Below are 71,818 nucleotides of genomic sequence, written 5' to 3'. Positions count from 1 at the left end.
TTTTCTTAAAGCCTCACTTCTGTGGTGGTGGTGCTTTCTTTTGAACATTTGCTTGGTGATCGTTCTATGCACCTCCATGGTGCATTTTGTTTGCCTCTTTTAATAAAATTTGTCTATCCCCCCCTTTTGAAAAGCCTCTTGACTGTTTGACTCCCAGTGGTACTTTATGGTGAACATAAGAACATAAGTAGGCTTTTCTTAAAGCCTCACTTTTTTCTATTATTTTTAAAAAAAAATGCTTGGTGATCTTTCAGATTTGTGCACCTGCACAGGGCAGGTACATATGATGTTCTGCAAGAACACCAAGCAAATGTGTGTGGGTTTTTTTAAAGCAAAAAGTGAGGCTTTAAGAAAAGCCTACTTATGTTCTTACATTCACCATAACGTACCACTCTGGGAGTGGACTTGAACGCTGCATGGTATGAACGGTGTATAGGGAAAAAATTGGAAGGAACTGACAGGAACTCTTTTAAAGCAGCCCTATGTGAATGGCCCCCAGGTTTCTTCAAATTATCTTTATTGTGCTTATATGCAGCTAATATATTGCCTCATAACTTGCTGTACTTTACCCCACTGTGTTTAAGCCCCCCATCTGGGAAAGGCCCAGGTCAGAACACTGTTCCTTTAAATCTCTCTGCTCTCCTGGCAGAGAGCAAGAGCTTGGGAGGAGTGGCTGAGCCTCGAGGTATTCAAGACCTAATTCCAGCTCTGGTTTTTGTTGGAGCAAGTTGCTCACTTGGAGCTCTCCAGGGTGCTAGTGCATGTCCATCTTATCTAAGAAAGGTGCTCAGCTCAGCACCATTCATTGCCTTCTGAGTGTGCAAATAGGGGGCTGGATTGTATTCTGTGTCATTCAGTGGTGGTGGTGGTGGTGGTGGTGGTACGGTGGCGGCACCAGAAAAAAATTGAGGGGGGCACAGAATGGGCAATGTGCACTTATGGGTGAGCAAGGTGTGCCCTGCATGCTAGATTTCTGAAACAAAAATGGGAGCCGGGTGAAAGGCAGCCAAGCTATTTGTCTGAGGGGGTGCTTGACACCCTCAACACACACACCCTGCTGAGCCACTCTTGTGATGGTGGAGTGTGTGTGTGTGCGCGCACCTGCCTGTCTGTTTTTTTCTCTACCATGTTGCATTGGATGTATTCAGACAAGGAGTCTCTTTGATGATGAAGCACATTGATCTAGCTAGAAAAGTTGTCAGCCACTCAACATCCCAACAAGTGGGAATTGCTTCTCAATAGCTGTATTGAGAAGCCTCAGCTGGCCAGCAAGCTAAAATGCCTGCCAGAACAACCTGCAGCAGTCTGTCTTGATTAGAAACTACTCATGCCATGAAATGACTTTGCACAAGCTGCCCAGCCACGTGCCACCACTTGGCACGCATGCCACCCAAAGGGCTACACACCCTCTCTGTAGCTAAAGGGCATTTCTGCCCTTGTCACCATCATTTCATCATTGAGCAAATGTGCCACCATTATTTGGACAACTACACAGAAACACACTTAAAAAAAAATATGGGAACAATTTCTCGGCTAAATGAAAATATTAAGAACATGAGCTTGAATTAGGGGTTGCTGCTTTTTTATTATTTTAACGTGCAGTATTTACTTACGTATTTTAGAATTTTATAACCCTTCTTTCCTTTCTTAGCAAGGATCACTCAAAGTGGCTAATAAACATCATAAACACATACAACAATACAAATAATTTAAACAACAAAAGGTAATAACATAAACACATATATTCAGTGAGCAACACAATGACATGATAAATATAACAAGCATAATCAATAAATACAGGGGCTGACATCCAGACTAATGCTGTACTAGTGCAAGGATATTGTGTTAGCTAGGTCACCTTAAGTGGCGCAGTGGGGAAGTGTCTGACTAACAAGCAGCAGGTTGCCGGTTCGAATTCCCGCTGGTACTATATTGGGCAGCAGTGATATAGGAAGACGCTGAAAGGCATCATCTCATACTGCGCAGGAGGAGGCAATGGTAAACCACTCCTGTATTCTACCAAAAGAAAACCACAGGGCTCTGTGGGCACCAGGAGTCAAAATCGCCTTGATGGCAAACTTTACCTTTACCTTAGTCCTGCTAAGTTGAGAGCTTGTGTTCCAGACTAGTGTTGCACTGGTGCAACAGACCAGGGTGAGCTTGTGCAACCTGTGACACCCCCTCCTGCTGTGAAACCTCTTCCTCAGTCCATATATGTTGCATAAAACGGTGCAAAGCTATCTGCTATCCTTGTTGTGCAAGCACAACGCTTGTGCAAGCATACCAAAGGTGCAAGAGATGGAGCAACTTTGAGCATCCATTCAGCAATGTGACCATTTTGTATGTGTGTATCTTTATCCATTGCACTAGTGCAGTGTTAGTCTGGGTTTCAGCCACTTGGTGCATCCAGACCTTTTTTAGAGCAGTACTCAATCAGTGGAAGCTCTTCCTTTTCATGGGAAGAGGACTGCGCTTGTGCAAAGACCTCTTCAACTTCTATAAGAATTCCTTCACGTGAGTGCAACTCTCCTTCCATGAACAGAAGAAACTTCCATGGATGGAGCACCACTCCACTCATGGTCTGAATGCCTCCTGTTTATGGTAAGAGGAGCAACCCATTTCTGTTGGTGTCCAGATTAAATGTGATTCTCAAAGAAGCCTAGATTCTAACTTCCATTTCACCTATGAGAAACAGTTGGCAACAGTTGGGGTTCTGTGTCACTTGAAAATCTACTTTATCAAAGTTGGGAAACCCTCCAGAAAAGGATGGCATGTGGCATAGAGGAGCTACAGCAGGTTTGGTGGAAATGCTCTCTCTTGCATGAACAGAATTGCCTTCTGTTTGCATGAAAACAGCCAAGCCATGCTTTGGTCAATAAAAGGAAGCCAAGCTTTCTGAAATATCCTGATTTTAGTCCCAACTCATAGCTGCAACAACTCTATTAACGTTGCCATTTAGTTTTATTCCATGTTTTGGGGATCACATGCTTCAGCAAGTGGGTGGGGGACAGGACAGGACAAGGTCTCACTATTTGCTTTGCTTGTGACCTCTTGCTGCAACTAAGTCTTTTTCATTTAAATGAGATTACTCTGAGTAATTTTCCTCATCATGTCAGCCAGTAAGCCCTCTTAAAGGGAGTGGAAGAGGATGGGATGAAAAGCATTGTAAAAAGTTGAACATTAAGGGATATCTAATCTTATCTTATTTTATGACATACTAATTTCAACACTTAAACACAAAAGAAACATTTTTGCTCATGAATACTCTTGCTCATCTAGTAGAGTACAGATCAGGACAGACTATGAAATTAGGGCAAGGCTGCCCAGGCAATAAGTGGCATTTACTATAGCAACTTGCACCAAAAAATGACAGCGTAGACCCTTTGACTGCAATCATAAGCACACTTATCAGGAAGTAAACAGTGAAACTTACATCTGTGTAAACATGCATAGGATTGGGTTGTAAATCCTTCTCATAGCTCTCATGTGTTTACATTCAGCAGTTTTCCTCTGTTTGCTGAAGTAGAAGTTCAATCTGACCTTTGGTCCTTTGATGCCATCTAGAGCAGGGATTCTCAATGCTGGGTCTCCAGATGTTATTGGACTTAAACTCCCATAATCCCCAACCAAAGGCCACTGGGGCTGCAGATTATGGGAGTCGAAGTCCAATAACATCTCAGGACCCAACATTGAGAATCCTTGATCTAGACAGACTTCAATTGATTGGTTGGTTGGTTGGTTGGTTGGTTGATTGATTAAGTGCCATCAAGTCAGTGTCAACTCTTAGCGACCACATAGATAGATTCTCTCCAGGATTATCTGTCTTCAGCTTGGCCTTAAGGTCTCTCAATGGTACATTCATTGCTATTGTATTCGAGTCCATACACCTTGCTGCTGGTCATCCTCTTCTCTTTCCTTCAACTTTCCCCAGCGTTATGGACTTCTCAAGGGAGCTGGATCTTTGCATAATGTGTCCAAAGTATGATATCATTGGTCATTTGTTCCTCGAGTGAAAATTCTGGATTAATTTGTTCTATGATCCATTTTTTGTTTTCCTAGATGTCCATGGTATCCTCAAAAGTCTTCTCCAGTATCAAAGTTCAAAAGCGTCAATGCTTTTTCTATCTTGCTTCTTCAAAGACCAGCTTTCACATCTATAGAGTATCATGGGAAAAACCATTGTCCGAACGATTCTAATCTTTGTAGTTGTAGACACGTCACAGCATCTAAATATCCTTTCCAAGGCCTTCATTGCTACCCTACCAAGTGATAGTCTGTGGAGTATTTCTTGACTGCTGGATCCTTTACTGTTGATGGTCGATCCTAAAAGGCAGAAGCTATCCACCACTTCATTGTCTTCATTGTCAGTTCTGAGGCTGATTGCTGTACCCGTTGTCATTAGTTTAGTCTTCTTTACATTTAGTTGTAGTCCCATTTTTTCACTGAGCTCCTTGACTTTCATTACTAGAGCTTGCAGTTCATCCACATTCTCAGCTATTAGAGTGGTGTCATCAGCGTAGCGCAGGTTATTGATGTTTCTTCATCTAACTTTAAAACCACACCCATCTTCTTCCAATCCAGCTTCTCTCAGTATATATTCAGCATATAAATTGAATAAAGAAGGAGAAAGTATACAGCCTTGTCTTACTCCTTTGCCAATCTGGAACCAGTCTGTTTCACCATGTTCCATCTGGACTGTGACTTCCTGTCCTGTGTATAAGTTTCTCATGAGAACAATGAGATGTTCTGGGATGCCCATTTTCCTAAGGATATTCCACAACTTGACATGGTCAACACAATCAAAGGTTTTTCTGTAGTCAATAAAGCACATATATGTCTATCTTTCGAATTTATCAAATATTGACTTCTTTCTGGTGTTCTTTGGCTTTCTCAGTTATCCAGCATGCATCAGCAATGATGTCTCTTGTTACTTGACCTTTTCTGAAACCAGCTTGAACATCCATCATTTCCCTTTCCACGTAGGGCTCTAATCTGCGTTGGATGATCCTGAGCATTATTTTTCTAGCATGTGAAATTAAGGCTATTGTGCAGTGGTTTGCGCAATCTGTTAAGTCTCCTTTCTTTGGTATGGGTATGTAGACTGACCTCTTCCAATCTGTTGGCCACTGTGTTGTTCTCCAAATTTGCTTGCATAGTTTGGTTAGAGCCTTGACTGATTCTTCTTGTGTTACCTGCCATATTTCTATAGCTATTCTATCAATTCCTGTCTTCTCAAAGTGAGTAAGAAGGATGACCCCATATGGCAGGCCTTGGAGTACTTCCTCAGGTCATTCTTGTGATGTCAGAACAGGGCTGTCCTTAGGGCAGGGCAAGCAAGGTGACTACCTTGGGTCCCACTCTTTTAATCCTCATTAAAATCACCTGGAAGTGGGGCCTGCACTGGCTAATTTGCCCCAGATTTCACACCCTGCCGAGGCTCTCCTGTGTCAGAACTACAGTGGCCATTTTCTATCTGGCTTTAGAACAGCAAAAAGACAATGCATGAACTTTCTGAAACCATGCAACAAAACTGATCAGCTTAAGCAGCTAGTGTTGTCAGTCTTACCTTGTAGGAACAGGTGAGGATAAAGTCATATTTATTTTCCCCCAAACTGATCATCACCAGCAGCACCTTTGAATTCCAAAGCTTTGTTGCATACAAAGCTTTACTACATGTATTGCAGCCAGTGTGGTATAGTGGTTGGATTGGGGCAAAGAGACCCGAGTTCAAATCTCCATTCAGCCATGAAACTCACTAGGTGAATCTGGACTAATCACTTATGGTTAGAGTGTTGGACTAGGACCAGAAAGACCTGAGTTCAAATCCGCATGCAACCATGAAACTCACTGGGTGACTCTGGGCCAGTCATGTATCTCTCAGCCTAACCTACCTCACAGGGCTGTTGTGAGGATAAAAATAACCATGCACACTGCTCTGAGCTCCTCAGAGGAACAGTGGGATATACGAGTGTAAAGATAAATAAATTAATTAATTAAATTATCTCTCAGCCTAACCTACCTCACAAGGTTGTTGTGAGGACAAACATAACCATGTACACCACCTGGTGTACCCTTTAGAACCTTTAGGAGTAGCCTGACTGAGAACTCAGTAGCATGAACTCCAAAGGCCCAGGTTAGCATTCCCCATGAGTTTCCAGTCTCTGCAAACCCAGGTGAGTGCCTGGCTGCCCTGGGGTTAACATACAGTTCCTCTAAGCTGATTTCCAGGAAATGTTCCAGGCATGTTTTCCCACAAGACTCTCACAGTTCACCCTTAGGTTCATGGACCCTGAAACAAATGTAAAACCCTTTTTGATGCCTTTCCCCCTTCAATTCAAAGAAGCATTGCGTTACACTTTAGGCTAAGAAGTGCTGCTTCTCATTCATTGTTCCAATCCACACACTCCTTGCATGATCCCTCAGGACTTATTAGCTAAATTCTCTCAATACCCTGCTGCCTCTTTCTGGGTCTCTGTGGTTTCTGAGCTGCCATTTGTGTACATCTTAGACACAAAGCAGAGTGTGAACAACTAGCTGAAAGGCTCTATCAAGTGTGGGGCGGGGGAATAGTAGAAGGTACATGAATGAAAAACTCAGCATTGAAGATTGCTCACCTTTCTTTCCCCAGAGACCCCTGCATAGTTTTGCTCTTATGCGTTATTGGCAATTATTCCTTTTCTACAGTCATTCCGTTTTGCATTGCCAATTGTGTGGGGCTGGACTTCTCCATGCCAAGTCTGTGAAATGCGATGGATGCGGAAATTCTGTTGGTCGCGGCTTTGTGTTTGGACTCCAGAACATATAGCAGACTCAACATCTCTTGGAAGGCAACCAGCCTCTCATAAGTGAGATACCAGATTTTCCTTAAGTGGTAATAAGTTTCTTTTTTTAACCTTCCCAATGTTAAAAGGAGGAAGTTGGATGAGTTAAAGGGTTGTTAGTAGGTTTGCCAGTCCATCTAACTCAGTATTGTCTACACTGACTGGCGGCAGCTCTACAATAGGGTTGTGCACCACCCTTCAAACCGAACCAGCGTTCAAACTGAACCAGAGGGCGGGGGTTACTTTAAAGGGCAGGGAAGTGTGTCAACCATTTGCGTGGCAATGCTGAATGGGGCAGCAAGGAGGCATGCTGCAGTCCTGTGCCCACACTTTTGGGGACAGCACCAGCGGGAGAAAGCAGTGAGATGGGGGCTAACAGGTCAGCAGCGCCTTCCCTGCCCCTTAAAGTAACCTCTCCCCATCCTCCCGGGAGTGCACGGAACCGGTACTGTGCTCATCCCTACTCTACAAGGTTTCAGGCTCTCCCAGTGTTTCCCTGGAGATGCCAGGGAGTGAACCTGAGACCTTCTTCATGGAAGCATGAAGATGCTCTTCCACTGAGCTATGGCCCCATTCCTAAAGAAAATATTTTACAGTGCTCACATGTAGTCTCTCATCCAAATATAAATCAAGGCTGACCCTGCTTAGAAAGGTGACAGTTCATGCTTGCTTCGGTGTCCAGTATCCCCCTTGCAGTGCGTGCTGTTCAACCTGCTAAACCCCGTAGAGATCCCTTTCTTTGCTCAGACTGTCACTTGTTTTTATGATAACTCCCTTGTCTTCCTTCCTGGAAATAATGATAAAACATTGAGACCACTTTAATAAGTACCAGCATTGGTAGCATTAGCAGAATAGATGCCAAGAAATCTGTGGCATATGGAGTCATTGTAGTAACAGAAATTGCCTTTCACTTCTAGGAATGTTTCATATGCCTTGTAGCTAAATAAAGGACTTTGGTCTCTTAAGCTGCTGATCTAGCAGGTTTCCTGAACATTAAAGTCCCCCAAACAGCTGGCTAACTAATTCTGAAGAATGAAAAAAAAAAAGGAATTCTGATGCAAGTGGCTTAATAGTTCATGAAACACCCGAATGTTGTGTACCTACAACTCAAGTGAACTTTGTTAAGAATTCCAGAACAGGCAAGAAGTTTTCCATCCATGAATATCACATAAATAATCTCCCAGCTAATTTCACCATCTGCCCAAATTCATTTTTTTAAATTCCAACATCTCTGTCTAGAGAGGCAATCCTTTGTCTCTAAAATTTGTTTTGATCAATTTCAGAGTATTAGAACTTCAAAGTTATTTCAGTGTGCAAGATGCTTGAAAAAGAAGTGGAAAACAAGAAGCATGAAATAATTTCTTTTTAAAAGAAGCAGTAGGGATGTGCATGAACTGAGAATCATGCACAGGTTCGGCACCGCCGGGGAGGCTATGTGTGTACCCGTGCCACAAGTTGGTTCTTGTCGGGAGCACCGTTGCAGCAGGGAACTGCATGGGGCAGTGAAGAGCAGGCAAGGACCTACTCTAAAGGTAAAGTGTGCCGTCAAGTCGATTTTGACTCCTGGCGCCCACTGTGGTTTTCTTTTGGTAGAATACAGAAGGCATTTACCATTGCCTCCTCCCGCACAGTATGAGATGATGCCTTTCAGCATCTTCCTATATCGCTGCTGCCCAATATAGTACCAGTGAGGATTTGAACCAGCAACTTTCTGCTTGTTAGTCAAGCATTTCCCCGCTGTGCCATTAGGACCTTCTCTACTCCCTTTTAAAGGTCCCACTTGCTGCGCTCTCCCCCCAGTGCCGCGAAACCGGTTTGGCCCTCACCTGTACTGGTTTGGCTCCAAACCTGTGCACAAACCTCAGTCCATGCACATCCCTAGGAAGCAACGCAAATTTGGTTTAGGAGAAAGCTGATTTTGCTACTCTATGACATTTATTTGTTTAGGTTTTGAACCTGTCTTCTCTCTTAAGATTTCAGCCAAGAAGCAACTCTGAACAGATTATTCCCATGTTTGGGGCCTACCTTTCCCATATCATCTTTAATCCATCTATTTAGATACTCAACTCTAATACAGAGGTTATATACAGAGAACACATTCCATGGCTAAAACAGAGTTTGGATGTAGATAAGACCAAAACACTGGTTGACATCCGGACTAAGGAAACACAGGTGCTATGTGAGAAATACCAATGTAGTACCATGTCTGCAGAACCTTTTCCGGAGGAGAAGGGGTGGGTGGCAAAGGCTGCAATTCTATATCTACTTACCCCACTGAATTCAATGGGACTATCCAAATCCAGGGGGCGGGGGGCAATTCTCCCCTTTGTCCCACTGGACACCCAAGTGTCCAGTGCTTCTCAAGTGCTCCAGACTAATGCTGCACTTGTGCTTGTGCAGGACCAGATTAATTTTGACAAGCGCTTCTTTCCCTGGGAGCACTCTGTGCTACCCGAAAACATGTCCCTGAGGACTGCGCAACCGTTTTGGTGGCACAGAGCACTTCTAAGGGAAGGGGAGGATATTGAAATTACACACATGCACCCTGTTTGAGCAATGGAGCTGAGTTAATTGAACGCTTCAGGAACACCAGCCACTGACCAGAAAATTGCACAAACCCCATCAGCCTCATGCTTGCCAGAACACCTTGTGAGTTTCTGCAAGTGTCACACACCCCTCCCTTTTCACTGTATATTCTAAGTGTGTGAGTGTGTGTGTGTGTGTACTATTTTGAAATAACTACTGAACTGCTGAAACATTGACATTATTTATTAAGATGATCCTTTGCAGAAAATATGTGAGCCTTTCCTATTCTTATCGCTTTCTCTTCATGTCAGCTCCCACAAAATCCCAACTAATTTGGGCTCTTCAGTGCTTTTGATCTAGCCCCCGGCTCACCTAAGGGTTGCTTCGCATGCTACAGTTTAATGTGAAAACCACATGTAAATAATCACATCTGACAACCTCTCAGGTGGGTTTTTTTGTTGGGGAGGGGGAATCCACAGCCAGTCATAGGTTCCCATTGCAAACACACATAATGTAAAAACCTGCATGTATGTTTGGCAGACAATAGATTTACAGTGGCTCAGTTCCTACCTCTTGGGTAGATTCCAGATGGTGTCTCTTGGAGACTGTTGCGAGAGTTATTGTATGGCGTTTTGCAAGGTTTCTCATTGCCTCCAGTGCTTTTTAACATCTACATGAAACTGCTGGATGTAAACGACTTCAAAACAATGTTACATATGCTGGTAACTTTCAGGCTTGACTACTGTAATGCACTCTAAATGGGGCTGCCTTTGCATGTAGTCTGGAAAATACAGTTGGTGTAGAATGCAGCTGTCAGGCTGGTCTCTGGGACAACCCAAAGAGCCCATATAACACCAATCTTAAAAGAACTGCACTGGCTGCCAATATGTTTCTGAGCAAAATACAATCATATGTGCTGGTTATTACCTATAATGACCTTAACGGCTTGGGTCCGGGGTTTTTAAGACTTTGTCATGAACCATGCTGTCTATTAAGATGGCCTGAGGAGGTTCAGTTACAGTTGCCACCAGCTCCTTTGGGCAACTTGGAACAGGGTTTTCTCTATGGCTGCCCCAGGGCTTTGGAATGCACTCCCTACCAAAATAAGAGTATCTCTGGCTGCTTTTAAAAAGGCCCTGAAGATGCACCTGTTTTATTAGGCTTTTAGTTTAAAATCGTTTAAATTGTCTTAACCATTGCTTTTATTCTTCAGGATTGTTTTGTTTTTATTCTGTTTCTATGTTTGTTATATTTTCAAACCATGTACACCACCTTAGGGATGCATATGTTAGGCAGTCTATAAATGTGAGAGCTGGTCTTGTGGTAGCAAGCATGACTTGTCCACTTAGCTAAGCAGGGTCTGACCAGGTTGCCTTTGAATGGGAGACTACATGTGTGAGCACTGTAAGATATTCCCCTCAGGGGATGGAGCTGCTCTGGGAAGAGCATCTAGGTTCCAAGTTCCCTCCCTGGCAGTATCTCCAAGATGGACCTTGGAGAAGCCGCTGCCAGTCTGACAGACAATACTGAGCTAGATGAACCTACGGTCTGACTCAGTAGATGGCACATAGGAACATATGGCACATGTCCCTATGTGACCTCCAGGGAATCATATTCCATTTGAGAGGAGAGCTGGTCTTGTGGTAGCAAGCATGACGTCTCCTTAGCTAAGCAGGGTCCACCTTGGTTGCATATGAAAGGGAGACTAGAAGTGTGAGCACTGTAAGATATTCCCCTTAGGGGATGGTGCCGCTCTGGGAAGAGCAGAAGGTTCCAATTCCCTCCCTGGCAGCATCTCCAAGATAGGACTGAGAGAGACTCCTGCCTGCAACCTTGGAGAAGCCGCTGCCTGTCTGTGTAGACAATACTGAGCTAGATGGACCTATGGTCTGACTCAGTATATGGCAGCTTCCTATGTGATAGATAGATAGATAGATTAATCTGACATTATGTTGCACAGGTGTCTCTACACGAACATGTTTTTGTGTGAATGACTGTACTTGTGTTCGTTTTAAATGTAAACCTGGGTGCAGGCCCCACTCAAATGCTGGGTATAAACTGGCTTCTCTGTAGTTGCTCCTGGGCTCTGGAATGCACTCTCTGTAGCCGTTTGTGATTCAACAGCTTTACCCGCCTTTAAAAGAGCCTTTAAGACACATCTTCATAGCCTGGCTTTTAATAATCTGTGAATGTTTTAAATTGCTGTTTTTAATGGTGGTTTTATTTTGCCTTCATTGTATTTACTTTTGTGAACTGCCTAGAGCCTTTGGAATCAGGCGGTATATAAATTAAATAAATAATGAATAAGTGTACTGCTGTCTGTGCACTCAACATCATATGTAAATGAATGTACCTGCATACAGATTTGTATGTGCATTGAACATAATATCTTAATAGGGCTGTTATGTTCCACATATGGATTTCAAACTCATTTCTCTGCCTTCTGTGTACACATTTTCAAACATTTTCAACATGCCAAGTGGCCATGTCAGCCACAAATGGCTCGCTGGGGGCTCTTTAAGGAGGTGAGTGGTCCTCACTCACAGTGCATGGGGGAAGCATGGCATGCAGACCTGAAAATGTGGATGCCTCTCTCTGAGAGAGAATATGCTTCTTCTTCTTGGGGGCAGCCCAATGCCAATTTAATACTGGCCATCAGGGCTCCAGACAAACAAAATGTTCCCCCACCCCAGATCTAACGGATTAGTCAAAAACAGCCGCCTTCAGCAAAAACAACGGAATGCTTGAGCTTTCCCCGTTTCCTTGGGATGATCCCTCTGTTCTGAACCTTGGTCTTTGCCCTCTCCTTAACTGTTACATTGTTACCTGTATAAATGGCTTGTATTTGCATAAGTGCCATGCCTTTGGCTATGAATCATTGGCAGTTAGGCAATCCCTTTGGTATGAGCACTATGCCACAAATCCCCTCCCCCGTATACTGCAGACACTTCTCAATTATCCTCTGACAAGCCACTGTGTGTAATAGAATAATTCATGCTAACTCTGATCATTTCTTTTCCTAGTCTCATTGTCTGCTATGTAGTACTTAAAAAGAGCTTACATGTTCATTCTCTGTTTGTATCCTAATGCTCCTCTCTAGAATCCTGGCAAATGTATCCAGCTTTTAAAACAATAAAATAAAAATAAATGTTTAACTGAGAAGTGAAACATTAACAATATGACAGATGATAACTTTCATAACCAGCTTTGGCAAAATCCAAGAGTTAGGTGCACTTAAACCCAATTTTGATTGGATTTCAGTGTGTACAAGTGTACACTGGATTGTGGTCTTTGTCTTTTCCAATGGCTGCTTAATTTTCTCTCTGTGTTGTTTTGGATTTATTTTTTTAAAATAATGGCAAGAGTGAAAAATCAACTGTTTTCTTTTAGCATAATAAAGAATTATTTTTATCCAATGTAAGAAGAGAAAAGTGACTTGAGGTCGTTTTGGAATTACTTTTTATGGACACAGTGTGATTAAAACTAGCAGGTGAGGCCCATCATTGACCAGGCAAAGTCATTTTGCATAGATTACACTTCTAGGACATTCAGAAAATTAAATATATGTAATGGAATTTTTTTATGAATTTGCTTGCAAAAACTGAAGTAAAATAACAGTTTGGAATTTTTAGGATTTCAACTTCAAATATCATTAATTTTGTTGAATAATTACTATACATAGTAAATACGAATTTGAGAAAGATCTGCATTATTTAAACCTTTCACCCAGCATATTCCAGTGTAACATGTAGTACATTCCGCTCATTTAAGGGGCAGGATAGTTTATGCAAAATTCAGTATCTGTAGGTAATAGGCATAGCTAGGGGAGAGGGGGCCTGTGTTCACCCCTCTCCCGGGTGGCCCCTCCAAGTGAGGGAGATAATGAAGAAAGTAGGGAGGGGTGGATCTGGGGGCCCTTCAGGAGCTTGGGGGCCCGGGTTCTTTGAACCCATTTGCTCAATTATAGCTACACCCCTGCCAAGCACAGCAGCTGTTCTAAGGAGAGCAGCCACTACACTCGTGCCCTGGGACACCCTTGGATGTGGGAAGGGAGAAGTCCTCCCACTCCTAACATTTCTCTTCACAGCAACAATGCTCATGTGGGTGCCCAGAGGCACTCTTATCCCCGGACCTTGGGGTGCTGGTCCATGGCCTCCTGAGTTGGGGGGGCCTCCAAATGTCCTGGGGAGCCTCCTCCCGCCAACCTGCACCCACCCCGCCACTGCGTGCCTGCCCCGCCGCAGCCCCACTAGGAAGAGTGCAATTAAACCGAATTGCATTGCAGCAGCCCTCTGGGCACTCCTTCGCGCATTTCCTTGGCTGTTCCCATTGCTGCTTGCTTTCCTCCTCCTCCTCTCTCTTCACTGCCCCACTTTCTTTCATGGACCTCCTCCTCCTCCTCCTCCTCCTCTTGTATCTGGCTGACGCTGCTCCATCCTCCCTCCCTCTCAGCCCGAGTTCTCTCTGGCTCCCTCCCTTCTCTGGCTTCTTCTTGGTTCTTGCCACTGGGACCCTGGTCACTCACCTGCCCCCGTGTCCTGGAGGAGGGCCATGGCTAGCCTTCCTGGGCACTCTTCTACCGGGCTGTGCTCTCCCGCCGCCCAACTACTCCTCCTCCACCCCAGGGTGGTTCTCCCCTCCCCTCCCCCCCCACCTAGCACCATCACCACGAATGGGGCTCCCTGGCATCTGGCTGACGTGTTTGCTTGCCAACACTGTGTTGGCAGAAATCAGGAGAGGAACTCCGGTGGGGCGGGAGGGGCACCTGGGGCGGGGCTTTTTAAAAATAAAATAAAACACATTTAAAGGCACCGCTGAGCGGTGGTGGCGGAAGTGGAGTGAGATGGTGGCGAGAGCAGCACTCCGATCTCCCAAACAATGAAGGGAAGCTGGGGTGGGTGGCACGCTGGCAAGTGGTGCAACAGGTCAGCGGCGGACTGACTCAGGGTCACTAGAGCACTCACTGTTGTGGCTGCCAGCCAATGACTGTCCGGGAGGGAGGGAGGGAGGTCAAAGAGCTCCCTTGGCCCTGTCTGCCTCCAAGTGAGGCAGACGGGCCGATTTCAGGCTTCTGCGCATGTGCACGTTAGCAGGAGCCTGAAAGGGCCGAGGAAGGGAGCTCTTTGCCCACCTGCCCTCCTGGTTCCTCCCTCCTTCCCAGACAGTCTTTGGCTGTTGGCCACGGCTGTGAGTGCTCTAGCGATTCCGAGTCAGTCCGCCTGTGACACCACTCGCCAGTGTGCCTCCCACCCCAGCCAGTCCTGGTCCCTGGCCCTGCCCCAGAGCAGCTTCCCTTCATCATTTGGGAAGCAGGAGAGCTGCTCTTGCCACCATCCCACTCCTTTGCCACTGCTCAGCAGCAGCTTTAAATGTGGTGGGTTTTTTTTTTTTTAAGTGTTAAAAAACAAGACAAATAGAGTCTCGAACGGGATAATAATTCCTCCCCTAGAATGCAGGGCATCCCGGATACTCCGGGACAGTTGGTAACCCTATGACGCGGCTGCTGATGCGGGTTTGGTGGGGAAGGTGGAGCGTGGCGAGAGTGCTCACGGGCACTTACACCCAGGCAAGCATGGATTCAGGATCCACACTTGAATAAGCGTGCTTATTCGCGACTCGGAGTAAAGTGCCCAGAAAGATCGCACATTTTGCAAGGGTGACAATGCAGAAGAAGAAGGGTTAAATGCTTGCGGTGGGTGGGTCAGAAGCTCTCTTACCCCCAGTGGGGGGGAGGGCCTAAAGCCTTCAGGTCCAGGTGCCAAGTCACCTAGTTGCGCCACTGCATACAGTGTGGCAGAAGAGAGGACAGTGGCTGCTCATCTGCAGGGGAAGGCAGGTGAGCTCCGCCCGTTCACCCTGGTGAGGTCATGTATACAGCCCCTTTATTTTGTACAAATAGATCTACAAACTAACTCTTAAAAATATGTATAAGATAGTTGGTTGACTATCAATTTCACTTCCTTGGAAAAGTCAGTAGGAATGTCGAATGAAACCAAGCTTCAAAATGTGATGACATCCAGCTTCAAATGCGATGATAAATGTGAAGACAGGACCTCACCGAAGAGGTGTTAAGTTTTCTGTAATTAAAAAGCATCTTCATAAGCAACCCTTATTCACCCTTCTCAAAGGTTTCCTTATTCGGTTCAGGATAACAAGAACACCCTTGAAAAGTTATTTCATTCATATGTGAAGCAAGAAACCCAATTATTTCTATGACAATCATTCTCAAGCTGATTCTTATCTGTGGTCACAGAATGTGCATGATGTCAACAATTTTGAAAGTTGTTTTTAAAAAATAATAATAATAACTGCAGTCAGTAAAAACATCAGAGAGCACTTGTCTCTTACCACAAGCCCTGTTGTCACTTGAGTCTGGGCCTGCTCTACTCCAAATGGTGGGTTTTTGTTTTGTTTTAAATAGCAACCACTTGTCTTGTTTTGTACACATCCAGAGAAATAATGCAGTTGACCAGAGCTGCCATAGCGTAGTGTTTAAGAGGCTAAGCCATGCATTAATCAGGAAGACGTGGTTCAAATATTCCTTCTGCCACGAACTCACTAGGTCGCTTTAGGCAAGTCATTCCTCTCAGCCCCGCATCTGCAATATGGGGATATTTATTTACCTTACTTACAGGGTTGTTGTAAGGACTGCAAGATTTGATGCTGAAAAACATTATACAAATGCTAAGTAGTAGTATTTTTCAATGGACATGTATGGCATAGGGCAGGGTCCCCAATGAATTGTTTGAAGCCCCCAATCTAATCAGATAGACCTCTTTCAGAAAGGTGCAGCCAATGGAGGCACTTTCACAGAGCATGGAAGAAAGCTCCTACTCTTAACAAGCTCGCTGTTACTTTCACCTTCATTTAGAGACATTTAAAAACATACATAGTTATTCTTGGGGGGAGACGATTGAGTTTAATTATCAAAAGGGGCTGTGGCCTGGATCCCAGACCTTTTAACTATCTAGCAGTGTCCCTGCCTGATGGCTTAGTATAGGCCGAGATAAAAGGGCTTCTTAGGTGTATCAGAAGACCCTGATAGCCTCAGACAGAAATGGTGGCTATAGTACAGTATCCTCCACCTTGGGCTACATTGGTCAAGACATACTTATCCTTCAAGGATAATGAAAAGATAGGCAACTATATAGGAGGCACTATATTTCTGAGAAGAATATATTTTCTGTGAATAATATTTTCTGTGAAGATAGTTTTCATTTTCCTCCTGGACATTACAAGGTAACTCATATGACATGCTCTGAACATCCAGCAGTGTGCTATTATTAACATAAATTACTGCTTTCTGGCACAAACGTGAGGCCTGCCTCTTCCTTCACTCCACTAAGAAAATGCAAAATCCTAGCAACAGGAGTACTTCCCTAGGCAAAGATTTCTGAATTTCCTGCAGCAAAGCACTGTGCATTTCTTGTGCAAAACAAGCAAGATTCTGGAAAGGGCCTAAAGTATATATAATTTCAGTGCTGCCTATGCAGAATCAACTAACCTGCAGCTTAAAGTTATGATTCCAACAAAATCTTCTTCTTCTTTGGTAGTAAGTTTCACTGAAAGCAATTATTTTTACTTCCAGATAAAATTGTTTAGCATTGAGGTGCAAGTCTAGTTTTGGCAAGTTTGGTCAGAACAAGTTCTCCTTGCAGCCAAACTTGAGGTGCTAACTGAAATTACTAATATAACACCACACAGTGATAAGAAAATCCCCTTTTGCAGGACTGTAGATACCAATTACACATTTGATTTCAGATGAGGCATCTTGGAAAATGCTCAGATTTCAGTATCACAAATATTTTAAACAGGCAGCTTTTTCACATTTAATTAAACCTTAGCATATAAGAATGCATATGGTGTTGCTTCTGTGGGTTTTGTGGTCACGAAACGTGACATTAAAATGTATTCTGGCTAAAGCAAAGCAGAACTGTGTATGCAGATTTATGCAATTGTTTTAATGTAAGTAATAAGAACACAAGAAAGCCCTGTTGGATCAGGCCCAAGGCCTTTCTACTCCAGCAACCTTTTTTACACAGTGGCCCACCAGATGCCTCTGGGAAGCCCACAGGCAAGAGCTGAGGGCATGCCCTCTCTCCTGTTACTCCCCTGCAACTGGTATTTAGAGGCATCTTGCCTCTGAGGCTGGAGGTGGCCTATAGCCTTCAAGCTAGTAGCAATTGATAGACTTGTCCTCCATAAATTTATCTAAACCCCTTTTAAAGCCATCCAGGCTGTTGGCTGACACCACATCTTGTGGCAGAGAATTCCAAAGTACTTCCTTTTGTCAGTCCTAAATTTCTTGGGATGACTCCTGGTTCTAGCATTATGGGAGAAGGAGAAAAAGTTCTCTCCATCAACTTTCTCCACACCATGCATGATTTTCAATCAATCAATTATCTTTATTACGGTTATAGACCAGCATAAAATTCAGGGGTGATTACACAGTGCAAAGTGTAATGCATAATGATATGTTAAAGGGCCTAAGGAAACATTAAAAAGCATTTAAACGCATAGAAGGACAAAAAATAGCATTAAAAGGCATACAAGACATAGAGGTATAAAAGGCATAAAAAAATAAAAAGGGATAAAAGGCACAAAAAGACATAATTGCATAAAAGCTTAAGTGATACATACAGTGAGACTATATAACTAGATAACAAGCGCAAAGCTAAAGCGCAAAAAAGTGGGAGGAGCATAAGTCTTTCAGATGCTGTGCTGTGTTGGATGAATGCATTGTAGCACAGAGGAGTCAGCAGAAGGTCAGACAAGGGCTGCTTGAACCCACCGCTTACCAGCATCCAATGAATTTTGGATGCTGCCACAAAGAACCTGGCAACACTGTATGTACTGTAATAGCAGAATAGCAGAAAGCAGCATAGCAACACAGATATTTATTGATTGATTCGTTGGTTGTTAAACTTATATAGCACCTTTCATTAAAATAATCCCAAGACGGTTTACAGAAAATTTTAAAAACAAGATTGTTAAAAAAACAAAAAACAAAAAAAAGGCTCAAACGTCCTGGGTACTTGCATAGCAATGGGTGCATAAATGAAGAGCGAATGTCTCTGTAATACAAACAGTGAAGTAGGACATGCTTAGTTGTTTCAATCTGCCTGGAGCTGCAGGGGCATTGTCTCTCTGCAGATGGGATCTCTCTGAAATGGCCTTCAAGCATAGCTGAAGGGAGGGCATGACAACGTACCAACATGAATGCCTTCCGATGTTCTGGGACTTCCAATTGAGTAAGATATGATGCTGGGGAGGGTAAATATGTAAGACCTTCAGTTAGGAGAAAATTCGGGACCCTGCTTAAATTGGTTTGGCACTCTGTGTCCAATATAAAATTAAATCGGTTTGGCACTCTATATCCATTATATACTCTACGTCCATTATATTTGGTAGAAGCTTTGGCCTGATCGTAGCCCATATTAATCAAGGGGGAAAGGCCCAAGGACGCTGTTTTTGTCTCAACTGACCATTTCAATTAAAATTGGTAGTTGTCACAAGGTTAAGGGAGCAAGACCAACAGGGTGAAAGGATAATCTGAGCCAATAGCTGAGAATGGACACCCACACCCTGGCCTCCACTTTGATCAGGCCTGTCTCCAAGTGCAGAATGGCATTAGAGACACAACTTGGAATGTGGAGGACTGCTTGCAGGAATTTGGACATGCATGATTTTATAGATTTCTATCATGTCTCTCCTCAGTCATCTTTTTTCTAAACTAAAAAGTGCCAGGTATTGTAGCCTTGCCTCATAAGGAAGGTGCTCTAGGCCCATGATCAGCTTGATTGCTCTCTTCTGCACCTTTTCCAGTTCTACAATGTCATTCTTAAGATATGGTGATCAGAACTGTACACAGTACTCCAAATATGGCTGCACCATAGTTTTCTCTAAGGGCATTATAATATTATAAGTTTTATTTTCACCCCCCTTCCTAATGATTCCAAGCATGGAATTGGCCTTTTTCATAGCTGCCACACATCAAGTCAACACTTTCAATGAGCTGTCCACCACGACCCCAGGATCCCTCTCCTGGTCAGTCACCGACAACTCAGACCCCATCAGCGTATATGTGAAGTTGGGTGTGTGTGTGCCCCTTTACACTTGCTAACATTGAACTGCATTTGCCATTTTGTCGCCCACTCAGTACGTATGCTCAGTATCCTCTGCCGTGAAGACAGATGCAAAGAACTTGTTTAGCTTCTCTGCAAGCTCCATCTCCTCCTTAATAATCTCTTTCACTCCCTCATCATCTAACGGTCCAACTGCCTCCCTTGCTGGTTTTCTGCTTCTGATGTATTTAAAGAAGTTTTTGTTATCCCCTTGATGCTTTCAGCTTAATGTACCTATTTTCTTCAATTTCTGCACATATAGCAAAATAGTCATTAAATTATATATGGTAGTTTCAACTTACTATAATAACAAGAAACAAAAGAATAGAAATAAAACATTTTGGTTGTAGGACCCTTTGTAAGTAAAAGCATTAAAAGGGCATGTAAAATGTGACACTTTAACATTACATTCTAATGTGCACTAATATAGCTGCCCTTTAAGTATGTTGAAGACTTTAAATTATGTTTTCTAAAATGTTTATTACGAACATCGGTTTGTGTTTTACAAAAACACACACAAATTAAATGCAACAGTTGCCTTTGTAGTTTGCACATATCACAGCAGATGTTCGTCTTGATTGACTGCAACCACAAGGTTTTGTTGTGCATTTTTTCTGGTAAGCAAGTTTAAACAACAAACAGCATGTACTCTATGCCCATATTTCTTAAAACAGTAACCACTTTCATTTCCATTACTGGCTATCTACATACCATCTACACTGAGGTGAGAGGGGAAACACATAGACTGCATTTATCAGATTGTCTCCTAATATGGTCATTGTTCAAGTAGTGTGTATTGAATTTAATGATGTCCATTGATGGTCTTATCATAGCTACTGAAGAGTAATCTTCAGAAAAGAAAGACCCAAAAATAAGTTGCTGGCAGGTGTACAAGGACTCTTGAGCTGCTGACTCAGAATCTTGCCCAAGGAAATTCAAATCTAGTGTTGGCACTTTCCATTGTTAGAATCACTCGATTTTCTCCTGCACTTCTTTCTTCAGATAATCTGTGGGTCTTCACATACTTTGTTAAGACCCATTTATTGTTAAGCTTTCAGAAAAAGTGAGTTCTTTGGATTTTAGAAATGCTGGACTGATAACAGCAGACGTATCAATAACTTTAAGAACCACCCTATTAAACTAGACTGAAGGTCCTTTGAGATGCTTATGTGCACTTCATAATTCATGGTCAATTCTGTCAAATTGCACTACTGACGATCTCTCAATTCCAGAAAATTCAGGTGTCACACAGCAATATGGATATGCAAGTGCTATGGAAGGAAACTTCAGATACTGCACTGATTGATTCATGGACAATATTTTCACATTCTGTCATTGTCGGGATTATTTTATGTATCTTCAGTGGAATAATGTTTTTAAGAAGGGCCCAGCTAGATTAAATTAAAAGTCAATCTACTTGAGCATCCTGTTTCCCACAATGGCAATGTACCTCTGGAAAGCCCAGAAGTGGCCTTTTTCTTCCCCAAACTGAAATTTCCAATATAGATTTAAACAAAACTGATAGGCAAATGTTACATAATGTCTCCACAATTTTTTTGCCCTCAATTCTCTATATATTGAAAATCTCAAGTATACTAGCAGAAGTTTTTTGTCAGTCTGGTAAATTTGCTTCCAATTGGCTTATGAATATTTGTATTATCCATAAAGAATAATCTTCACCACAGTACTTGAGCATCCTGTTTCCCACAATGGCCAGATACCTCTGGAAAGCCCAGAAGTGGCCTTTTTCTTCCCCAAACTGAAATTTCCAATATAGATTTAAACAAAACTGATAGGCAAATGTTACATAATGTCTCCACAATTTTTTTGCCCTCATTTCTCTATATACTGAAAATCTCAAGTATCCTAGCAGAAGTTTTTTGTCAGTCTGGTATCTAAATTTGCTTCCAATTGGCTTATGAATATTTGTATTATCCATAAAGAATAATCTTCACCACAGTAAGCAATGCTTCAGGATATGGATTTGACAAATTCATAATGGTTGGTTGAAGTCAATCGTTTACCTTCCTCTTCTGCCCATTTTCCTTTTCTTGCTCTTTCAAGCTTAGTAGTTATACTGCAATGCATTTTTGTGTTGTTAAGCTTTTTACATTTCATCATAGCTTTCATAAAAGTACTCCAGATCAGTCTCTGTAGGAAGCATTGCATTTTTAAAAATTATCTGAGATATGTTAGGCAAGTAACATAACCTGCATTATGCAATTTCACATGGCATTATTTGCAGTGCAGCACAAATCACTATCATTTAGATCTTGATAAGGATGCACATAACTAGAATAGAAGAGTAGGTTGCTTCTCACTGTCATCCTTCAGAACAGGACTGCATACTTTTGGCCCTCCTGCAGATGCTGGACTACAACTCCCATCATCCCTGACTATTGGCCACTGTGGTAGCAGATGATGGGAGCTGTAGTCCAATAGCTGGAGGACCAAAGTTGTGCAGCTGTGCTCCAGAGTTTAAAGTGTTTTGGTGCCTTCGGGTTATGAAATCAGCTACAGTATGTACCTGAAAAGAAACATGAACATTAGACAGTATTAACAACATATATCTATTATATATTTTGAAGAATTTGTAGGTTTGTTTGTGCGCAATAAAGTCATACTTCCCGATGCCCTTCAGATACTAAATTTTGCATAAACAATCCTGCCAATTAAATTAGTTAATGTACTATTTATATCGGGATATGCTCACTGAAATAATTTTATTTTTATTTTTTCAAACAAATTCTAATATAATCAACATAATTTAGCTGTTATCATTCTCAATAGATTTTTAACACTCAGTAGTCAGATCAAAAATTCCAAATATCATGCCGAAGATAAACAGAAGATCTTTCTCAGATTAACATTTACTGTGACTCTAATTGACCATATATGGTAATTATTCAATAAAATGAATGTTTGAAGTTGAAATCCTACAAATTTCAAACTAACTTCCCTCTTGCAAGCACATTTATAGGAAGTTCTATGACATATAGATGTGACCCGCAAAAACCATGGGAAATAAACCCACGATATTCGACTTGCAGGTTCATTTCCTACGGTTTCACCCATTTGTGGGCTACTTCCCTGTATACCAATATAGTTATCACAGGGGGTACTTTGGAGTTATTTGTGGTTTTCTGCCCCCTTAAATACATTGCTACTCTCCCCACTTCTCAGCTGGTGCACAGGGAGATTGCAAGAGGCAAGAGACTGCAAGAGGCACAGGCTGCTCCAGCCACTCTCACTTCTTGTGCTGCTTCTTTAAACCTCCTTGTGCGTCAGCCAAGAAGTGGGGAGAATTTAAACTTTAAACCTCCCCGCACTTCTCAGCTGATGTGCAGGTTGTTTAAAGTATAAATAGCCACTCTCTGTGCTTCTCAGGCGACATGCAGGGAGGTTTAAAATGTACATAGCCACACTCTCCCCTGGCAGGCTGCTCCATCCACTCTCACCGCAAGAGTGGATTGTTTAGCTAAGGAACCTTTCTCCATTTTTAAAATTGTGTCACGCACTCTAGTATTGCGGTTTCCACAAATATTATACCCCCATAATATCAGAGGGCCTCCTGGATTTAATTTCTTGAATTTTCCTAACAGTATAATCTAGGGATGTGCATAGAACTGGCGGGGGAAGTTTGATGGTGGGGGAGATAACTTTAAGGGTGGGGGAGGGTGCACTTACCCCCTGCTGCGTTTCCCTCGCCAGTACCTGGAAGTAGCTGATGCGCCTTTGCACTCCAGGCGTGAGCACGTGCACACAGGTATATCAGCTACTTCCAGGTACAATCGAACAATGGGACAAACGGGGCGGCATGGAAGTACACTGCCCCGATAGACTTCTAGAAAACCGAGCACTGGCGGGGAAAATGCGATGGGTCTGGGTGGGTAAGTGCAGCCCTTATCTCACCACCACCACCACACCAGCGGAACTGCTGGTTGAACCAGTTTGGAAGCCCATAAAGGGCCTTCAAACCAGTTCTGTGCACATCCCTAGTGTAATCTACGCAAAATGACTTTGCCCAAGACAGGCCTCACCAACTAGTCTATTAGAAATAGTTAAAATACTTATTTTAATATTATTTTCAAACATTTTAGTGTTCACGGATTCCTCAGAAATATCACACAAGCCACACTTTATGATGAAAAACAAAAAGCCACCTTTCATGTGTGCCACCATAATGGAATCTGTGCGTTTTCTAGGATAGCTTTAAATTGAAAATTTACAGTGCAACTGCTAACTGCAGTCCTCAAAAGTGAGGGTAGTTCTTAGAACTATTTGGGCTTGACAGCAACGAAAATATTTAACGATCTAGGACTCCAACCAAAGGGACTTGAAATTAAGCTGAGTAAGAACTTACTCTGTGGCCTTGAATGACTGGGACTTGGCTCCAGGCCTCCAATGGCTGGAAACCGGAACAAAGATGTGAAGTGTGTAGTATGCGTGTGTGGTGCGTTAGGATGGCGTTTCTTTTGCCTACCCTGTGTGAAGAGAGTGGTTGGAGGCGAGGGGGTGGGGCTAGCATGTTTCCGATGTCGAAATAGTGCAAAGGGGGTTGGAGGGAGGACTATTGTGCACCCCTCTCCCTGGCTGGCTGCCTGCCTTCCGTCCGCCCCTCCCTGGAGAGGAGCTGGTGGGGGTAAACGAGCGGAAGCATCAGGGCGGCGCGCGGCCTCTCCCTGCCCTGCTCTGTTGCTGCTGCTGCCGGCTGTGCTGTGAAGAAGAGGCGCGGCTCTCCCGCATGCGCGAGCGGACACGCTCTGCAGTAGTGGGAGGGTGGGAAGGCTGTGCGCGCGCCCGCTCATCGTCGGAAGGAGAAGGGGGGGGAGGAAAAAGGTCCGAGAGCGCAGCAGCAGGACTAGGCGTGTCCGAGGCCGCGCGGAGCGCGCCACAGCCGTCGGACCAAGCGCGCCCGCGGCGGTTGCTGCAGCCCTCGCGTTGGGGAGGGGGAAGAGAGGGGTGAGGGAGGGGAAAGTGTAGGCGCAAGCTCGTGCCCGCGCGCGGTTGCCATGGCGCCGCTTGACGTCACGGGCTCTGTGTTGCCCGTGCGTTGCGACGCGGTGATTGGCGGAGACCCCGTGTGTGGCGCTGGGAGGGCGAGAGCGAGGCTGCAGCGGAGAGAGCCGCGAGAGAGGCACAGTCCGCGCCGGTCACCCGCCTAGAGAGACACTCGCACTGCCAACCCCGCAGGTAACGGCCCCGGCACGCTTGCCCTCTCCCTTCTCTCTCTCTCTCTCGCATCCCCCCCTCGTGGGTCCGACAGAGGCAGGAGCCCCCATGGCGGAGAGAGGGGCGGCCGCAGCCGCGGAGAACGAAAGGGGAAGAGGCTCTCGGGCGGTTGTCTGCCGGCCCCCTCCGCCTTGAGCAGCCGGGCGGCTCCCAGCCCCACTCCGGGCGAGCATCGCAGGAGCAGCCGGGGGAGGGGGAGCCATTCATGCCCTCCCCCCTCGCTCGCTCTCCCTCCTTTCCTCGCTGCTGCTGCGGCGGCGGGTCCGTCTCCTGTCCCCCACAGGTGCGGCCGGCCCCACCTGCCCGGGGAGCTCCCGCGCCGCCTCGGTCGCTGAAAAAGGGAGGGGCAGTGGAAGGCGGCGGCAGCAGCAACGAGCGGGCATGCTCTGGGCGAGGCGGCCGCCTGGCTGTGCCTCCGCTACGGCAGGTGAAGCTCTGGGGCGGTGCCCCTTGTGCCGCGCACGGGGAGAGCGGGTGGGGTCGATGCTCGCCTTCTGGCGGAGGAGAGAGAGGTGGGGGGGGAGGTTCCGCCGAGAACGGCGTCTCTACCTGTGAGGCAGACGGGAGGGAGGGAAGGGGGGAGCCCCCATCTCCAGCCTGCCCTTTCCTCCCCTTCCCCCTCCTTCGCGCGCGCTCTCCTTAATCATCGATAGTAAGGAGGCGAGTCCTGCCTCTCTCGAGGGGGCTGCTCCGCGGCGGCAGGGGGGGCTTGAATTAAGGGGTGCTATGGGAGGGAAGAGGGAGGGAAGGATGGATGGAGGGGCGCCATGTTGGGGAGTAGGACGGCTGCTAGACTGCTCGCGCTCTCCTCTTCCTTCCTTTCTTCCCTTCCCTCCCCCTCACCCACCCCCGGGCGGCCGCCTTCCAAGTTCCAGTTTTTCTCGAGCTCGCCCGGCTGGAGCAACTGCAGGGCGGCTCTGGGGTGTGGCTTCCCGCCGGGAGCGGCGCATCAAACCGGTGCGAGCCGCCGCATTAAGGATCCGAGGGGGCCGCCTTAAAGGCACAGCAGCCGCCTCGTTAGGGCGGGGGAAAGAGCGAACGGGGGAGGGAGGGAGGGAGGGAGGCAGTGGGATGATGAAAATGTGGGTTGGGGGCGCCGCGATTCCGGAGCGAGCGGGGGGGGGCTCCCTTGGGGCGAGGGCGCCGCAGCCGCAGGGCTCGCGGGGCAGGTGGGCGGGCGTGCCGCCTGGTCTTCCCGCTGCGAGGCGCCGCCTGGGCTTCCCCTTTTCTTCGGTCTCTGTCGGGGCGGGGATGCTGCATCCCCCTCCCGGCGCGGGGCGGAGGTGAGGGGGATTAGCGCTCGCAGAAGTGGGCTGGGCTTTGACACGAATCCGCCATGACAAAGAGCCTAGAAAAGGCGCTTCATGTGTCGGAGACGGGCGGGCGGTTGCGGCGCTGGGAGGGGCAACAGGCGAGAGTCTGGCCTGGCCTCCTGGCTTCCTTCCTTCCTTCCCTTTCTCTCTGCTCCTTCGCCCACACCTTATCACCTTCATGATTGTGCCTCTAGTCCCTTGCCGCCCCGGCCATGTTTGTAGCCGTGCCAGCTGCGGCAACACACCCGCGGCCGTCTGTGCCAGGGAGTGCACCACCAGCACCATTTTATACAGTCAAGTCGCAGCTCCTGCTGTACAGGAAACACACGCAACTGGTTTCCTTTCTGTCAAAAAGCAGATACTCTTCTCTCAGGCGTGCAAATGTCTTTGCTAATCTGATGGCACAAGGTCACCAAGGTTTTTTTAAGCTTGACTTGCCCCTGTTACATGTACCAGCTCTAAATCACGCGATGCATAAGGAATCACAGAAGTCAGAACTGCTCTTCAAAATGTTTCCAAGTCTTTTTGTGGTTAAGGTTTTGATTATGAACTACAGAGTTCAAAATCATCAGTCCTTTTGGGGTGAGTCAAAGAAAAGCTGATGAAGCAAGTGGCTTGAAAATTGCAGTTCTGCACCTTGATCCTAGACAAATTCAATGGAAGTAAGTTCCATTGGGGTTGCTGACTTGTACCATTATCCTAACAAGTGCACTTTTAAGTAAGTCTTAGTTCAGCTATGTAGTTAAATCATTTGCTATTAAATCTAATGACTTTAATGCTAATATATTTGGCTTACAGTGTATAGTGGGGGAGGAAGGCCAGAAAGAGAGAGACAGAAGGGAATAATAGTAAACACCTATAGCTTTTGAAAGAGAAAGGAATGGCTTGTAATATAGCACACTTTAGGGAGAAATTCTTAAGATTGTGAAACTTCCAAATCAGCTTGAAGTTTGTCTCAAAATAGCAAGGTACTGATACTTCAAATAAAGAGCTAGGAGCATCTGAGAGAATAGCTTGCATTCCTCATGGAAGGCTGGGGAATTGCATAAACACAAGAAACAGCCTTTTTCAAGAATTCACTAATTTAACAAAAATGAAGGTTAAATTATTTTGGTCCACATCCTAATAGAAGTAGAAGTAGAAACTAAAGCTGTAGTCTTGCCATTTGATTTGGAGTAAGAGGCATTGAAATTAGCGTGTTTCCTCCTGTGTACAGGATTACAATCCAAGAGAATACCCCTTACTTTGTAAGAGACAGCTGAATTACAAATGCTTTTGCCTGATAGATGCCTGAATAATATTTTGATATTTTTCATTCTCCAGAGAAATCAGCATGGATAAAAACGAGCTGGTCCAGAAGGCCAAGCTGGCTGAGCAGGCTGAGAGATATGATGACATGGCAGCCTGCATGAAATCTGTGACTGAGCAAGGAGCAGAATTGTCCAATGAGGAGAGGAATCTTCTCTCTGTCGCTTACAAAAACGTTGTAGGAGCACGTAGGTCATCCTGGAGGGTTGTCTCAAGTATTGAACAAAAGACGGAAGGTGCTGAGAAAAAGCAGCAAATGGCCCGAGAATACAGAGAGAAAATTGAGACTGAACTAAGGGACATCTGCAATGATGTGCTGGTGAGAATTGAGTCTCAAGACTTTTTTTAGTGTTAACGTTCAAGGGCAGATAACCTTGTACTAACATTTTATTTTTATATAGTGACAGTATGAGACCATTTAGATAAAGCTTGTACATTTTCTTGCCCCTCAGTCCTTTGAAAATCAAATAGCAGGGTGACTTACTTCCTAAAACTACATTTGGAACCTTGTGTTATAGCAGGAAATTTGTTCTATAGAAACTCTTTTATTTACAGTTATGTATATTCTGTTGTATAAAGAAGACCTATGTGGCTAGTTAGCAATTGCAAGAGGTAAAGAACTTTCAACCTAGTTTTCTTGCCAGAAGTGTGCTATCTGCATAATCTAGAGAGGCTATAACTCTAGAGGGTGCTGTATGTACCTTCTCCAAGAGGTTGTAACTCACTATAGAAATCAGGCCCCTCCCTGGGTAAGATGATGTAATGTTGGCTATGACTCACCCATGCAGAACACTCTGCAAGAGGGAGGAGGAAGTAGCAACCCTGCTAGGGGCCTACCTTAAGCTGAAGTTGCTATGGTTTTATACGACTAAAAGAAGCAGTCTCTGTAGTTGTGCTGTTGACCTTCAATATGATTATGGCTTGTAAAATCATGCTTAAATGTAGGGAACATTGCAATGCAAATTATTTTCTAAGTAGTTTTACTATTATAATGATACACCAGTGAGCTCACAACTGGCATTCACTTCTTCTGGATGATGAAAATATTCATTATTAGATAATGGTTGTATTTCAGCAGCACTCTTAAATAACTAGTCCTTTGTGAAGCATTGAGTCAAATCATATTTGCATACTACTGTGTATTTTGTGAAAGCAGCTGTTCTGGTTGTGTGTTTCTACCCAATATCTAGTTGGGTGTTTCTAAAGACAAGCATAGTTGACTTTAAACTTATGTATTTGAAGGTCACTAATTTAGCTTGGTTTCTCTAAAAGCTGTTGAGGAAACTAGACTTGATAGTCATTTTAAAAAGCTTTAGGTTGCATATGAAATGCAGCTTTGGCATAGCAGGCACTGATGCATAGGTGAGCCTTTGTTTCAGATTAGCCAAACACCATCATATTATGCGTGAGAGAGGAGGGCCATCTGTTAAGTTTCATGTGTTTTTTTTAAAAGTAGAATAAGATCGTTCACATGGTGTATAAAGTAGCAAATAACAAATATTCAGTCAATTTAGTGACTAATTAGTCAATACATTCTTGACATTCTCAGCTGGCATTTTCTTATTCCAGTATTTTGAATAAAGGGATCCATTGTCTTCAGCGTCAATTAACTTGATTTTTCCATCCCAAAGGTACTCAAAATGATTCAGTTCAACATAGTATTGTAGGTTTTATATTTTCAAAGCTCCACTGTTTGCAACTCATCTTGCTTCCAATATCCTGCTCATATCTGCCACAAGGTGTCAATTTTTACATGAGTTTTCAAGTTTCCCAAGAGAACAGTTGCAGAATTCAATGGGATCTTGGATCAAAAATATTACTGGATATATATAATAAGAATTCTGCAAACTAGAGAACCCTACCAAATATGAAAAGGCCTCATGGATATACTACTTTGGCATAAGCCAGTTAATGTTTCATGCGTCTGCAGTCTTGCTGATGTGTAGTACCATCTAAGTAATATTTTGTAAACGTTTTCCCTATACATGATATCTAATACACATGGCATCCCAGGGCGAAGGATAGTATATAAATGTAAATATTAAAGTAAATGGTTCTATAAAAAACATAACTTCAGTATCAAATATGAATGTCTAAATGCTCTTCCCATTGGAATCTTAGAGCTTATGCCTTTGGTTTTGATGTCCACCAGATGTATGTTTATCTTGGGTAAAAGACCTCTTTTGGCCTAGATCAGTAATTACCAAGGCTTCAAACTATGATAAACTTTTACTGATTTCAAATTTGTAAATATTTGAGGCTGGCATGATCGTTTGGAGCTTCTTGAATTAATGTACCTATGTACTTGCCTTGCCTAATAAAACCAATAAGCCTAAAACAGTTCTTTTTGCTGGCTGAAATAGTATACTTCTGGTGCTTCTTTGTGCACACATATAGTCTGCCTCAGCGAAGACTTTTTTGCAGGAGGGAGTTTTTTGGGTTTTTTTGCAGGAGCTTGTGGTGTCTGCAAGTGGAGCCATTCTCTTATGCATGTATGAGTGAACAGCAGCTGTTCTCTTACATGGGGGAGGGGAGAATGTAGGGGTACTAGAGCCACTATCTAACTACTTGTAGCTTCTTAAGTTCTTATCAACTGCAGCTTGTCTTTGTCTTATTCACAGTTGAGCCCACACCTGTCTGCATAGTCTTTTCTGGTTTCGTTTCTTTGACATCCTAGAGAATCCAGGAACTGACTTTCAGAGATAGTGGCTAACATACAGAGCAAGGAAACACTGGTGCAGTGAGAGGAGCAGGCTAATGGGACTTCCCAACTAACTGCACTGGAGAAGGGACAATTTTTGATGCCTTTCCCTTCCCCAGGAAACAGCCTGTGCCTCTCAAAAATATGTCCCTGAAGACTGCACTTGGGGGTGTATTTTTGGGTGGTACAGAGGGCTTCCTAGGGAAGGGGAGGGCATCAAAAATTGCCCCTTCCAATTAGTTGGGAGGTATGCTCTCCTCACTGTGCCAGTGCTTCCTTGTCAAGTTTGGATGGAGAAGCATGGCGAGTTCAGTTCATTTTCTCCAATCCACTGCTACATCCATCACTGAGACTACTGCCACCTTATCCACACATGGCTCTGCTTCTCCCAAATCAAACACTGCTTTCAGGCCCTGAGTAAGATAAGCAATGTTTCTCCCCTGCTCAGGGTGGATGGGTTGGTTGGATTTTTTTTCTTTCCTCCCAGGGTGGAGGTTGTCAAGCGTATTGCCCACCCTTTTAGGAGACATTGCCTTCTTACCTGACAGATTGAGTATTGGGATGGGGAGGAATGGGAAAATCACTCTCTTTGCAAGATTTGTCTCCTTCTACATCACTTTACTTCTTCCAATAAGAAAAAGATAGTTGTGCAGTTATCTGGAAGAAAGTAAACATGTGCATTAGGACATCATTGTCATGAGCGAGAGGCCTGCCCCTAGTGATTTGTTCTGTTATATTTATACCTTGTTCTTCCTCCAAGGAACCCAGACCAGCTTGCATATGGTTCCCAGGTGGTCTCCTATCTGGTTCTGAGCAGTGCCTAGATGCCTTTTAGTTTCAGTGGTTAAACCATATTGTGTATCTTCAGACTGTTCTCTAGGCCAATGCTAGTGTGAAGGGCAGATCTTGCCCCCTCTCAGCTGGGTCACAGATTAGTCTGTTTTTACAATGGGCATATTCTAGCCCAATCCTGTTTGCTGTGTGTCTGTGCGTATGCACATAGGGGAGAAGACAGTATTTCCTTTCTGTGACAACCTCTTTTTACCTCTTGGAATGTCACTCCACAAGGCCCCTAACTGGTGGGGCGGGGGGTGGGACTGGCATAGGAAGGGAAGAGCTGAGAGATCCTACTTCATATGGAATGTTGCATGATGTGCTTTGGATTCCATGCTCTTGCCCATGAGTAATTCAGAAGTTCAGCCCCTGTAGTTGCACAAATCGTGGCAGCTCCATATATATAGGTCTTGCATGGAGGCACCAATTCATACAGTTAGTACCTTCAATTGATCACGCCTTCATTGTAAATTGACAATTATGCTCAAATCTTCCTAAAATTGCAACATTGAGGGAAAGAGGGGTGAGTAGCAGTGTAGATTAATTAAGTCACCAAGGAGAAAAAAGTAGGCTTTAAATTTCTGACTTAAAATGAAATGTGCATCTTGTGATATTTTCTGAACAAGCATATGTACTAATAGTTGCTATAACAATTGCTATAACATATTGTTTGCAACTAAATAGATCCTTCAACTATGGAACATAAACCAAAACCTTTGCTCATGTAGTCTTTGCACTATAGAATTATATCTGCTTGCATACATGGAAACCAATTGTGAAACAGTGATTTCTTTGACTGTGTCGTTGCACTTGGAAGCATATCTTAAGCAAAATCACTTTCTTGGGCAGTGGGGGTGGGGGAAGCTCATCTGATTTGTATGTGCTTTAACCATTGAAATCATTGGGCCTAGACCACAATCCAGCAAAGACTTGGTTTAAGTATCCACAACTCTGTTTCTTAACAGTAGCTGGAAAATAAGCATCCATGCTGTTTGAATCAGAAACTGTGAATATTCATAACTTGCCACAATAAAACATGGCTGCTTATGGTCTATTTGTAAAAGCTTTTTTTTTTAAAGCTTTTTAAAATTCCTCAATGAAGAATAATATTAGTATCTTCTGGCATTGTCAAAACAAGGCTTTTGGTATTCCAAGTGTTGTCTATCAGGTTTTTAGGAACATAGGAAACTGCCATATACTGAGTCAGACCATTGGTCTATCTAGCTCAGTATTGTCTTCACAGACTGGCAGCGGCTTCTCCAAGGTTGCAGGCAGGAATTTCTCTCAGCCCTATCTTGGAGAAGCCAGGAATATCTTGCAGTGCTCACACATCAAGTCTTCCATTCAGATGCTACCAGGGCAGACCCTGCTTAGCTATGGGGACAAGTCATGCTTGCTACCACAAGACCAGCTCTCCTCTCCTCTCATTTTAAAAGTATTTTTCTTTAAAAATGTATCGGGGTTTAGACCAATTATCAGTTGTACAGAACATAAATGTAACCACTTAAGGTATATATGTGTTTTGATTTCACCTACCTGTTTCATTATTATTGATAGTGGTGATGAAACCATTGTTAAGCAAAGTTAAACTTGCTGAAATTGCTTGTTTTCGAACATGGCCTTATTGGGCAACATTCTAGTGTTTCTCCAGAAAAGGTTAAAACCAAAGTCCTCTAAACGGCATCTGAATAGGAACATAGGGAACTGCCATATACTAAGTCAGACCATTGGTCTATCTAGCTCAGCATTGTCTTCACAGACTGGCAGCAGCTTCTCCAAGGTTGCAGGCAGGAGTCTCTCTCAGCCCTATCTTGGAGAAGCCAGGGAGGGAACTTGAAACCTTCTGCTCTTCCCAGAGCGGCTTCATCCCCTGAGGGGAATATCTTGCAGTGCTCACACATCAAGTCTCCCATTCAGATGCAACCAGGGCAGACCCTGCTTAGCTTTGGGGACAAGTCATGCTTGCTACCACAAGACCAGCTCTCCTCTGAATATATTTCAAAATGTAACTATCTTTGAATAAAGCCATTTTCTTAGTATTCAGTGATGTGTTAATTCTAGTCATGAACTAAAATATATACAGTGGTCCCTCGACTTACGAACTACTCGACATAAGTATTTTTCGAGTTACAAACGGCAGTTTTAGATCCGGTTTTAGATGCGGTTTTTTCGACTTACAAATTTTTAGATGGGGTTTCCTCGACTTACGAATTTTACATGCGGTTTCCTTGACTTGCCTGCCTGTTTACTGCCTGTTTATTCTTGAAAAGAAATGTTCCTGTGCAGTTTGCAAGCCTTACTGGGGGTCTGGGTCTTTTTTCTAGGCTCCGGAACGCATTAATCCGTTCCCAATGCATTCCTATGGGAAACCGCTTTTCGACTTACGAACTTTTCGACTTACAAATGTGCATTCAGAACGGATTAATTTCGTAAGTAGAGGGACCACTGTATTGGAAATCTTCTAATCAAACTCTTTTCTGTATTAGATGGGAACAAAATGCTGATCTTAACCAATCTGTTTAGTTTATTCTTGGGCCTGGCTTAGCTACATTATTTTAAGACTCAGCTCAGATTCTTTAACCACTGAGAGGCTAGTTCAAATGAAGAGACCAGGCTCTCTTCCTTCCTTTGATGGATACAAAATCAGAAAGGATATGGTTAGGTTGAAGTGAAGCCAGTTTTGCCTTTTATATCTGCCCACAACTGAATATTTCTAATAGTGTCCTGTCACTTGCAACTTTTACCAGCAGTTGAAATACTAAAATACTGCTGCATTCGCACTTTAAGTATGCTACTGTTTCTAGCATTAATTATCTGGGCTTAATAGCCATATTGATATAGCTGTATTGATTGCTATGTTGAAAGTATATCAAGTCTAGTTTATGTAAACAATAGTGGTTTAGAAAAACAAGATCATAGGAAGAAAATACAACTGAACACTGTAGATTGTTAACTGCATTGTGTATACATGTTCTAAATCTAACAAATAGATATAGTTTGTGTCTCTGCTTCTGCTAAAGCTGTTGTCAGAATTCAAATCTGTTCACTTTATCATTTGGGTATAGATATTATCTTGATTTGAAAAATTGCTGATGTATCTACTTAAATGGTCAGTCCACATTAAAAAAACCCACACCTAAATAAAACCATTGATCTTTTGAGCTAGTGAGGGTGTTCCTTAAATTAAAATTTTGATTGTCAGTAATATTCCTTTCCAATATCTCTCTCCACATTTTGAGAGAGAATAGAAAATATCTTAATAGATACGCAAAACAGAACATGTTTTTGGCTAAGAAAACATACTTTTGGTTCACATTAAGGCAGAATATTCAAAATAAAGAAAGGAGACTGCATGACAAGATATTTCTTAATACTTATTTTTTGTTTTCAATAAATGAAAGTGACTCTGCAGAGTTGTACTCGAACCTGTTGAAAAGGTTATAGGTGATATCTCTTGAAATATGATCAAATTGCTGTTCTCATCCAGTTTTTATCAGGAAAACATTGTCCATAACCATGGCATATTCTTGATCAGTTGTCAGTTGAAATTCTGTTTTTGTGCTGGTCTTTCAATACCAAAATTGCATTCTCATACTGGAATGAAATGCAAGAAATTTGGTCAGCTGTGGCAGGATGTAGCTACAGACTATGTAGCAGTCATTGTCTTGAGCTTAATATTAGTTCTGTACAGTATGGAGGAACACATAAGGCCCAAACCTTTCACTGGTCTTGGTAGCCAACCAAAATTTGTGCTTGTCGCCTAACTTGTTTTGACTGTAGCATTAGTCAAGATCTGATGCAGCTAGGGCAAGCTCCTGCCCTCCTCCCCAGCTCCAAGCTTAGAAGGGGGTGAGTTCAGAGGTTTGGAGAGCAGAAAGCTATCTCCAGGAAAGGGAAGGGGCTTTCACCAGAACAATCTGTGTAGACCCTGCTGCTGAACAACTTTCTGGACCTCTAGTTTCAGAGTTCCAAGTCACTGGAAAATCTGGTGGTCTCCCATGTCACTAACTTTCTTGCAGAACGTTGTTAAATGCTGCTTTAAAATAGTTGTGGTGTTCTCAAAGGTTAGGTCCAGTTGAGTGATCTCTTGTCCCCCACCCTCTCCAGTGTATAAAGAATGGAGAATACTCCAGCTTTGCCCTAAATGTTCTAACAGAAATTGTAACAAGTAATTGTTCTAGTGTCTTTTCAAGGATAAGTAACCTTTAAGCTGAAACATTTTAGTTGTATAGCAGTAAATGAGCATCTGATCTCATTGGGACAAGTGAACTGTTCCAATTTGTCAGAAGGGAAATAGAACATTGATATTGCAGTTCACAAATAGTATAATTACTGAAATCCCCTGATAATTTCTCTTCATCCATTTTCAGCATCTGCATATGGAAACTGATGGCTAAAAGATTGATTGAAATTTTCAGATGGGTCCTTTCCTCCTAATAGATCAGCTGAAGATTGTGAATAAGTTTTACTTAAGTGAATAACTACTACTTCAAGCCAAGGATGTAACTTTATAATTCAGGTTACTTTCTAAATTAACAAAACTTACTGGCCTGCATCCAGACTAAGAGTTGTGGGCAGGAAACACTTCTGTGCACTGAGGGGTTACATTTGGCTAAATAAACAAATAAATCCCACAACTCTGCACCCACTTGTGGTACGTGAAAATCTCTGGGTGTCCCATGACTCTAAACACATTTTCAGTCATTTCAAGGGAACACTGAGAATCATATTCCACCTGCAGCTCATAGCTTGGATGTAGGCCATTGTCTTATGTGATGGGGCAGCATTCCCGATTCTCCACCTGTCTGCCTTATATTTCTGGCCCCTATCAGAACTCACTTTGGCTTATTTGCCAACAAGTTGTGCTGCTCCCCTTTCAGCTGTTCATGGAGAGGTTACTAGGGATGTGCCCACATTGTTTTAGCGCTTCATTAGAAAGGTGGCGAAATGATTCAAAACATTTCATTGGGGGGAGGGCAAGATGTAGCTTTAAGAATGAGGCATGCAGGTTCTTACCTGCTCCTCTGCCACCCCGCCACTGTTTGAGTTGCAGTGGCCATTTGCATGATCAGCAACACCATGCTGAGCATGCATATGGCTGCCGCAGTGGCTGGAACAGTGGTGGGGTGGCAGAGGAGCAGGTAAGGACCTGTGTGCCTCATTCTTAAAGCTATGAATTGAACCCAGCATTCCCCCCCCCCCCCGAGTTGCCCAAAATGATTTGGGCACATTCCTAGAGGTTACCCATAGGGGTAACATTTACAAATTTTTGAACCACCAATTTTTGTGGTTCAGTTCAAATTGGGACTGAACTGCTGGCCTGCGGACTGGTTCATTTGATGGAACCAGTTCGATGGTCTGAGAGGCTATGCTTGTAAAGGGGAATCCGATGAGGCAAAGGGAAATGCTGCCTTTAAAAGGCTTCTAAGGGCAGGAGGGGGGCACAAGAGGGAACCTTCAAAAATAGGCGCTTACTGATCCTCTGGTGGAAGCAGTAACATGTGCATGAACCAGTCCACAATGGATTGGGCTCAGTTCAGTCTAATCGTGAGCCAAACCACCTCTCCTGGAGACAGGTTGGGTTTGTGGTTGAACCAGCCCAGTTCATTGCAGACTGGTTCATGCACACCAGTTTGTGCACACCAGTGTTCCTTTTAACTGGGATTTCCAGATGTTGTTGATTAAAGGTAAAGTGTGCCGTCGAGTCGATTTTGACTCCTGGCGCCCACAGAGCCCTGTGGTTTTCTTTGGTAGAATACAAAAGGGGTTTACCATTGCTTCCTCCCACACAGTATGAGCTGATGCCTTTCAGCATCTTCCTATATCGCTGCTGCTTGATATAATATCAGTGGGGATTCGAGCCAGCAACCTTCTGCTTGTTCGTCAAGCATTCCCCTGCTGTGCCCCTTAAGGTGACTACAACTCCCATAATCCCCAAGCAAAAGCCATTGCAGCTGAGGTTTCTGGGAGTTGTAGTCAACATCATCTGGGAATCCCTGCTAGAGGGAAGACTGGTGCACACCCCTAGTTACCCATCAACTAATCTGTTTGAAGGGTGCAAACATGTTTTGCATAGACTTGTGAGTTTAACCTAGAGCACAATTACTCATTTGGCAGAGGCAAACCAGCATGAAGGGCCTTATCTAGCTTCCCTCTTTCTACCACTCTTCTTCAGTTCTCCTTCCTCATTGCTTTCATCCAGTCAAGGGTTGAGAGACATGGAGTCAAATGGGGAAAAGCAGCTGGGGTGTGAAAGGTTGCAGAAGAAACGTAGTAAGAAGAGGAAGGATCAAGCATGCACAACAACCCTCTGCTGCTTTTCTCCCAAAATACCCCTTGCTGCTGTTTTACACATTAGTGAGAAATGTGCTTGAGTTCCCATGTCAGCTACCATCTATGTAGGTTTGCCCTTAGTCTAACTCTTTCATGGTTGGGCAGCAAATCTCAGTGAGCATGGTGTTTAACTGTAGTGGCAGCAAGCAGCATGGAGTGCTGTCCACAAATGACTGGTGCTGATCAATCCATTGGGAGCTGTACATAACAATTTTGAGTTCTGACTCTGTAACTAGATAAAGCCTGTAGAGTTGCTGCCATAGGAAGCAGAGACATAGGGGGACAGAAGGAAGTCTGCAAAAGAATATGCGTTCTCTTCCAATTTAGAGATAACAGCCCATCTAATATATGTCTGTGGTATACACACTGGATTTCATTGCCTCTTGCTCAAGAGCTGGTCTTGTGGTAGCAAGCATGAATTGTCCCCTTTGCTAAGCAGGGTCCTCTTGATTTGCATTTGAATTGGAGACCACATGTGTGAGCACTGGAAGATATTCCCCTTAGGCACTGTTCACTCTAAGATGTGTTTACACCCTCAAAAGTTTTTGGATGTCTGCTCAGTTAATTTTAGATCCCACTCAGGTTGAATCAGGAAGGCCCCATTCTGAATGCAGGTGCACACACACTGCCTTGATACTGCTGCCCAAAACAAAATTCATTCCTCACAGAGATGAAAAAAATTAGACAGACCACTGGTGATGGGGCCGCACTGGGAAGAGCAGCTGCATGCTTGCATGTATGCAGAAGGTTCCAAGTTCTCTCCCTGGCATCTCCAAGATAGGGCTGAGAGAGACTCCTGCCTGCAACCTTGGAGAAGCTGCTGCCAGTCTGGGTATACAATACTGAGCTTTTGCTGGTCAGTGACCGAAATAAAAATTACTACTACTACTGAGCTAGATGGACTAGTGGGTAGAACGCAACTTCCTGTATTCCCCCATTCAGTTCTACAGTCCAGTTTCCATCAGCTCCCTCCTTACTCAGATACCAGTTCTGTCCCTTAACTTTGTTTGTTACTGGTGCAAACCCCATTATTATTCTTGGTGCCTTAATTCTGCAAGAATAATGCTCCATGTTCTGAGTGGCAGTATCGGAATGGGGCCTTCCTGATTCAACCTGAGTGGGATCTAAAATTAACTGAGCGGACATTAAAAAAAAACTTGTGAGCACAGACATGTGCACACACCTTAGAGGGAACACTGGCTGGGTCTAGACTAGGTAGTAAAAGTTGCAAGAATTTGCACTGATATTCTATTTGTGTGAATCCTAAACTTTGAAAGATGGAGCAATGTTGCTGTATAAGGCTAAGCCCTAATCAGTGTGACCATACAGTTGGTGTCTTCACCTCAAGTGTTGCCTGTGCTGCTCTACATTTTGCACTATACACAGCCTTGCTTTTTGAGCAATTCTCTGTGCCTACTTGGGGATTTAGAACAGGTTTTCAAAACAATTCTGTATATATTTTAAAATGTAGTTGCTCTGGTTTTTCATGTGCTTTTCACATTATTTTATGCTCTAGAAGGGTGTTGTAAAAAATTTCCCCAGTGCCACTTGATCTTCAAGTTTTTGAGCTTTTCTTTTTGATGCCAAATATAACCACTGACTCCTTCACAATTAACCATGACCTCATCTACTTCTTGCCAAAAGAATATGCCATTAACTTCCTCACCCAGTAGTATTGGAATGCCAGCTGAATTCCTAATGTACTAGCTGAACCGGGCACAGAGCATCTGCGCCTCTAATTCTCCCTCGTTCTCTCCCCCACCCCCTGCTTTCTCCCCCCACCCACTTATGGGCCTGCCATTTGGCCGGCAGGTGGGCCCGGAGGGGGAGGATGTGCTGCCCTCTCTGCCGCCTGCTCACTGTTTTCCACCGTAATCGGAGACCATCCTGTAGTAAGGGTATTTCCTTCATACCATCAGGAAATGACAGGAAGTTATCATAGCAAAGATTTCCTGGGGGGCTAGGTTGATCCCTAATCCCCAGTTCCTTTTCCTGTTGCCTCAGGATTGGCAGGAAGGAGAGAGAGCTTCAAAAATCTGATCTTTTTATTTGGCTTTTCCATCGACCTCCTCCCCCAAAGCTTTCCTCCACCTAGTGCTTTCTTCTTTCCCTTTCTCAGCAAAGCTTTCCCCCCAGTGCTCCCCTTAGACTTTTAACCTTCCCGCCTTCATTCTAACCCACTTATGGAGTGCGCTCATGCCACCGATGCCATTTTGGCGTCATTGTCAGAGGGGGAACAACGGGGCAATTTCCAACCCCCCACTAGGGTTACAACTGCCACCCTTGCATCGGGGGCGGAGAGTGCCTCACCAAAAAGGAAAAAAGCCCCAAGCGCCACCTTTTCTAAGGGGGCAGAGGTAAGCGCCAACCTTCCTAAGGGGGCAGAGGCTCCTCCAAGAAAAAAGGCCAAAAGGAAGGAGAAGCGGGTGGCAGAGCAGCCACTGGCTGCTGGGAACCTCCGGAGAACAAGACTGCCGGTCGCGTGGCTGAGTGAACACCTGCTGCTTCAGGCTGTCTGCCAGCAGTGGCAGCCTCGCCATATCCCCTCCCCATAACTGCTAGGCCACCAGGGAGGAAACTTGGCTCTGGAGGAGGTGGACGCCATAGCGAGCGGCAGGCTAACGCTGCTGAATGTGGAATTCGTGGCTACGGCTGGGATTGAAAGTGCTGGACCCCCCGACGGAACCGCAAACGCAGCCGCCGCAGTCAGCGGACGCTCTGGGGACCCTCTCAATTTTGCTTGTGAGTAATCCCCCTTGGGGGCAGGGCGCGGATCTTCACATCTCTGAGGAGGGGGCCATGTGGCTGAAGGGCTTTATAGCCAGGGAGCTTAGGTCTTTGTTCCCTTCCCTGGCATCGGAGGCGGGATCCCCTCAACCCAGGGTCAGAGCGTGACGCTAGAGCGACTCTTCCTCATCTCCAGATTTGGGGATTTTAAGAGGGGCCATCCCAGAGGGCGAGCGAGGCTGGTTCATCCCCCAGGCTCTCGTGAGTAGGAAGAGGAGGTACCTCCACTCCCTCTCATCCTCAGACACGGAAGGTGCCCCTCCTGTAGGACCACGCTGCACGGTCCCCCCAAGCATGCCACCATCAGTACCAGCCCCCAGGGACCGAAGGGGCTACCTGATACACCTGGTATCTCAGAAAATGCACCAGGGTCTGGCCAGTCTTCCTCTGGGACAGAGGAAGGTGAGATATCAGAGGAGGCGTTGTTGTCCCAGCAAGCAGCAAGTTCCACCCGCTTGTTTGCACAAACAGATTTTGAGGTGTTACTGGCCAAGGCGCGGTGCTCCATCAACGCAGTATCCCCAGTGGATACACCGAACACTAGCCAGGGGTTGGACCAGGAGGTGTTTCCATCTACTTCCAATTCCACACCTATAATCCCTTTTCCCCAGCTGTTCCTATCCACCTTAATGGCGGAATGGAACACACCCTTCTCTCACAAATCCATGTCCCAGTTCTACGATAAGCTTTACGCTGTCCCACTGGAGGTGGCCACACTGCTAGCTCCTCCAGTAGTAGATGCCCTGATCACCCAACTGGTTTCGGAAACCATACTGAGTAAGGAAGGGGAAGAACAGCTCAAGACCCCCGAGGACGAGTCTCTCCTTAAAAAAGGCACACGAGGTTTCAGCAAATGTAGTTAGGGCAGTGGCGGCAAACTCAGTCTTTGCCAGAGCATCAGTCCTCTGGGCCAAGGAACTGGGCCAACTGGTTCCGCCTGAGAATACTAAGCTGCGTCGGGGCATCAATAAGATGGCCAAGGCAGCAGCGTTCATGGCTGATTCCAGCCTGGACTGCATTCAGCAGGCTTCCAGAGCCATAGCATTGGTGGTGGCAGTCCAGTGCTGCCTATGGCTTAAGCACTGGAAGGTAGACTCCAAGTCCAAGCTAAATTTGGCCTCAATTCCATTTAAGGGGGCAGGAATGTTTGGAGACTCATTGGAACCCATCCTAGTGGATACCAAGGACAAGAAGAAGGTGATGCCATCCGCCAGGGGAGACACCCAAAGACCATTCCGGATTGGGGGGGACGGACAACCAAGGAATTTTTGTTCCTCATTCAGACAGTAATTACTCGTTAAGTGGCTCCTTTCATGACTATCGTCAGTACAACCAGCGGCCATCCAGCCATCCCTATTGGCAACAGCGACGACCTAGGGGCAGGGCCCGACAACCCTTCAACAAGCAGTTCCGGGCCCCTGCCTTCAAACAGCAGAGACAATGATGCTGCAGCGGTCAGAGGCAGGCTTCAACTCTTCCAGGAAGCCTGGGCCATGGCCACCTCCAACCAGTGGGTACTCCAGACGGTATCAGAGGGCCTTTCCCTGGAGTTCTGATCCCTACACCCCGACAGTTATTGCTTCACACCAGTTCCCAGAAACCCGGAAAAGAGACATCAGATGGTACTAGCCATACAGCACCTACTCCAGATAAAAGCGATAGAGCAAGTACCGAGGACTGAGTCTGGGCGCGGCATATTCTCGATGCTATTTCTGGTCCTCCAAAAAGATGGTTCCTGGAGGGCAATCCTAAAGCTAAGACTTTTTGTTCACTGGCTGGTCACAGCCAGTCATACTACCTTCTTTTTGTCCACAACCCTCACACCCGAGGGAGAGAGCGTGGCACTCTCTGGATGTTAGGGGGACTGCGCATATACATATGGAGAACTAGACCTTTCCACAAGACAGAGGCCCTCTTCGTATCCTGTAACTCCAAAATGATGGGAAATAAGGTCTCAAAAGCCACCTTGGCGAGGTGGGTAAGAGATACTATCATACTGGCCTACAACTCTCTAGAGATCCCGGTTCCACGAGGCATCACTGCACACACCACAAGGAGCGCATCCGCCTCAGTGGCATTCTCGGCCAGAGCATCACTTCAAACTATATGTCAAGCAGCAACATGGGCCTCAAATCACCCCATTCGTAAAACATTATAAGATCTCGGCTTTCCACAGGGAGCAGGCGGCTCTGGGCTGCCTGGTCCTCCAAAAGGTGGTCTAAGACTCTTCCGCAACCCACCCAGGTTAGCATTTAAACTTCATCTAGCTTGAGTATGTCCCTTACTACAGGATGGTCTCCGATTATGGTGGGAAAAGGAACATTGGGTCTTACCTGTGAAGGGTCCTTTTTCAACATAATCGGATACCATCCGACCCCACCCACGGAAATTGAAATAGAACCTAAAATCTCAAGCACTTATTTGTAACTTATTAAAAAATGGGGGAGAATTGAAGAGTATCGAGTTATGTAAAGTTAGATGTAGGGGGGCGCAGGGCTTAAAGGGGATAACTCTCCTACAAGGGGAGACTAACAGTGAACCAGAACAGCATCTCGCGGATGGGAGACCTATGGGCAAGGGACTCAAATTATTCTCAACACTAACCTCAAAACAGAGCGCTCTCTCCATTGAGTTATTCACAGCATCCTTCGGCATGACGGTCAGAACAACTGGGGATTAGGGATCAACCTAGCCCTCCAGGAAATCTTTGCTGTGATAACTTCCTTTCATTCCCTGATGGTATGAAGGGAATACCCTTACTACAGGATGGTCTCCGATTACGTTGAAAAAGGACCCTTCACAGGTAAGACCTAATGTTCCTTTCTCCAGTGCGGGCCATCCTTCCTTTTGGGCAGCAGACGGGCCTTTCATTCACCGCCGGTGGCTCCCCCGCCATTTTCTTCACTCCCGCCCATGCCCGTCACTATCCAGAAGTTGCTTGCGAACTCTAGTGAAAGCTGCCACACATGGGATTAGCCACGGGGTATGTCTTTGTGAAATATATATAATATAGATAGACCGCTCATGATTAGAAGGGGCACTTTTTAGCTAGTAGCATCCTGTGACCCGTGACCCAGGCAAATATAGCTACAACTAGCTATGGACGAAAGTTGCAGTAACTTTAGTTGGGTGAGGATGTAACTTGTCCAGGATTAAGAGTTCCGCACTTCAAAATATAGCTAACTCTTGAATGGAAGGTTAGTGATAATATCAGAAAGGATTAGTGGGGTATTACTAGCACCAGGTTTTCTATAGAGACATAGCTTGACAGTCAGTTGCCTGTGCATCAGCAATTTTCCTTTCAGCAATACCTCTTGTGCCAAGCCCTCAGACTGCATTTTTAAGCTCTTAGTTTTGGAGACTCTTGGTGTACTGCTGAGAAGAGAACTCTGCTTTCAGGGATCATGCTAATGCTTTGTGTGCTACTGGGCTACATACAGGCTAAGAACTATACATCACTGAAATTGTGATTAAACACCGGAGGGAGAATAATGTGGTTGCAGGATGTTGTCAAACATTTTTGTTTAAATAAATTGAATCAATGACAGATGTTAATGCCTCATTTAATGGAATTGTATTCTCAGCTTCAAATACAGTACTAGAAGGCTGGGAAATGCATACTAGTTCTAACTCCTATCAGTCAACCATGTCATTTAACTCTTCTCTACTTAAGGTAAAATATCTGCAAACCAACATCATTTTGACACTTTTGTCATGTAATATTTAAAATATTTATGCCCCACCCCTCCAGTACACTGCTGCTTGGGGCAGCTCACAACATCAACAAAACAGATACAATGTAAAGTAAAAGATTAATAAAGTGAAATAAGTTAGAAGACCAGGCTAATACCACATTAAAATATAAAGACCTTTTAAAAAAACAAACAAACCACCAGATATAAGCAGCAGATAAAACATTAGAATATGAAAATGTCCCTGGGCCACCATTTACAGAAATCTAGAATTTTTCAGTAGCAGACCTATGAGCTCCCTCCTCAGGGAGAGGTGTGGACCCCTCCTTTCCTGTTTTTATGCATAAGTTGAAACACTTCTGTTTTAAATTGTAGCTAACATCACACTGAATGGATCTGATTTTATTTAGTTGTTGCTGATTTGCCTTGTATTGTGTTGCATATATTTTATATTCATGTTTTGTAAACTGCATTGATGTATTTATGAATAATGGGATTTAAATATGTTTTGTGACTAAGGTGTTTTTAAAAACATTAGTCTAGCCATGTGGGAGCCATTTTCCATAAGTGGTTCCCATGTATGGATGTGGGTTTTCTGGAAATATTTGGAATTGGAAACATTTCTGGGACATTTTACATAAAATTTGCAATTATTTATCTGAAAATTTTACTATGGACATTTTCTTGATTCTCTAAATATATTGTGGTGATTGATCTATATTTATTTTTATATATTCTAGAACACCCACACTGTTGACTCAGAACCTGTCAGGTAGCTGAACTGAAATACTTGGTGGGGGTGGGCAGGGGAGAGATCTGTAAAGACACTTAATGTGATTTAAATGTTACACTGAGACAAATTCAAAGCAGTATGTAGAAATTATTTTATTGGAATTATTATTAGTAGTAGTACAGATATTTATATATGGGTAGAGATCAATAAAGATACTTCATGTGCTTTGTTATATGGGAACAACTTCAAAGTTTTATGTGGAAAGGAGCATTTAAAACAAATGGAATACTCAATAAAACATATCCTCTCACAGGGATAATCACCTGAAAAACATTAATTACAACTTTGAAATTGCTGGACTTGTCTAATATTGCACTGGCATCTATTCGTTGTTTCTAATGAATTTTATGAAACTGTTGGACAACCAGATTAGCATTGTGCACATGCAGCCATACAAATTCCACTGCGCACAACCCTCGGGGATATATTTTGGTGACTCCAGTGAACTTGAGAGGGGAAGCATTATTAGCAAAAGTCACCCCTTTACCTGCTCAAGCAATAACACAGTGGTAATCTGGAACTTAATGCTAGTCCAGATGCCAGCCAGTAAAATTTTAGAAAATGGAGATTTTTCTACCAGGGAAGGGAAATAAGTATGGCTAATTTAGATATGCATGGACAAGTGAGCTAGTACTAAAAAATAAAACTGGATTATTTATTATTTATTTATTTATTCCACCTCACCCAGATGGCTCTAGGCGATTCACTATAAAAACAGATGATTTAAAAAAAAAACAAACCCATTAAAACTAAATTAAAACCAGTTTAAAATAATTTCAGTACTCACTAAAGGCCAGGCTAAAAAGATATGTCTTCGGTATCTTTTAAAGGCTGCTATAAAACTTAGGCCTCTAATATCCATAGGGAGCACATTCCAGAGCCCAGGAGCAGCTACAGAGAAGGCCTGAACCCAAGTAGGGATGTGCACGGACCAGTCCGGAGGCCATTCAAAAGGCCTCCAGACCTGTCCAGACATGGGGCCAGTTCGGCGGTTCGGCACCAGGGAAGTGTGGACCTTTAAGGGAGGGGGAGGGTGTACTTACCCCTCCCGCCACTTTTCCCCTGCCGGCACGCCTGTTGTAAAGCATTTGGGGTGGCAGGGTATCTCACTGCTACCCCTTCCCCCGTTTCTCGGCAAAAGGCTTCAGAAAGCCTGACTGCCCTGCATGTCATGTCTGCGCGTCGTGTGCGTGCACCTTGCACATGCGCACACGCAGTGCGCAGACGTTACGTGCGCACGCGCATTCAGGCTTTCTGAAGCCGCCTGCTGAGGAATGGGGGAAGGGGCAGCGGGAAGCTACTCTGCCGCCCCAAATGCTTTCGGTGTGCCGGTGGGGGGAAAGTGGCGGGAAGGGTAAGTACACCCTCCTCCGACCTTAAAGAGCCCCCCTCCCCAGTGCCGGACTGCGGAGGTGCGGTTCCGTGCACACCACTAAACCCGAGTCGCTGCCAGTAATGAGAAATTATTGTGTGTTTATATGCTAAATAAGGATAAGACTCAATTCCTACAGTCCCCACCACAGTAACCAATAGTAATGGTTGATGGGAGTTGTAATCCAACAACAGCTGGAGGGCCAAAGTTTTGCAGCCTTGTTGTAGAATAACAACAGTTGCAGGGAGATAGCAGCAGGAGAGAGGGCATGCCCTCAGCTCCTGCCTGTGGCATCTGGTGGGCCACTGTGTGAAACAGGATGCTGGACTAGATAGGCCTCGGGTCTGATCCAGCAGGACTGTTCTTAATACAGTGTATGCTGACAAAGGCAAACAAGTGTGTAAAATTCTCTAGTATTCTTGGTGTTTATAGCCTGCTGACCATTCTTTGTTTTCAATTTTAGTCTCTGTTGGAAAAGTTCTTGATTCCTAATGCTTCACAAGCGGAAAGCAAAGTTTTCTATTTGAAAATGAAAGGTGATTACTACCGTTATTTGGCTGAGGTTGCTGCTGGAGATGACAAGAAAGGTATGTGTGTTGGCTATATAGTATCCTTAACTCCCAGTGTATTCTATATGTTAGTGTTTTAAACAATGCAATATATTCACTGCTTTGAGAATTTGATTTTCATATCAGCATATGCATAAATATCCATTTTCCATGTTTTTGTTTATTTATTTAATATTTGTGCGCAGTACACTGCTCAAACTTCTGTTTCTGAGTGGTTTACAACAACATAAAGCAAATTGTAATAGGAATTAAAATCTTAAAACCAGAAGTCTGGTTAAAAAGCTTGGGTGTATAAATTGTCTTTAGAGACTTTTTAAAAAGTTTACAGATGGGGAGGCTCTTACTTCAGCAGGTAGTGCATTCCAGAGTCTCAGCAGCAACAGAGAAGTCCCGTCCTTGTGTTGCCAACAGATGAGCTGGTGACAGCTGTGGACAAACCTCTTTGATTGATCTCAGTGGACGGTGAGACTCATAGTGGAGAAGACATTCTCTTAAATACCCTGCGCCTATCCTGTTTAGGGCTGTATAGGTTATAATTAACACTTTGTATTTTGCCCAGAGACTTGTTGGGAGCTAATGTAGTTATTTTAGTATAGCAGTAATATGGTCTCTTCGAGATGACCTAGAGACCAACCTGGCTGCTGCATTCTGTATCAACTGCAGTTTCCAAACTACGTACAAAGGCAGCTGCATATAGAGTGCATTGCAGTAGTCAAGTCTGGAGGTTACCAGCATATGTTCTACTGTTCTGAGGTTGTTTATCTCAAGAAACAGACATATCAGCCAAAGCTTATAGAAAGCAGCTCTGGCCACTGCCTCAACCTGGGACACCAGGGAGAGATTTAGATCAAGAAGGATTCCCAGGCTGTGTACCTGTTCCTTCTGGGGAAGTGTGACCCCATCCAGAACTGGCAGATTAAAATAGTCTCCTGAGTTCTGACCCCGCAAAATAAGTGCCTTCCTCTTATGTGGATTCAGTCTCAGTTTATCCCTCATCTAGCCCATAACTGCCTCCAGGCAAGCATTTAGGGAGGTTATGCCTAGGCTTGTGCACGAAACGTTTCACAGGCCATTTCCGGGGGCCGTTTCGGTGCTTCGGCACTGGCGGGGGTAGTCCTTTAAGGGCGGGGGAGGGTGCACTCACCCCTCCCACTGCATATCCCCGGCCGGTGCTCCGTAACTTTTAAGCCCCTTGGGGCGGCAGCTTTCCTCCCCGCTGCCCCGTTTTTGTCCTTGGCTGGAAGTGGCCGGAAGAAGCAAGCACGCGTGTGCACCTGTCTGCCATGCGGGCACGCATGCTTGTTTCTTCCGGCCGAGGACAAAAAGGGGCGGCGGGGAGGAACGCTGCCGCCCTGAAGGGCTTAAAAGTAACGGAACGCCGGTGGGGGATTTGCGGCGGGAGGGGTGAGTGCACCCTCTCCCACCCTTAAAGGACTACCCCCGCTGGTGCTGAAGAACACTTTGTGCACATCCCTAGTTATGCCTTCTCCTGATGTTGACATGTTGCTTTAGGTGGTTAAAATGCTTATGTTATAGACTAGAGGTTCTAAACTGGGGGGTTTGGGGACCCCCCACCAGGAGGTCTCAAACAACTTAAAATTGGGGTCCCAAACAACTTGGGAGGGATCTGTCAGAACGGCAGGGGTCTTACCCAACATGTTGAAGGTGTGGGGACAGGGATGATGGGAGGAAGGCCGACAGAGACAGAAGCCGACAACCACTTGGATCCTCTGCCACTCACACAGCCAAGAGCAGGATCAGTAGTGACAATTTTTTTTGCTCACAGGCCAGGGGAGAGTTCCTTTTCAAGGAACACTTGGTAGAGCTCATCAGGTGAGTGGCCAAAGAAGTGCCGTTGCTGTGCCGCCTCTGCCTTTCTCTTTGTGAGCATCAGAAGATCCCGTTGGTTTTCAGCCCCCGCCCCCTGCAAAGGAATTCTGATGTTTTGGCAAAGGATACACATTCTGTGCTCTAGCACTTAAAAGTTTTGTTAAGTGGTCTTAATAATGGAAATGTCTTATAATGTTATCACTTAACATACTGATTTTCAGAAAAAGACTTTTTTGTTGTTAAATCAAGATGGCTGTTAATGTACTGCTGAAACTGACAGTTGTTGATATCTGGTTATTTTCCTTTTGGGGTCCCAGGATCTTAGATTGTCAGTTTTGCCTCAGGAACCAACTTATTTTGTCTGTGCAAAACTGCTTTGAGTTGTTGTTTTTAAAAAGCAGTATATAAACTAAACATTAATTATGCAGCCCTAAAACAATCCGCATATAAAATGTCCATTAAAAAATAAAATGGTAGTTACCCTGCATAAGAGTTCTTCTTGAAGCCTGGTTAAGTTTTATCATGAGACAGCAGAAAATGCTCTGTAATATATGGTACTTCTCGAGAAAAATCCCACGAGCTTGGCTGTTGGTTTTTCTTGGTCCTGTTGTGCTATCATGTATTTAGTGCCCATTTAGGCACTTTGAGGTTTCCACAAGTCAAGTTGTTTTTCTGAAATATGGAATTTGAGTTGTGGAAAGCACCTTTCTCCTCTGCACAATAGAAGTAGGGGCATTTAAATAACATTTCAGTGTACAGAAACTTTAAAACTGACAGACTGTAATCTAATGAACTTGCATCCCAAGAAAAGATTCCTTTTACCAAAAGCATTCCTATTGGATGGATAACCAACCTTCTCTGAAAAATCTCCAAGTGAAGATTCCAAAGCATCTCAGTTGCCTGTTCGGTTGCTGGGCTACTATGAAACCTAAGAAACATTTCATATGCCTACCTTGTATCTTCCTCTCTCTAGTTTTAGAAAAGTATTGCTTTGTTTTGTGTAGTGCGTAGTGATTTCTCTCTTCCCTCTAAATATTTGAAGACTGCAGATCCATTCTCCTCTCCCCCTCTACCCCTGTTGTCTTACGGCTGGGGGTCCTTATATAGTCCTTGCAGTACTATATAATTTGCAAATGTGATTAATTGAATGTTCACTTGTTCCCTTATGATGGTAGATAGTGAACAGCCCTGTTCCTTTCAGAACGCCACTGGATATAGCTGTCCAAAAGTGGCTGTCTGTAAGATAGTACTAATATCATTATTAATTCTCATGCACATGCCTGTCCTGGATGTGTCCCGGCACCCACTGGATTGGCTGGGCGGCGGTTAGCCGCGTAGGGAAGTGGCTGCTTGGGGAGGAAAGGAAGGAAAGCGGGCAAGTGGAGAGGAGAACTGAACAGACTAGAGCAGAAGGGAGGGGGAGCGGTGGGGAGAGAAAGCAGCGGAGCCCGGCTGGGCAGAGATGACGCTCGCTAGAGGGAGGGGCCATGCAGGAAGGAGCCGGCTGAATGCTGGGACTGGAGGGAGGAGGAGGCTGCAGCGGCCAGCCGGGGAAACACAAGCAGGCTAAAAAGTGGCAGGGGGGTTGGGGGAAGCACGAATGAGAGAGAGAAAGAGGGAGAAACAGAGGAGGGAGCGGACTGGGGCGGAAGGCTTGCGGGGGGGGGAAGCGGACTGGGGCAGAAGGCTTGTGGGGGGGGAGCGGACTGGGGCGGAAGGCTTGCGGGGGGGAGCGGACCGGGGCGGAAGGCTTGCGGGGGAGTGTATTGCCGCACAGATGCTCTGTGTGGGATCAGCTAGTTTAACTTACTGTATGTCTGTCTTATTGTCATTTCTAAGAACTTGCCACTGGGGCATGGGGAAGCATCTTTTTGTTAAGCTTATTGAATTGGAAGAGAAGAATAGTCTGGCATGACTTGGAGTCTGACATGTTTGTTTTAGAATAGTAGTGATTTGGTAGGTCCCCTTTCATTTATCTGCTTGCTTAGGAGTTGTTCTGACAGTTTCCCAGGTATAAGAATTGATCTGCAAGCTTAGAATAAAACCAGGGAAGCTTCTTTTGTATCTTCAGCTGTCCTATGTACTCTGATAGTTGATACTTGCTTAGTTTCAAGCCAGGCGGGCCAATTCTGTGATTCAGCTGTGATGGTCATTGCTACACTGTAGCTTACACCAGTGTCACTAGATGGGATTCTGTGGTTTCCCAGCAACAATGACAAAAGCACATGAATAGTGGGCTGGGGTGGGAGATAAACAACATAGCATCAGGTGCTCCTCCAGCCCCTCACAACTCAATTGTTGCCCACCAATCAAAAATTGCCTGTATGATTAACTGACACAGGAACACTGTGGTGTCATTGAGTCTGTTCCATACCTTTTCCCATACATAGCACAAACATACTGCCCCCAGAGCGACCTCCATTAAGAGCTTGAAGGTGACAATACTTCTCCCTTCCCCCAGAAGGATTTGAGTCTGGACCACAAGTTCTGTGGAGACACTGTGTTCATGATGATGTGTGTTGAAGGAAAGGGTTTTTGCAAGAAAGAGGGGCCTCAGCCAATTGGACAAGGGATAATGTGAGCAGCAACAGTAAGCTCACAGGAGGCAAGTGGAGCGGGTGTTGATCTATACCAGGTGTTAGAAATATAGCTCCCAAAAGGTAGCATTTACCTTTTTGGAAGTCTGGCTGGCAAAAATATTTTAGATGGAAAAGAGAACAGCAGTAGAACCCACACCTCTCACTCCACAGAAGAGATGACATGATGGAACTTAGTAGATTCTGTGGCAAACTTCAACTCCCATCAGCCCTAACCACAATTTATTGTGACTAAGAATGATGGGAGTTGTCGTTCAGAAAACAGCTGGAGGGCCAAGTTTGCCCTCCCCTGCCCTAAGGCCTAACTGTGACATCCCCTCTCGCTCCAACCCCATGTTCAGGACCATTCCAGTCATATATGTATTGAAGGGACCCGTGTATGCTGGGTTGGTATAGCTAGATTGAGTGAGTGATGCAGAGACTGATTGCCTCATTCAGGTAGCTGCTTGCCTCAACTGGGCCCCAGGATCACTTTCATTTTGCCTAGCCAATTTCATCCCTTCTGGCTATTTACTCCCCCCACCCAGTGTTCACTTGCTGGGTACTTTCCCCATCCTTCCTCCATGCCATGCAACCCAACACAAGTGGTTTTGCCAGCATTAAAAGAGGAATTGGTAGAACAGTTAGCAGTTGGAGCCTGCTCTGTTATCCTTTATGGTGCTTTAGTGGGTAGATTGTGGTCAAGAAGTAGACTCTGAGCTTTGGAGTGGAGTGATGGAGAGCAACTTGAGCCCCCATTTTGTGACCCATCTTGAGGGCTGCGAACGCAGGTAATAAATGGGGTAGAGGAGAGTCCAGTCTGCTGACCACTGTTGGAACAGATGCTGCTGAAGCTGTTAAAGCCTTTATTGAACACCATCAGGGGTGGAACAAGTGTGACAGAATGAAGCAGCCAAAAGTGTTTTCTAGTAGGGCTTCTGGACCGGCTACATCACTGAGTCAAGGGCACATGAACCCTCTTAGCACCAAAAGGTAGCAACCTTGTATAGAAACAGTTTGTTTTCTACTGGTCATGGCTGCTGCTCTACCCGTGATCTGCATGGCATGGAGGAGATATCCATCCTCTGTGCATTTTGGGTGCAGCCAGGAACTGTAGCAGATGGCTGCTGTGACTCTGTGCTCAATACCAGTTGCATGAGTAACTGAGATGGAATAACACAACAGATACTTTCCCATTCTGCATGCTTGAAGCCCACTTCCCTCTCTCCCCCTAGGTATGCTCTGACCTGGTATTCCTACAGATAATAAGCTGCTGTCAGGACAATGCTTTGCCAGCCACTGGACAGTGTTGTAAGCAGCTCTGTTTGCAGTTCCTGCTTCTTCGCTGCATTCCTCCTGGCTGCTGTCCTGCAAGGGAGTACATGGCCTGTTTTTTCACTAAACTTTGTGCCACATCAGACTGCAGGTGGAGGCTTGCACAACTGCATGTTCCTCCATAGCAAACAATACAGTTGAAATTTCTCCATATTAAAGATTTTGTAGAGAACAAGTCTAGTTTAGGCTTGTAGTCTCCAACATGCTAGTTTTCTGTGTGTAATGGTTTTGTGTTTGGTTGTTTTTTGTGGGGGTGGGGTTTTTTTTGCATGATGGAACACTCAATCATACAAACTCCTATTTGCAGTCTCAAGTGGTAGGGGCACAGACCTAGTTCTCACTGAGACAGTACTGTGTCAGAGTTGATGTCTTGAACAGCTGTAAAGGTAGTTGGTAGCCTTTCTAGCACATGATGGGGGGGGTAGTCTGCATTTGAAGATTTGTGGCCTACAGAGGACCCCAACTCCATTTATGAAAATAGCATACATAGAAGTGTCCCACCCACAAGGGACTCCCAGTACTACTTAATGAGTGAGGAAGGATTGTTACAGAGCAACCCCTCCCCAATTTACAAGGTAGGAGTGGAAGAGGCTGTGGCCATGGCTCGCTCTACCATCTGCCAAGCCAACTCCCTCCCTCACCCCCACTCTGGGAGAGCTTGAGGAAGAATGGAGTCGTCCTCAAGCATTGTCCTCCCCCACCATCCCTTGCTTACCTGTGTCAGGTGCCTTGTCCTTGTAAACAGGCTCCCACATTTTTTGCTCCCCGTGGTGACACTGGCATCACTATCTGATGAACATAACAAGCCCCAGATTTCCTTGCAGCAGGGATCATCCCAACAGTAGAATAGTAATCCCTTCCCCAGCTTTGATGTTGGGAGGAAAGCTGATGGTTCTTGGGCCTACTGCATTGCCTAAGCCTTGAGCAGGGAATGCAGTTCTTGGGGATGTGTTTGGTCACAGTGCTTGGTGCAATTTGACTTAAGCAGCCATCAAATAGAGGAGCCCTACACCTCTGCTTCCTGCTCTCTAACAGGAAAGGGAAGTGGGGGGGGGTCATGTTTTAGACTGGTGATATCAGTCTTCTGTTTTTCCTATGTTTATTTATTTAAAGTATTTATACCCCACCCCTCCAGTGCACTAATACTTGGGGCAGCTCACAACAATAAAATAGACACGACACAGTGAAAGAAGTAAAATTAACCAAATGGAACAAACAAGTTAAAAGTCAGTTTAAAACTACAGTCATTATTAGGTTCAAATTAAGTTATTCTAAAAGCTAAATGCTGAAAATTATAAAAAGCTAAAGAACCTACCAGATATAACCAAAAATGGAGCATTAAAAGCCTCCTTAAAAAGGTGTGCTTTAAGTTTGGTTTTTTAAACATGGAGGGAGGGAGCATGGCAAAGCTCTTCAGGGAGGGTGTTCCAAAGCCCAGGGGCCACAGCCGAAAAAGCCCTGTCTCTAGTCCCTGCCAACTGGATCTCTGTTAGTGGTGGGGCCATGAGCAGGGCCTGAGGTGGATGAGCTAAGGGCCCTGACAGATTCATATGGACGAATGTGGTCGGACAGGTATCCTGGTCCAAAGCCATGTAGAGCTTTAAAGGTCAAGACCAGCATCTTGAATCTAGCAATGACTTGCACCCACAAGCGTCCTTGCAGCAGCATTCTGAACCAGCTGAAGCTTCTGAACAGTCATCAAGGGCAGCCCCACGTAGAGCACATTGCAGTAGTCCAATCTGTTACCAATGCATGAATGACTGAGGTCAGGTCCGACTTCTCCAAGTAGGGTCGCGTACCAGCCATAGTTGGTAAAAGGCACTTCTGCAGACTGCTGCCACTTGCGCCTCCAAGGACAACGTCAGGTCCAGAAGCACCCCCAAGCTGCGGACTTTGTCTTTTAGAGGCAGTGTGACCCCATCCAAGACCAGATTTACCTCATTACCTGGATGATCAGTTCTACCAACCCAGAGCACTTCAGTCTTATCTGGGTTAAGTTTCAGCTTGCTTGCCCCCATCCAGTCCAGAATAGCCTCCAAGCCCCTGTTCAGAGCATCCACTTCCTCTCTGGTGTCTCCTGACTTTAGAGATAGGTAGAGCTGGGTGTCATCAGCATATTGATGGCACCACAGCCCACACCCACAGATGACCTCTCCCAAGGGGTTTCATGTAAATGTTAAACAGCATGGGGGACAGAATAGATCCTCGTGGCACCCCAAAGGCCAAGGGGTAGAGCAGGCATCCCCCAGCACCACCTTCTGAGAAGGACCCTCCAGGTAGGAGCGGAACCACCCTATAACCATGCCCCCAAGTCCCAACCCAGAGAGATGTCCCAGTAGGATACCATGGTCGATGGTATCGAAATCAGCTGAGAGGTCCAGGAGGATCAACAGTGTCACACTCTCTCTGTCTGTCTCCTGGCGTAGGTCATCACCAGGGCGACCAAGGCAGTTTTAGTCCCATATCCATGGCAGCATGGAGCTGAGACTCTCCAACGCTCTCGAACACCTTGCCCAGGAAGGGGAGGTTTGAAACTGGTCAAAAGTTATTTGTCATCTGGGTCCAATGAGGGCTTTTTAAGGAGGAGCCTAATGCCTGCCTCCTTCAGGCAAGGGGGGACCACCCACTGCTCCATTTGTTGCTCTCCTTGACTTTGTAAAGTTCCTGTTGCCAAAGTCCCACCCGTGTGCTCCCATCTTCTCTTTTGGCTGGTATGTGGGATTGAGGAGGAGTGGGTAGAGGGCAATTGTCCTAGGTTCTTCTGTGGGAACACACTTAATTTGCAGCTATCATATTCTGGCAGGAGAGGCAGGGCTTAGCTCTGGATAAGGATAGTATCTAAGCTGAACTTCTTTATATTTAATTCTCTAAGACATACCCGTAGGTAATCCCATGCTTGGCAGCTCTCGTGAGAGTTAGGAGAGCTGCCAGATAGCCACGGGACAGTCCAAAAAATGAATATGGAGGTGGGGTGGCTGACCAGCCGAAGGAAACGGCAGCGGGGGCTGGGCGGCCAGCGGGCAGGTGGCCAGAAGGGGGGGGCGCAGGCAGGGGCCGTAAAAGGAGGAGATGCGGGCGGATGGAGAACAAGAAGCAGCAGCAGGCGGGGGGAGAAGGTGGGCAGGCAAAAAAGCAGTGTGGGGGGAGAAGGTGGCGGCGAATTAGGGGCACAGATGCTCTGTGCCGGATCAGCTAGTACCTATTATTTCATCCCCACCATGCCCCCAGCTTCATCCATTTTCTCCCCTTTCATTGCATCATAAAGGTAAAGTGGCACACTCAAGTCGGTGTCAACTCCTCCTGGTGACCACAGAGCCCTGTGGTTGGTTGTCTTTGGTAGAATACAGGAGGGGTTTACTATTGTCTCCTCCCACGCAGTATGAGATTATGACTTTCAGCATCTTCCTATATCACTGCTGCCTGATATAGTTATTTCCCATAGTCTGGGAAACATACCAGCGGGGATTTGAACAGGCAACCTCTGGCTTGCTTGTCAAGTCACTTCCACTCACCTTAACTGCTTCTTTCTCTGTTACCCGGTCAAAGATTGCTGTTGCTTTCCTTCTCAGCCTTTTTTTTCTAACAGGCTGAGGTTCTTTTCATCTTTTTCCTCCTTTCTGTGTTCATCATGGTTGCTCTTCTGTGCACCTGTTGCTTTTTAATTCATCTTCAGCAGTGGTGACGAACTAGGAAAGTATTTGAAAAGACCTCACCAGTACTTGCACAAGTTAGTTTTCTAACTCTGCTAGAAATGCTTTTCTGAATATATCCCCAAACTAAATGCACCTCTTTTTTTGCAGTCAAATTGTCCTCTTGCATTTTCCAGCTCATAACAAATGTTTTGTCTAACAGGCAAAGGAAGTATGTGTTCTAAAGCGAAACCCAAACCCATACTTTGCAATTAGTATAATACAATTTCGTTCTGTTACTTCAGTTCATGAGATCATCCAGTCCACCCATCTAGGGAAGGGCAATTAAACAGCCACCCCCAGTTTAATGTTGTTGAGCTGCCACTTCCTCTGTAAATGTCATTTGGAGTGAGTTTTCTTTCAGGAAGTGAAAACAAATACTCATGGTGTTGATTTTTGTTCTGAGTGGGGGTTTCATAAGGTCTAATCTGCAGACATTGGCTATGGCAGAAGGCTGCTGTTTTGGGGAGTGTTTTGCTTTGTACACAACAAATTGTAGCTGCTTGTTCAGCAAGCACCCTCTTCTTTCTCGATCATTTCTTTCCCATTGTACCACCTCTGAAATACTGGGCAGTTGTTACCAGATCTTCCTTACTTTATTCTTAGTTGTGCTTTCTTTCTTTTTTTGTCAAAAATATGTATTCTTAAACCCTTTACTAAAACTATTGTAGGTGCCTGAACAGATTCTTGTGCACAGTGACCAAAACTGGGTTTCTTAACTCCGGCCATTATTGGTCAGTTGCCAGTGTGTGACTTGGATGCTATCTTCCTGTTAATGAACTGCAGTATATTGTTTCACTTGTTTGCAACAGTGTGGTTGTCATTCAGGTCTGCTTCAGCAGTATTGATGCTGGCCAGATAACTCACCTCTTTGTACTTGGGTATTTTTTTCTGTGTTGCATTTGTCTTATCATTGCATTTTGTTTTCCAGCAGTTCTCTAGTTCACTAAAAATGTAGAATCCTCTTTTGTCTTCTTAAATGATTTTTTCTTCCTTGTCACTTAATACTGCCAAACCTTACAAAGTTAGGATATATCTCTTTCCTCCTGTTCCCAGGATTTGAACCTGAACATCTATATAATGTGCTAGAAATTAACTGTATCTAGATATTTATGGAAGCTTGATGATATCCAGACTATTATTGTGTGTACAAAATGGTTTGTGTGCACAGCATGGGGGGAGGGGGTAATTTTCACCAAACCTCACTTTCCTTTGCAGCCCACTGCATCTGCCAGATGTGTTCCTAAGGTTTGCAGGACCCTCAGGAATATATTTTCAGGAGAAACGGAGGGCTGCAGAGGGAAAGGAACTTGGTGAAAAGCACCTGTTCCCAAAGAATTCAGTGTGAACTGAATTATTTTTGGGATGCAACATTAGAATTTTATTTTTTAACATTAATATACTTCTGATAAACATAACTTTTGAGTGAAACTATATAATCGTCTTATAAACAAGGGAATCGGTATTTGGGTTAAACATATTACAAAATGCAACTGTTAACTTGGTGTTATTCTCTTGCTTTTTTAAAAGGGATAGTGGAGCAGTCGCAACAGGCATATCAGGAAGCATTTGAAATCAGCAAAAAGGAGATGCAGCCAACACATCCTATCAGATTAGGACTGGCTCTAAACTTCTCTGTGTTCTATTACGAGATCCTGAATTCTCCGGAGAAAGCCTGTTCCCTTGCAAAGACTGTGAGTTAGTGGCCCAATGATTACACCAAGTATAAAGTGTGTGTTGTTAATTTTACATGTACAAACGTGTGTGTTTTTCCCTTTCTTAAACCATAGGCTTTTGATGAAGCCATTGCTGAACTTGATACGTTAAGTGAAGAGTCATACAAAGACAGCACACTAATAATGCAGTTACTGAGAGACAATTTGACAGTAAGTATTTGGATAACTTGTACTAAACAGATGGGGTGATATAGAAATATAAGAAATAAACAAAGCACTTGTATGTGCAAGGAGAAAGTAGTCTCCTGAGTTTTATTCTTAGTAGTATTTGGTATTAGATACTTTCAATGATCAACAGGCAGCCAAGGGTTAAATTAAAAATAAATATATCTGTGGGTGATGTAATAAAATGAAATGCATAGTGTGAACTTGCTTCCCTCAGCTGTGTAGCCTTTGAAAGAATGCCTCTTTTGAGATAAGGAATAGCTTTCTTGGCGATCTTCCTGATGAGTGCTTTCTTGTTGACACAAGCTCCTAAAACTAAAGCTTTAATCAATAACACGTGACTGCATTTTTCTTAAACAGTTGTGGACATCGGATACCCAAGGAGATGAAGCTGAAGCAGGAGAAGGAGGGGAGAATTAACCAGCCTTCCAATTTTTGTCTGCCTCATTCTAAAATTTACACAGTAGACCATTTGTCATCCATGCTGTCCCACAAATAGTTTTTTGTTTACGATTTATGACAGGTTTATGTTACTTCTATTTGGATTTCTATATTTCCCATGTGGTTTTATGTTTAATATTAGGGGAATAGAGCCAGTTAACATTTGGGGAATTTTTGTTCATCCAAGGTGGCCAATATAGGGATGTGGAATTTTTATAAAAGTTTTACATGTTTGGCATAGTACTCTTGGTACTTTGTGGCTTCCCACAAAAGCCAATGTTAAACAGCTTCCTATGTTGAGCAAAGAGAAAACTGCTTGCGTATTGGTCTTTTGGTGATAAAAAGGGATGATTGGTTGCAACCACATAGGTGTAGTAAATGTGGGTACTTCAAAAGTGGAACACGTAGCTGAGGAGAATAATGTCCCATGGATATTGCATGTCAGTCATGTGAAATCTATGGCTCTACAGTCCACGTATACATCTTTGATTGCAGCAGAAAAGTGTTCCTTAACGTGGCTTGCTAACCCAATGCATTTTCTTTAGGGAAGGGCAGAAACGGTTCACATTCCATTACTTGTAAAGTTATCTGCTGTTGCTTTCATTATTTTTGCTACACAATTTATTTGTATTTAAATGGTTTAGGCAACCTAAGAACAAATGTACAAGTAAAGATGCAGTAAAAATGAAATGCTTGATATCCATAATTACACTGTATATCGAGCACAGCAGTAAAACAAAAACCCATGTATTTAACTTTTTTAGGGTTTTGCTTTTGTGATTTTTTTTTTTTTTTTTTTGATACTTTGCCTAACATGCATGTGCTGTAAAAATAGTTAACAGGGAATAACTTGAGATGATGGCTAGCTTTGTTTAATGTCTCCTGAAAATTTTCATGAACAATCTAAGCATAACTGTTAAGAACATGTGTATTAAGTTGATGTAAGTGGAATAAAAGTTTTATGAATGGACTTTTCAACTACCTTCTCTATAGCTTTCATGTACGTCTGGACTCCTTCTCAGGATATCTTACTGTTTAGGGCCAACAGTGTCAGGTTTTGTGTTGCATTTTCTTTGCGTCCCAGTAGGTACTACTTTGTCCTGATGTCTGATATTGTCTGTATCCAGCATCTCATGAGAAAATCTTGTATAATGTTCCACGTGCCTGAGGGTCTGTCCACTGCCTTATGTGCTGCTTTGCTGCTATGTGCTGGAAAGGGGAGAGGAAGTCAAAGGTAATGAGCACTCCTCTCGCAATTTGCAACCTTTTACCAACCCCACCAATGCTTCTTCAATATCACCAATTGCCATGCTAATTTCAGTCCCACATATCTTGCATGAAGGACAGATAGCTGGGTTTAACAGGCTTGTCCATAAAAGGTGCAGGAGCGCACGTGTGCCCACAGAGAAATGAGCAACAACCAGTTGAGTGGCTGCTTTTACATTCCCATTTGTGCATTTTTTTCTAGCCAATTATTTAGTGCCGATGTCAAAACAAAACTGCTGCACTTATGTGCATAATCGTCCCTCATACCAAGTGTTTGTAAGGCTTTTGGAAACGCAACAGGAGTATAAATTACTGGCCTGAGACGCAAGAGGACTCAGTGGATATGCAAAGACTCCTGGATGAAATTGTGATTTATCTTCCACTTCTCTGGACTCTACCTTCAAGTTCATGAGCCATGTCAGGAAGCATCTATGTGCAGAATTTCATCTTTAAGGCCACAGTAGGCAACTTCAGCCGGGGAGGGCTTGAGCACTTCCCTTCAATGAGCAGATGGGCCAAGGAGAGTTGGGTCTTCTCCCTTATCCCATGCTGAATATGTTGACAACTTGCTAGAGGGACAGGAATATCTGGTCCAAAAGTGGTGCATGAGGTGCTTCTTTCCCCTCAGCCAGCACTGCCTCCTGTTAACTTGCTTTGGGAGCAGAAGGAGCAGGAAGAAGCTTCACCCCTGGACGAAGCAGTGATGGGGATTAAAGGGGCAAATTGTATGTGCAGGATATCTTGTTGCATTAGCAATTGTGATGGGTGTTGCAGTCCTGAATACATGGAGGCATAAATCACTTACGGAAACACGCCAAACAAGAACTGCCTTGCTCTGTACTTGAGTGCTAAAATATTACTCTGTAGAGCATGTCAAAAATGTGGGAGGAGGCACTGAATTTTTTCAGGTTTGTCCGAATTTTTAGAATATCAACGTCTGGTACTGATGGAAGATGCCATAAAACTCTTAGGCAATGTGCTCTGCTCTATCACATTATTAGACATTTCTAACCTCTAGCCTAAATTTCTTTCATTGTTTGCATCCTTTATGTTTTTCCTTGGTAGTCTAGGAGAAAAGCTGGTCCTTCACTTCCCTTAACGGCTGTTTGCAATTTTGTCTCATCTGACACATCTCAGAAAACACTGGATTCTTTCCAGCTTCTGCTTTGCAGTGATCAGAAATGAATCTAATATTCCAGCAAAGCCACCAACCCCAAGTAGGACAGGAGTACATCCTCCCATTTTAGTTGCAATTTCCCTCTGCAATGGCATAGCATTGCTGGCTTTGTGAGAATGTCTCGTGATCTCCAGGTTATTATCCTACATTATTGTTCGTCTAACTTAATTGAGTGTGCACACACCCAACTCAATTCAGGTTAAGACCAACTAAAGTCCATGAAATCCAAACTGGGTAATAAGGCTCAGTGATATTGCTAGTGAGACATAGAGGTGAAACTCAGAAAATTAGAATATCGTGCAAAAGTCCATTAATTTCAGTAATGCAAATTAAAAGGTGAAACTGATATATGAGACAGACGCATTACATGCAAAGCGAAATAAGTCAAGCCTTAATTTGTTATAATTGTGATGATCATGGCATGCAGCTCATGAAAACCCCAAATCCACAATCTCAGAAAATTAGAATATTACATGGAACCAAGAAGACAAGGATTGAAGAATAGAACAATATCGGACCTCTGAAAAGTATAAGCATGCATATGTATTCAGTACTTGGTTTGGGCCCCTTTTGCAGCAATTACTGCCTCAATGCAGCGTGGCATGGATGCTATCAGCCTGTGGCACTGATGAGGTATTATGGAAGACAGGATGCTTCATTAGCGGCCTTCAGCAAGTCTGCATTGTTTCGTCTCATGTCTCTCATCCTTCTCTCGGCAATGCCCTATAGATTTTCTATGGGGTCAGGTCAGGCGAGTTTGCTGGCCAATCAAGCACAGTACACTGTATACTTTTCAGAGGTCCGATATTGTTCTATTCTACAATCCTTGTCTTCTTGGTTCCATGGAATATTCTAATTTTCTGGGATTGTGGATTTGGGGTTTTCATGAGCTGTACGCCATGATCATCACAATTATAACAAATTAAGGCTTGACTTATCTCGCTTTGCATGTCATGCGTCTGTCTCATATATCAGTTTCACCTTTTAATTTGCGTTACTGAAATTAATGGACTTTTGCACGTTATTCTAATTTTCCGAGTTTCACCTGTAGCAAGTAGCTGTACTTTTTTGCAATGCTTGACCAAAAATCACATGTTTCATTTCAACATCTGTATGCCCTCGTTAAGTCTTGATAACTTATATTATCTGCAAAGTAGTCACAGTTGCTTATATTGGGATGTTCAGTGGTGCTGCTGGATCTTCCAGCACTGTGTGCCTTAAAGGACAGAGGGGTAAGGAGAAGTGTCTAGGTAAATTAAGCAGAAAATGCTGAAATTAATGAAAGCAAGATGTCTGGAGGCCAATTTCAAGCTGCACCTGTAAATAATGTGCAATAGCCCATTTCTCTAGGATTAAAATGTCAAGCAGAGGTTCACAGACCCTAATCACCTTTACAACCTTGTTCAGCTGGCTTTGCGGGAAGTGCAACATCACAAGTGGGGTTGGGATGGAAAGTTGTGGGGAAAGAACTGTCAGATGGGCAGGGGGCAAGCTAAATCAATTGCCTAAATTGTTTTGAATAACCTGTAAAACAATCATTCTTTTGTTAGAAGATTCCCCACACAGGCTTCCTAATGAGGTGGGGGGAGAACTACTAACATTTCTTGCTTACAACCTTTTGGTTATACTTTAAAAAAAATGTTTATTCATGGCCTGTTTCAGTTGATTAAATTCAGTGAAGCAGTAAAAAGCACATGTGGGTGTGCAATGCAAGAGATGGAGAAGAATCCATTAAGACAGGGCATATATTTTAACACCCAATAAGGGATTTCTGTTTAGTCTTCAAGTATGCTGCACATCTAATCAGAATATCCAAGCTTTCCTATTTGCTGAGTGTTCTTCTATAACCCTTCCTCTGAACTTGTAAGGTCCCTCTTACTAGGTAGGAATCAAGGTCACTTTTGGAATGCCTGAAGAACTATATCTGTGTTGGATGTGTGGGCTTGTAGTTCTTACAAAGAACCCAGGGCTACAACCTGTCGCTTAAAGCTGATGTCCCTATAGCCTTGCCCTTTTGTTTCTTTGATGTTGGGGGGCCAGAAAGAGATGACAAGAGTACAGGTTTTATAGTACTGTGGTCACATGCCACTTACCCTTACTCCCAGGGATAGGCTTACTTCTTAGTACACCACTAAGCGAAGCACTCAGTGCTCCCTTGTGTCATCAAAGGAAGAGAGCATGAACACCAGCAGGGCTGCCCATTTCTCAGCAATGCTCTTAGGATTTTGACCTGATGTGGGATGAGGGCAACATGAGCAGAAATCTTCATTTAATTCTGTGAAGACTTGTGTGTCGCTCCTTTCTGTATGAAAGTAGACATTCTCCTGACTCCTTTTAAAAGCAATGAACAAGCTTCTTTTACATGGGCTGAACATAAAATGTGGAGACAAAATACTCGGTTTGTAGTGGTCCAGAGAGGTCTTAAATCTAAGAAATGGCTGTAACAAGGTGGAGCAGAACTTTAGCCCTCTTGCACCATGTGAGGCAAGCATAATGTGGGGAGTGGATAAAGAGACAGGGCTGAGACAGATAATGTTGGGGCTGGCATGAGTATGCTAAGAAAAGTGCTGGCAAGGGGGGAAATCAACTGGATAGACTCCAAAGCACCTGCTGCTTGCACCATTGTAGCTTCTCTCATCACAGCATTCCATCGATGGGAGAAGCTTCTGCTAATCTCTCTTCTGCATATCTAAAACCATAGCCCTATCCAGTTCAGCAGGAGATTGGGCATAAAGGTTAGTTTGATCATGAGACAGGCTGAAGGCTTTGCCTCAGGCAATGAATTTAGAGTCCAAAATAGTGGAAAGATTGGCTGTGTGGTTCTATGTTGACTGGATCATAGATCTAACTAGCTGCTGCCCTTTCATGGATGGCGCGATGAAGAGTCAAATCACTCTAGAAAGCATGGAACTTATTGAAAACCACAATAATAGAAACTCAGTTGACGTGTATACCAAAAAAGGAGGAAAGGTACCACCAAGTTCAGGAGGACATCAGCGTGGCTAACAAGTAGCATCAGGGAAGCTATAAAAGAGAAGACTTTTTTCAGAAAATGGAAGTCCTGCCCAAATGAAGAGACGGGAAGGTAGGATGCCTCCTTGTTTAAAGCAGATAATTATTAGACCACTTTTAAAGAAGCCTATGCTTGATCCCTCAGAGCTAAGCAATTCTAGGCCTGTCTCCAATCTCCCATGGTTAGCCGAGGTGATTAAGAACGTGGTGGCCTCTCAACTCCAGGCAGTCTTGGATGAAACAGATTATCTAGAACCATTTCAAACTAGATTTCAGGCAGGTTATGGGGTGGAGACTGCCTTGTTAGGCTGGATGGATGATCTCCAAAGGGGAATTGACAGAGGGAGTGTCTGTTGGTCCTTTTAGATATCTCAGTGGCTTTCGATACCATTGACCATGATATCCTGGTTTGCTTGAGGGAACTGGGTGTAGGGGGCGCACGCTGTTTTGCAGTGGTTCAGCTCAAACCTCTCAAGCAGACTTCAGAAGGTGTCGCTTGGAGGTGGTTGCTCAACGAAGCGAGAGGATTTGTATGGTGTCCCTCGGGGCTCCATTTTGTCTCCGATGTTGTTTAACATCTACATGAACCACTGGGAGAGATCATCAGGGGATTTGGTGCAGGGTGTTAACAGCACGCTGATGACACCCAAATTGATTTCTCCCTGTCAGCTTCATCAGGCAATAACATAACTTCCCTAAATGCCTGCTTCGAGGCAGTAATGGGGAGGATGAGGGATAACAGACTGAATCCAAACAAGATGGAGGTGTTCATTGTAAGAAGCCACAGTCCGGGAAGTGGGATAGATCTGCTGGAACAGATTTGCAGTTTGGGGGTACTTCTGGACCCAATCCTCTCTCTTATACCTCAAGTGGAGGTGGTGGCCAGGAGTGCTCGATCAGCTTCGGCTGGTTCAACTTTCCTGCAAGTGAGTGAGCTTAAGACAGTGGTGCATATGCTAGTAACCTCCAGTCTTGACTACTGCGATGCTCTCCATGTGGGGCTGCCTTTGTACATAGTCTGGAAACTGCAACTGGTACAGAATGCTGCTGCCAGCTTGGTCACCAGGATGTCCCAGAGAGACCATATTACTCCAGTTTTAAGAGCTGCACTGGCTACCAATAGGTTTCTGGGCAAAATACAAAGTGTTGGTTATTACCTGTAAAGCCCTTAACAGTTTGGGCCCAAGGTATTTAAGGGAATGCCTTCGTTATGAACCCCAAGACCTATTAAGATCAGGGGAGGTTCATCGCCGGCTTGTCTGGTGGCGACTCAAAAACGAGCCTTCTCTGTACTTGCCCCAGAGCTGTGGAATGTACTTCCTGCTGAGATTAGAGCTGCTCCATCCCTGTTGGCTTTTAGGAAACAACTAAAGACCTGTTTCTTCAGCCAAGCTTTTTAGCTGTTTAGTAGTTGTAATGGGTATTTTAATTTGATTTTTAATGTTTTAATTGTTGAAATTTCTTGGTCTTATTGCTGTAAACCGCCTAGAGACTTCCGTAGTGGGTGGTATAGAAATGTTAAATAAACAAAAATGAACATAAACTCTGGCAAAAGAAACGCAAGGAATAAGGGATGCAAAAAAGAGTGTCTGAGGAGCAAATAGCTAGAAGTGTCAAGGGGAAATCATTCATTCATTCATTCGATTTCTATACTGCCCTTCCAAAAATGGTTCAGGGTGGTTTACATTAAAATAAAAACAATTAAAATCAATGAACCCCACAACAGTTAAAATAAAAAACTATAAAAACAATATGAAACCAATTTTAACGATTAAAACAGTTTTAAAACCCTGGAAAACCCAGCCAAACATTTACAGTTTTAAAAGCAATTTTAAAACCCTGGAAGGCCAGGCCAAACGTAAGTTTTAAGGGCTCTCCTGAAAGCCAGTAATGAATTCAGATTACAAATTTCTGCAGAGAGAGCATTCCAAAGCCCTGGAGCAGGTACAGAGAAGGCCCACCTCTGAATCACCACCAGACATACCGGTGGTAACTGGAGACAGACCTCAGATGAGCTTAATGTGCGGTGAGTATGATATAGAACAGGGATTCTCAACGTTGGGTCCCCAGATGTTATTGGACTTTAACTCCCATAATCCCCAGACAAAGGCTACTGGGCCTGGGGATTATGGGAGCTAAAGTCCAATAACATTTGGGGACCCAACATTGAGAATCCCTGATATAGAAGAAGGTGCTTTCTAAGGTATAACAGAAATTTCTTTAAATATATCAGAAGCAGAAAACCTGCCAGGGAGGCAGTTGGACCCTTAGATGATGAGGGTATGAAAGGGATTATTCATGAGGGTGAGATTGCAGAGAAGCTGAATGAGTTATTTGCATCTGTCTTCACAGCAGATAATACTGACCATATACCCTCTCCAGAACTGAGCTTCTCAGGCTCAGAGGCTGAAGAACTGGGGCAATTTGAAGTGACGAGGGAAGATGTTCCAAACTATCTTGAAAAACTAAACAAATTGCCAGAGCCATATAGCATTCAGAGTTCTGAAGGAACTCAAATGTGAAAATGCTGTTCTATCAAAAATATGTAACTTGCCCCTACAATCAGGGTCTCTAACAGAGGGCTGGAAAGTAGCTAACGTAACTCCCATTTTCAGAAAGGGATCTGAGAAATTACAGGCCAGTTAGCTTAGCTTCTGTGCCAGGCAAATTGATGGAAAGCATACTTAAAGACAAAATCGTTAAAACACATAGAAGGGCAAGTCTTGCCTTTTAGAATTCTTTGAGAGTGTCAACAGGCATGTGGGCAAAGGTGATCCAGTTGACATAGTAGACTTCCAAAAAGCTTTTGACAAAGTTCCCCACCAAAGGCTCTTGAAGAAACTTAACAATCATGGTGTAAGCAGACAGGTTCATGTGTGGATTGATAACTGGCTGAAGGACAGGAAACAGAGGGCAGGAAGAATAAACAGACCGTTTTCACAATGGAGGGAAGTACGTGGGGTCCCCCAAGGATCTGTACTGGGAGCAAAGCTCTTTAACTGGTTCATAAACGATCTAGAAACTGGGATAAACAGCAAAGTGGCAGTGAAATCAAACAGATTGTGAGGTGCTCCAAAAAGTTATCTGCAAACTGGAGGAGTGGGTGACAAAATGGCAAATGTAGTTCAGTGTAAGCAAGTGTAAAGTGATGCATACGGGGCAAAACAAAAAACAAAAAACCCCAACTTCACATATATGCTGATGGGATCTGAAGTGTCAGTGACTGACCAGGAGTGAGATCTTGGGGTTGTGGTGGACAGCTTGTTGAAAGTGTTGACTCAGTCTGCAGCAGCTGTGGAAAAGGCCAATTGCATGCTAGGGATCATTGGGAAGGGGATTGAAAATAAAAATGCTTGTGTTTATAATGCTCTTATACAAACCTATGCTGCTGCCACATTTGGAGTACTGTGTTCAGTTCTGGTTACCATATTGTAAGGAGGGCATTGTAGAACTGGGAAAGGTGTGAAAAAGAGGGCAACCAAGATGATCAAGGGCCTGGTGCAGCTTCCTTATGAGGCAAGGCTAAAGCATCTGGGATGCTTTCGTTTGGAAAAGAGGCGACTATGGGGAGACATGATTGAGGTGTATAAAATTATGCATGGAGTAGAGAATGTGGATAGAGAAATTTCTCACTCTCTCACCACACTAGAACCAGGGGTTATCCCATGAAACTGAAGGTTGGGACATTTAGGACCAACGAAGGAAGTACTACTTCACACAGTGCATAATTAACCTAGGAATTCTCTGCCACAGGATGTGGTTATGGCCACTAGCTTGGGTGGCTTTAAAGGGGGCTTAGACAATTCAGCTAGGGCAGGTCTATCAATGGCTACTCATCTGGTAGCTATAGGCCAGCTCCGTCCTCAGAGGCAAAATGCCTCTAAATACCAGTTGTAGGGGAGCAAAGGCAGGAGATGGGGCAAGCCCTCACTTCTTGCCTTTTGGGCTTCAGAGGCATCTGATGGGCCACTGTGTGAAACAGGATGCTGGACTAGATGGGCCTTGGGCCTGATCCAGCAAGGCTGTTCTTGCTTAGTTGTTTGAGTTGGTCATTTCATGTGTCCATCCCTGAGGTGGGCCTGAGCTCCACCTCTGAAATTCCACTCTTTTTGATATGTTTTAAAATAGCTATAACCATATTCTCCTACACTGAATTGTGGGTGGCATTTTCGATACATGGGCTGCTCTAGTTTTCTGGTGCAGATTTTGGTAGTGCTGAACGTGTTATGTCCTGTTTTCCACACTTCTAAGAGCTGTTTCTGTTTGCCTTTTAAAGGCACAGGTGCATATTTCAGATCTGCACCTTACTCTAGGAAATGTTTCTTTAGGGGTTATTCTTGCATGTATCCTCTGATCTACCCACAATTCATCTTTGCTATTACACACTTAAGAACCCAGTTGAACAGAGGAGTCGAGCCTGAAGACACACCCCTGTCTTTAAAAAGAAACGAGAGAGATGCAGCCCCCATTCTCCCCTCATCAGTTCACACAACTACTTTGCATCTCCACCCTTTCCAGCTGAGATTACACTGATTTAGCAAATAAACCATCTACAAATATTCAAGGAGGGTTTTAAAAAAATAAAAAACAAAAAAAACCAAACAAAAAAAACCCAAGGGGTTGCTTAAGCATGTGGTTGCCCACTTAGCTGGAAGCAGCACTGTCACAGAAAGATTGTACCAGATGTTTCTGAACTGAAGTATTATTCACAAGTATTGCCAATGTGAATTTGACTGAATTTAGTGAGGAAATAAGGGTTAGCGCAACAGAGGGTTGGAAAGTTTTGCTGTATTTTAGTCTAGTTGTGTGGGGAGGTTATGTTTTAATGGGATTTATATGTTTAACCTATTATCTGACCTGGATGGTAAAGGGGTTACAAATATCAAAAATCACCCAACATTTAAAAAAAAAATCATTGGATGAAGTGCTGGTTTTGGAACCAGTGCTGCTGGAATATATGAAGCTGCCATTATACCAAGTCTCACCATTGGTCCACAGCAGTCAGTATTCCCTACAGCAGGACTGTTCAACTTCAGCCCTCCTGCTGATGTTGGCCTACAACTCCCATAATCCCTGGCTATTGACCACTTGCTGAGGGTTATGGGAGCTGTAGTCCAAAATTGGCTGGAGGGCCAAAGTCGTGCAGTTCTCACCCACACTGGCAAGCCGCCGCATTCCAGGCAGGGGGGTTTCCTAGCCCTATCTAAAAATGCCCGAGACTGAATTTCAGACCTTCTGCACACAAAGTATGCATTTGATCATGGTCCTTTCCCAAAGCTAATGTTCTAGATATCTAACTGCTAAAAAAAATTTAAAAAAATTAGAAATCTGAGTTAACAGTATTTGGTTTAAAAGGCTGAATAAATGTTCCCTGCTATACTTGTACTGAAAATAGTAGCTGGTGTTCAGTGCCTTCCAGCAGTCAGAGTTATATAATTGTTCCTCAGTTGCTCTGAGCAATAGCATGTTGTGGTATTTCCATTGAGCTGCACAGACATTTCTATTAGGTAATTCAAAAAGGCTAGTCCAGCCCCTACATGTGCTTTGGAAACTGTTAGCTATAAGTGAAGCTGGAGGGGAGGGGCTCATGCATAGATGTAGGCTATTGTGAATTTCATGGTGTTAAATGGGATATGATTCAATAGTCTTCTGACTAATGTGATGAAGTGTACAGTTTAAGCAAGCACTAAGAGCCAGCCCACACAAACACAGATCTCAAATGGTAAAGCTATTCCTCGACTGTACCACTTTAGACGACAGGTGTGGGAATCACATGACGGAACACTCCATCTAAAAACACTCTTGCACATGTTAGTGTTTCACATACATGTGGATGTAGCTGGCTTAATAATTCTGAATGTGTGCATCAGGTCTTCGACAAAATACTATTACTGTTCCTTCATGGTTATGGCAGGCCTTGTCAAATTTTCTTTGGATCTAGGAGCCCACCCAAAAGTTTAAGACAGACAATGGGCACTTGTCAAAATTACTGAATGGAGTGGTGGACATTGTGGAAGGAGAGAAATTGACTTCTTTTGTAAAAGGAACAAGAAAGATACTTTGAACAGAAACAGGACTGCCCGGGACAAAGATCTTGTTAAACAACTCTACCTTGGAATATGCTAGTTTAGGTGCTGCAGTTAAATTGTTAGATGTCATGCTTCCCTGCTGCCTAGGATTTGTCAAGCCCCAGGCGACTGGATTTTCCTTGAATGGGCAATTCACTTACAAGGGTGGGGTCTCTGACCAATGCCCCATAAAAAGGAAGAGTCCGAAATAGGAATTTCAGACTCTTCTTACAGAGAGGAATCTTGAGTTTGTTGTATGTATGTATGTATGTATGTATTTGAGTTATATACCGCCCCTCCAAAATTGGCTCAGGGTAGTTTACAACAAATAAAAACAACAAGCTGACCCCGCACAGAGCATCTGTGTGACAATATACTCCCTGCACCTTCTGCCTCAGCCTCTCCTGCCCTCCTCCCTGCTCCAGCCTCTCATTCTCCCCACCTTCTGCCCCAGTCTCTCCTGCCCCATGTTCTTCTCCGTCCCAGCCCTCCGTCCTCCTCCTCGGCTTGTTGTCCCTCAGCCTGTCAATCATCACCTTCCTCTCCCACCCTTGCACGTGTCTCCCCCTCTTGACCCGCCATTGGTCGGGGCTGCAGCGGAGGCGGGGCTTGCCACATCCCCCACGCATCCCCCTTGTCTGTCTACAGGAATTAATAATATAGATTAAAATCAGTTAACAGTTAAAATCAAAACTAAACCAATTAAAGAAAACTAAATCAATTTTAGATTAATGGTACAGGGTAGCAGAAAGGTGAGTGTGCGTGTGGAGAGTGGGGTGTCTAGCTGGAGTGCAGCTATGGACCTGACTTCCACAGAACAGCTGAGAATCTGATGCAGACTATGCTGTCTACTTATAGGAGGGACTCTGCCTTCACTTATGAAGGCATATATTCTTCTTGTATATGTGTCCATGAAACAAATACTGCAAAGACACCCCAAGTCTCTCCAGTGCTTTCTCATCCACAGAAGACTAAACCTCGTAGTGCTGCATCTGGAAGCTCTCACCAGTGAAGGCGAGAAGGGTGAAGGACACAACATTATGAATACTGGGATATTTTCATTGTATATAGTCCATACCAGGCAAATGGTTGGAGCCCTGGTCAACAGAAATCGCAACACTCCTGTATGCTGTAAGGGGCCAAAGGAACCATATGATCTATTCCAGAGAGGGAATGATTTTGGATTTTAGGAATAAAAACAAGTGCAAGCCAAGAATTGGGCTAGGAAGAGCATTTTCTCGCAGCATGCAAACCTTTCTCCTTAGGTCTACTTTGTCCCAATATCCTAGCTCTCCCAGTCTGATATATTGATGGAGAACAATTGTTTTCCTTTCTCAATAAAATGTTGCATTTTGAACTAAATTTAAAATGGTATTGATGCGCTGTGCTATACATTGCATCTTAGATGAAACAAAATAAGAGCCTGATATTCCAGCATGCTCCCAAGAATTAATATGATTAAGATAGCATGTGTTTGATCCTAATAAAGCATTCAGATTTGTCATGCAAATTGCTTTCTGTTTTATTCCACAACCAGCATGCCTCTTTAAAGCTTCCTGCACATGTCATTTTGAATTTAAAGAAATGTTGGTGCTCTATTTATTTATTTATTACATTTGTACACTGCCCCAGACTTTCATCTCTGGGCGGTTAACAATACTATAAAACAAGTTAAAATATATACAAAAACTTAAAACAATTTAAAATCAACCACGAATTAAAACCTTAAAATTTTAAAGAACAGAAAAATCTTGGGTGAAGAGGTGGGTTTTCAAATGCTTTCTAAAAATTGTCAGAGATGAGGAGGATCATATCTCAGTAGGGAGCGCATTCCACAGTCTCGGGGCAGCAACCGAGAAAGCCTGTCCCCGTGTGGCCACCAGCCGAGCTGGCGGCAACTGGAGATGGACCTCCTCAGATGACCTCAATGGGCGGTGGGGATCGTAATAAAGAAGACGTTCTCTTAGATACCCAGGGCCTAAGCCATTTAGGGCTTTATAAGTTATGACGAGCACTTTGTATTTTGCCCAGAAACCTATTGGCAGCCAGTGTAACTCTATCAAGAAAGGAGTGATGTGGTCTCTCCGAGATGACTCAGAGACCAACCTGGCCGCCGCA

General features: G+C 44.2%; 1 protein-coding gene and 1 long non-coding RNA gene across 3 annotated transcripts; one reads left to right on the top strand and one right to left on the bottom strand.

Moving 5' to 3' along the window:
- Positions 1-19,931: 19,931 nt before the first annotated feature.
- LOC128323055 (uncharacterized) lies at positions 19,932-24,404 on the bottom strand. The gene is made up of 2 exons (XR_008306164.1): positions 23,835-24,404; positions 19,932-21,998 (listed from the first exon to the last, which is right to left on the bottom strand). It is a non-coding gene; the product is annotated as an uncharacterized LOC128323055 (long non-coding RNA).
- Positions 24,405-24,515: 111 nt separating this feature from the next.
- On the top strand, positions 24,516-59,147 carry YWHAZ (tyrosine 3-monooxygenase/tryptophan 5-monooxygenase activation protein zeta). 2 transcript variants are annotated; one of them, XM_053245607.1, is made up of 6 exons: positions 24,516-24,664; positions 27,340-27,643; positions 46,300-46,423; positions 57,366-57,529; positions 57,626-57,721; positions 58,097-59,147. In XM_053245607.1, the coding sequence occupies exons 2-6, from the start codon at positions 27,350-27,352 to the stop codon at positions 58,154-58,156; spliced, it is 738 nt and encodes a 245-aa protein (XP_053101582.1). In that variant the 5' UTR covers positions 24,516-24,664; positions 27,340-27,349; the 3' UTR covers positions 58,157-59,147. The 2 variants fall into 2 exon arrangements, with proteins under 2 accessions (XP_053101582.1, XP_053101583.1); XM_053245608.1 differs by lacking the exon at positions 24,516-24,664 and adding an exon at positions 25,108-25,130.
- Positions 59,148-71,818: the final 12,671 nt, after the last annotated feature.

This window comes from Hemicordylus capensis, chromosome 4, assembly GCF_027244095.1.
Source record: "Hemicordylus capensis ecotype Gifberg chromosome 4, rHemCap1.1.pri, whole genome shotgun sequence".
Classification (NCBI taxonomy): Eukaryota; Metazoa; Chordata; class Lepidosauria; order Squamata; family Cordylidae; genus Hemicordylus; species Hemicordylus capensis.
Note: the sequence above shows the minus strand (reverse complement) of the source record. Positions and strands in the feature narration are given on the sequence as shown.

Excerpts from the sequence above, each read along its gene's own strand:
- YWHAZ (XM_053245607.1), top strand. The coding sequence starts at position 27,350 with ATGGATAAAAACGAGCTGGTCCAGAAGGCCAAGCTGGCTGAGCAGGCT. Across the intron at positions 27,644-46,299 it reads ACATCTGCAATGATGTGCTG|TCTCTGTTGGAAAAGTTCTT; the intron begins GTGAGAATTGAG and ends TTTCAATTTTAG. Across the intron at positions 57,530-57,625 it reads CCTGTTCCCTTGCAAAGACT|GCTTTTGATGAAGCCATTGC; the intron begins GTGAGTTAGTGG and ends CTTAAACCATAG.